At 36.7% G+C, this 72089-nt stretch overlaps 4 protein-coding genes across 4 annotated transcripts; 2 read left to right on the forward strand and 2 right to left on the reverse strand.

Moving 5' to 3' along the window:
- Positions 1 to 1910: 1910 nt before the first annotated feature.
- LOC116900246 (olfactory receptor 1002) lies at positions 1911 to 2867 on the reverse strand. The gene has a single exon (XM_032901997.1). It carries the CDS (start codon positions 2865 to 2867, stop codon positions 1911 to 1913), a length of 957 nt encoding a protein of 318 aa, XP_032757888.1.
- An 8398-nt stretch (positions 2868 to 11265) lies between these two features.
- LOC116900247 (olfactory receptor 9G4) lies at positions 11266 to 12213 on the reverse strand. The gene has a single exon (XM_032901999.1). The coding sequence runs from the start codon at positions 12202 to 12204 to the stop codon at positions 11266 to 11268; it is 939 nt and encodes a 312-aa protein (XP_032757890.1). The 5' UTR covers positions 12205 to 12213.
- Positions 12214 to 27155: 14942 nt separating this feature from the next.
- On the forward strand, positions 27156 to 28097 carry LOC116900248 (olfactory receptor 8K5-like). Its single transcript, XM_032902000.1, has one exon. The coding sequence runs from the start codon at positions 27156 to 27158 to the stop codon at positions 28095 to 28097; it is 942 nt and encodes a 313-aa protein (XP_032757891.1).
- Positions 28098 to 52645: 24548 nt separating this feature from the next.
- Positions 52646 to 53590, forward strand: LOC116900249 (olfactory receptor 1009). The gene has a single exon (XM_032902001.1). The coding sequence runs from the start codon at positions 52646 to 52648 to the stop codon at positions 53588 to 53590; it is 945 nt and encodes a 314-aa protein (XP_032757892.1).
- The last annotated feature ends 18499 nt before the right edge of the window (positions 53591 to 72089 follow it).

Below are 72089 nucleotides of genomic sequence, written 5' to 3' on the forward strand. Positions count from 1 at the left end.
AATCTAAATGCAGAGTTGTAGTCTCAGTGACCACATCTATGGATGCTCTCATACCTAAGGCTCAGGAAGCATTTCAGAAGAGGGAAGAAGGATTGTAAGAGACAGAGGATTAGGGAGTTTCTGTGAGGTTGTATCTCCTAGTAACATCAGAGTTTATGAACCACACTCATAAACTCTCACCAACATGATGGCTCAATTGTGACCTGAACAAGGATGAAACCAATGGCTATGCCAAAGTGGACAGGTAAAAGCCCACTGACACTCAACCCTAAACAGAGAATTATAGGAAATTAAGAAAAGCAGGGAGTGGGAAAGGTGGCTTTCCACAGGAAAGAGCACACTAATTGGTTGTCTAGTAATAAATGGTTAGTCCTGAGAACATACACACAAATAACATTGTATGGACTAAGAATATATTTGGGAATCCATGTGTATACAAATACACATGGGCATTCAAAAACAATTGATGATCAGAATCCATGAATTTGAAAGAGAATTTTGAAAGAATATGTGGGAGATTTAGATGGAGGAAAGGAAAGGGAGAAATATTGTAATTAAAAACAATCTCAAAAACAAACAACTAAGAAAAAGAACTGGAAAATGCTCAAATCAATTTATTCAATGTTCTTATCCATTTGTGTAATCTGATTGCTGAAAATTGAATTGTTGTTCTTATATTCTTCCCGAGTCTATAAGCAAAACACATTCTTTTTCTGATCTAAGTCCCAAGGACTAGAGAGTGTTAGACCTATTAAATGCTAGATATGGTTATTCACATGTTAAAAAATCAAGAAAGAATGCACAGTTTTGGTTTTACTAAAATAAATTCTCTATGAAAACATGCAATAACCATACATTTCATGACAGATCAGTCTAAATTTCCATCAAGGTGAACAGATGTGTCAGGGAGTCCTATCAGGAAGCATATATATATAAAATACAAGGATGTAAGTTTTCCAAAGCAGTAACAATGTGGTTGGGGGAAATCTCGCAAAGTCTCTACAGTAACAACGAACTAACTGTAAGTAACTAAGGACTGCTATGGGTGGGAGAAATAGTCTTCCCTCGGGAAGAGTGGACCAACTAGTTATTGAATACCAAATGGTCAGCGCACGTGCACAAAACACACACACACACACACACACACACACACACACACACACACTATGTGCATATACAAGCAGTATTATAAAGACTGAGCATGTATGTAACAACAATTAAATATATAAGAGGTCAAGGAAGGGATACACGGATGTTTTAGAGGCAAGAAAGGGAAGGGATAAATGATGTAATTGAATTATAATCTCAAATATATAAATTCTCTTAAAATGTTTTAGTAAATTATTACTTCATTGAAGTAAAAAATAATTATTATAAACAAATTAGAAGGCATCCAAAAGTGAAATGATATTTATCATTATGTTGAAGAACAAAATAGCAGTTATCACTGTAGTAAAAGTCAATGCATTTTTTTCTTAGGTATAGAATACAAAGGTATATTGGCATAATCCCAAAAGCTGCTAGGATAGTATAACCAGATCCTTCAGTGTATGTACAACTTCTTTCTAAAATATCTACTTCAAATATGAAAATGCTTATAAAAGGGATTATACTACATGAGTATAATTTTTACCCATTCTTCTGGAACAGATTCAACATTGAGCTTTATGCATTATCCTATTATAGAAGATAATTTAAATGTAAGCCATAGTTGGGAAATTATTAAGTTAATTGCTTACTAAGTTTTATTTTTCAAAACTGCATAATCAGTTATTTCTAGTTATAAGATGTCATAATTGCTAAGGTTATATATCATATAACCCAAACAACTCAGTTTAAAGTTCTAAGCTCTTGCTTACTGAACGACAAAAAAATGAAGTAGTTTAACTGGTATCTAATAATGCTTATGTCTATAATATTTTATCTTGCAAACTGTAACAAAACTGTTTTTCAAATGTCCTGATGAATGCATCTTTGACGTCCTTATTTCTCAGGCTATAAATGAATGGGTTCAGCATTGGGATTACAGTGGTGTAAAATAGTGCCACAACTTTATTGATATCCAGAGAGAAGCTGGAACTTGGACGTACATAGATAAAGAAGAGAGTTCCGTAAAGGATAGAGACAGCTGTCAGATGTGAAGAGCATGTGGAGAAGGCTTTGCGTCTCCCATCAGCAGAGCCAATCTTTAGGATGGTGATGGCAATGTAAACATAGGACACCAAGATGATCATACCACTGAATACACCTAGGATACCAGCCAGGATGAAAAGCAAACGTTTATTTATCTGAGTATCTGCACATGCCAGTGAGAGAACAGGAAGAAGGTCACAGAAAAAATGATTGATGAGATTTGGACCACAGTATGGCAGGATAAATGCAGAGGTAATATGGATCGTAGTGCTTATAAGGCCTATGCTGTAAGGGCCTACCACTAGCTGTACACAGACCCGTTGGGACATGATGGATGTATACAGCAAGGGTTTACAGATGGCAACATACCTATCATAAGCCATGGAGGCCAGGAGGAAACATTCTGTGACTACAAACTGACTAAATAAACAAAGCTGGATAGCACAACCCAAGAAGGAGATCACCTTTTTATCCACAAAGATGCCAGACAACATCTTAGGACTGATGACAGAAGAGGAGCAGGCATCCACAAAGGACAAGTGGCTGAGAAAAAAGTACATGGGGATGTGGAGTCGAGTGTCCAAGTGAATGAGAACGATCATTCCCAGATTCCCCAGAAGAGTTACAAGATAAACACAGAGAAATGTCAGAAAGAGGGCAATTTGGAGCTGCAAGGAGGAGGTTAATCCAGTGAAGAAGAACTCAGTCACAACAGTTTGATTTCTTTGCTTCATTCCCGTAGATCAATCTGTTATGACAAAGACAGCATTTGTCAATGCAGTAGATTCACAAATAAAGTTTTGTAGTTAATTTTAGTTTTGTTAACTTGAGTTTTACTCTTTTCTTTCCTGCTAGTCATTAGGGATGCTGTCTTTGGAGTTTGGGCACCTTTGAGTCTGGAAGAACCCTCACTGAGTTCTTTGGTATACTCTTATTTTTTTAATGCGAATTTTAGATCTATAGCATGAACTTTGGAGATTCTGTCATAAAATTTTTCTAACTTCAAACTTAGCATATCTGTCTCAAGACACCTGTTTATGAACTAAAAATATTTTACAAAACATTGAAAACATTAAAAAATAAAAACAGGAAAAAAGTAATTGTGTGACTCAGTGAATTTAGATTATCTTAACCAGATTAATCACAGGCAAGTGTTGTATCCCTACTCTGCACAACTAACTCTTTATGCGTCTATAATTTAATTTATAATGTCTAAACTATATAAAGTATACTAAGAAAAAGAGCTGAACCATTTGAATAAGTTTCATGCAACTACACAATACATTTTCTGTCATGAATTCTCCAACTCATCTAAGTCTTTCATATCATGGTCATAACTATCTAATGATACAATAAGTCTTCCTATATTGTGTGGCTTACCAAAGACCCCATTCTTAAATATCGGTTGTTTACAGGGTCTTTCTACAAAACAAATGATTTAAGAATAAACAGACAATTCACATTTATCCAAGAGAAATAACTTATATCCACATAGTGAACTATACATAATCATTCACTGAAGTTTAACATATACTAGCTGAGAATGTGAAATGATCAAAATTCCCTTAAGTTGGTGAAATATTCAAGTACGATACAGGCAACAACATGAATAAATATCAAAAACATTTCAGTGAGTTGAAAAAAAAAGCCAGGCCAGAAACATCATAGAGTTTATGACTTTGGTGAGATGACTTTCTATTTGCCAGTAATATTGTGACTATGGAAGAAATGTCTTACATTTATCTACATGGGTGTGGAATGTGCCTGGCTGTGGGATTGTTGAACAAATCCACCTTTGTGATTTAATGATCAAAAATGATGCAAAACACTCATGGAATACATTACTTTACCACTGATAAAAATTATAGATGCATTGCCAAGAATATAACTATCATTTTTACTTTCTGAGCATCAATGATATTTTTTTTTAATTTCAGTGTTTATTTAGCAAGAGTAAAATCACATGGAGGAGCAGTGCATGTAAAGAAAGAACAGTACAGTAAAAGTAAGGAGGAGGAACGTGAAGTTGAAATAACCATAGATATTTCAAAAATTGTACAAAATTAACCCCAGGGTACAGTATGCTTCAGGGTGTGCTATGACCTTTGGTTGTATTGCTTGAAATTACCACTAGGTGTCTACTGACTTCATCTCTGGTAGGAAAAGAGGAAATGGTTTTGATTTACTAAAAGCTAGCAAAGAGAAAAGTTTCCAATACTTCTAGTTTCAAAGGCAATGGGAGGGGAGAAGAAAACACCTGGAGGAGTATGATTGAAGTTGTCAGAAAACTATCTTAGGTTGAAAATGTTTCAAAATTGTTATGCTTTTTAGGCATAGCAACTCACTTCTAGTCATTTATATATTTTCATTATTAGATCAAAAGATAGAAACAAATCATTTGAAGTGCCACTATTAAAGTTATAGAAAAAATGTGAGGCAAATGATAATGGCCAAAACCATGTCTCATATAATCGCCTCCATTAAAGATGTTGAATGCATACATTTTTATGACAATTATTATACTTTTAAACTCTTTGTTGAACAAGAAATGCTGTGTGAAATGATATCCTGGCTGTATAAAAACACATTAGACTTTATGTTTCCAGTCTCACCTTGGGCACTAGAAGACTGAAAATTTAAATGAGATGATTTAGATGTATGTTTGTTTTCTAATTATAATTGAAGAAGTTTAGGATGAGCAAATAAATTAGATCCCACTGAAAACAAGACGTCTCAGTTTTAACATTTAGTTAGCCAATAAATCTTTCTTCATATTGCACTAGCCCTAGGCTAAGTCCCATACCAGTTACCTCAACAGAAATCTGCTATAATATACATTCTAATTAAGCCACTTAAAGTGAAAATAATAGGTGAAATAGCCAATCACTGACTAATTTATTTTTCATCTTTAACTCACAAATGGCTCTTTCCCAGGTCACTGAATTCATTTTAGTAACCTAGTCTCTGCATATCGAATAGTCCATTTTCAGCAGGAATTCACCACAAACTACCTGTTCATTTAACAGAGAATTATCAAATTTATAGTTCTTTATGAGAATGCATTACCCTGAAAATATGCACCAGCTCTCTTCAGGTTTCCTGGTTGTCCAGAAGGTTAAAGACTGTGTAATAGCATCCTAAAGCTGAACCTTATTAAGACACTCACTCATTTAATTCTACATATAGAAGAGTGTTTCCTAAAGATTGGAAATAAATTAGTGTCAACTCCCTCAAGGAATTAGCAGCCCAAGAGATATGGTCTATAAGGAAATTGTTAACAAATTTTTATTACTAGATTAGGCTATAGATGATAAATAAATGGATAAATAGATGTGAATAGCTCATTCCTGGAGCATTTATGTAGTACCGTCCACATACAGAATAGCAATATTTATATACAATATTATATTTTCATATATGCATATTATGAACATATTCAATCAAGCTAATTAACATGAGATATATTCTCTTTAGACAATTTCAAGTACAAAAGATAATTATTACTTATTTATTTTTATTTTACAAGACAGGGTTTCTTGTTCATTTTTTTAAATTAATTTATTCTGTCATATATTATATCTGGACCACAGTTTCTCTTCTCTTTCCCACCCCACCTTCCCCATTCTCCCTTATCTCCTCAAAGGCAGGCATCCCAGGGATATCAACTAAACATGACATATCAAGTTGAAATAAGATTAATAACACCCCCTCATATTAAGGCTGAGTGAGGTAACCCAGTATGAGGCCATGGGTCCCAAAACAGAACAAAAGCATCAGAAATAGACCCTGCTCACTCTTCTAGGCACCCAAGAAGCACAACAAACAATAGGACTGTAACATTTATAGAGGGCCTGGGTTAGACCCATTCAGGCTTCTTAATTGTAGATTCAGTCTTAGTGAGCACCTATGTGTACAAGCTAGTTGCTTCTGTGGATTTTCTTGTGGTGTCCTTGACCTCTCTGGCTCCTAGAATTCTTCCTCCACATCTTCACCATGAATCTCTGAATTCTATCTAATGTTTGGCTGTGGGTCTTTGCTTCAGTTTCCAACAGCTGCTGGATGAAGCTGCTCTGATGACATGTGGGCTAGGCAACAAATTATGTGTATAGTAATATATCTTTAGTCATAATTCATCTATTTACTTATTTATTGATTGGTTGATTGATTGATTAGTTGTTAGTTGTATTTGGTACCAGTGGACTGGTGGCAGGTGGGACAGAAACAAGAAGGATCAGGTGAGGAAAGCTAGAGGGAGAAAGTCCTGGGAGAGACAGCTGGAATTGGGAAGGTGATTTGTGGACAAGGAAGAAACTAAGTGCAATGGAATCTCCCAAGATTCCTAAGATGACCCTAGATAAGACTCCTAGTAATGAGGGAAACACAGAGAGACTGAACTAGCTATCTCCTGTAACCAGGAAAGACTTCCAGAGGAGGGTTTGGTACACCAACACAAACCTTCAGCTAACAACTTGTCCTCTCAGTTGGGTTAAAGGTAGCACAGAAATTGTGGGAATGGTGAACCAACGACTGGTCCAGCTTGAGGCCCATGCCTATAGTCCATTCCTGATACGGTCTGGAAGACCAGAAACCAGAAGCTGGATGGTCCACACACAGGGTCTCTTATCAAATAATAATATTAACTACAACCACCCTGATGTACAAAATATCTATGGAATTATTTTTTGGGAAAAATCATATTGAAGACAGTCAAATTCCAGGGTCTAAAATACAACTCTTATCTCTATTGTGTAGATATACAACATTTTTTGAATCCATTCCTCTGTGGAGTACTACTCAGCTATAAAAAACAATGACTTCATGAAATTTGTAGGCAAATGGAATGAACTAGAAAATATCATCCTGAGTGAGGTAACCCAATCACAGAAAAACACACTTGTTATACACTTATTGATAAGTGAATGTTAGCCAAAAAGCTCAAATTATCCAAGATGCAATCCACAGACCACAGGAAGCTCCAGAAGAAGGATGACCAAAATGAGGATGCCCCCACTCCTTCTTAAAAGGGGGAAATATCCATAAGAGGGGATATGAAAACAAAGTTTAGAGCAGTGACTAAAGGAATGGCCATTCAGAACCTGTCCCACATTTGGATCATGTGGCATATATCTATCTATCTATCTATCTATCTATCTATCTATCTATCTATCTATCTATCTATCTATCTATCTATCTATCTATCTATCTATATCTATCTATATCTATCTATATCTATCTATATCTATATCTATCTATATACATATATATGTATATGTATATATATATATATATATATATATATATCCACCAAAACTAGATAAGATGGATGAAACTAAAAAGTGCATGCTGAAAGGGACCGGATATAGATCTCTCCTGAGAGATACATCCAGAGCATGTCCAATACAGAGGTCAGTGCTAGCAGCAAACCACTGAACTGAGAACAGGACCCCCTTTGGGGGAATTAGAAGAAGGATAGAAAGGGCTGAAGGAGCTTGCAACCCCATAAGAACAACAATGTCAACCAACCAGAGCTTCCAGGGACTAACCACTACCAAAAGACTATACATGGACTGACCCAGAGCTCCAACTGCATATGTAGCAGAGAATAGCTTTGTTGCAGGACCAGTGGAAGGGGATGCCCTTGGTCCTGCCAAGGTTGGACCCCTAGTTCAGGGGAATGTTTGGGGAGGAGGGTGAGAGGGGTGGATGGGGGGAACACACATATGGGGAAGTGGAAGGGGGAGAATATATATATATATTTCTAAATATAAAATAAAGACTATATGGGAAAATGAGCTACTTTAAATGCACAACAATGATTATTAGACACAGAGGACAGGCAGATATGGGAGGATAGATAATAAAACATGGATGGATAGAAATAATATGTTCTAATTTTCTTTAGATTTGCAATAACTTACCAATTGGTGCATTTAAGTTTTGTATAATTTTCTGTTGTCCCTCAGTGTGCAAAGGATTTATTTTCCTGAGAGAAATCAAGCTTCTGTAAAGCAGTATAATTGAGTATGTTAGAATCACTAACTCATTTGAATGTGGGCTGTCAATTGGATGACTTTTGGAAGAGCAATGAAGATGATATTTTGCATGACTTATTATGACTTACAAGAAGAAAGCATATTTTCATGTTCGGGGAGTGAAAAAACTTGTGACCTCTTTGGGGAACCTTGAAAGAGATTAACCATCACCTCTTCCTTTAACTGATACCAGTGCCTGGTTTTGCTCTCTGACATGCTCTCTCCTCATGATCTTCAAAGTTATTTTATATCAGAAATCAGGTGAGAAATGTTCTTATTCAAAATTTTTAGGTCTTAATGAACAGAATAAAACTTGAACCTGTTCAGTCTGCTGAGATCCCCTAGGCCACCTTTACCTTCCACAATTCCCAGGCCAAATCCAAGTCACACATGCTGTGCCCCAGGCCAGGGTGGCTAGTCTCTGGATCCTATCACACCTGCCTCTTCTGAGACTTAAGTATCCCTCTGTCTATACTAAGATCCCAGTGCCTGCATCTCTGAAGACAAAAGCATCTCCTTGCTAGATGTCTGCTCAGTTCTTCTCCACTGGATTGGCCGATAGCCAGTGCTCCCTACAGGGTGCCATGTCTTATGATTGTTATGCTGCCATATCTAATCTCCTGCTTTATGCTCAAGCTAAGATGATTTAGTAATGCAATAAATAATGGTAACAAACAACAGATTCATACTGATCTTTTATGGTGAAAGTGTCTTTGATGATTTTTTTCTGTGATGTCTGGTGATGTTGGCATGTGATGTGAGGAGAGTTTCCAGTCTGTGCTGTACTTCTTCCTAGCATCCAAAGTCATTCTTACCCTGTTCATTTTGTCTTCCTATCTCTTTATCATTTCTGCCATGTTGAGGATCTAATTCACCAAGAGCCACTTCAAGGGTTTTTCCACCTGCTTCTCATATCTTAGCTCTGCGACCTTGTATTATGACTCCATTCTCCATGTCTACTCTTGCCCAAGTTCCAGCAACTCCCTGAAGAGGGACAGAATGGTGTCTACCTTTTATCCTGTCTTATTTTCCATGTTGGATCCCATGGACTACAGTCTGAGGAATAAAGATGTGTAGAAAGCTCTGAGAAAAACACTGCAGGTTAGCTTATTCTGAAGTCTAAGTTGAGTCTTCAGAATCTTACACCTAGCAAGACAGGACTGTGTGAATACAAACTATTTGAATCAAAGTACAGGCAAAATTAGTATAGGTAAAATTTTATTATTTGGAATTCAACATAAACTGTGTCTTTAGTTTACATGTTTTATTTAATAGTGGAAAATTTTAATTTTTTTAAGGTAATAAGTTATAGATTGTCATACTTTCATGTATGTGCACAATGCATTTTTCTTTCATTCAGTTTGTATTGGTTGTTGAGTAATTAAACTGTAGTCTACTATTGACTATTAATTTAAACTATTAATACAATTTTAAAACACAAATCTTTAATTGGATATAAAAGAGGAAAGCCTATAATATTATCTAAATGGATTGATTTTTAATTAATTCTCTCTCCTAATACTAACCCCATTCTTGTCCTTGTACTACAAGTATTGTGGATACATGACAGAAACACATTATGAATTATTAATGTATTTATAACAACATGTCACTTCTAACAGGCACTGAGAGGGATTTCTCATTAAGACTTGTAATGTTAAAATTGGTTTTAGGGAAGGGAGAAGATAATTATGTATGAGAGAATAACCACACACAAATCAAAAAATCAAAACTTGGAGCTAATTCATCGGATGAATGTCTGCTACTATTGACCACATTTAAATTTTATTAAATTTATAAATGTGCCCATTTTGTCGATTGTAATAATAAACTTTAATCTCTGACTTAGATATTTAATAACCAACCTGCCATGTACTAAATATCAAAGTACATGTTTCTTTTCAAAGTGTCTGAAACAATAATGCATGTGTTGAGTCTAGAACATTATTTTACTGATCTGAACATGTAAGTGTAACTTGCCTGAAGAGGTAACAAAAGGTTTGCCTCTAAGTATTGTTACACATTATCCTAAAACATGTTAGAATTTTAAGAAAATAAGCCACTAAATAAATATGTGAATTGATCTACTGCATTTGTTAATGGAACTTACATATGAAGGGAATTATAGCAAGTCCTTAAAGGAGAGGAGATAGAGGTTTTATTCCTGATGGAAATCACTAGAGGGTTAAGGCATTGAAATCATATGGAGGTTTAAGGAAGTTGGCTCATAGCCAGAGGTACCAACTATTTGATCCTCCAGGGTTTCTGGCAGCATCACAAACAGCTTTGTTAAGGCTGGAAATATGCTGACAATTCCCCTGTCCAGTCCTAAGAGACAAGTAGTCTGGATCTGAACAGCTGCAGGCTAAAGGATCTTGATAGTTTATTTTATCTTAAAGTTGTTTTTCCCTCTAATTGAACCATTTTAATATGCAACCTGAGGGAGGGTTCTACAAAGTGCCTACTCTCCCTACGAGACTACACAATAGTTAGGGTGATAAACAGCCAAAAAAGACTCATAATTTCCATAGATTATAAACCATTTTATTGATATTTTTAGCTGCATCTCATTGACAACTCATAAATTCTCTGTCTGATACTGCATTGATATAAAAGATATTATTTGCAAAGAGTGGTTTTGCATATTATATTTATGCTTTATTAAGGAATTCGTTGGAGGGATCACTGTACTAAAGAAAAGTCTCACAGTCTGACCTATACACCCCAGAATCTTAGCAGTCTGAAATTACTCTTCAGAGAGCAACAATGGCTTGGCCAACTTAATTTAAACCATGTTCTTTGAAACTGTAATTTCATTTTCTCTCAAATTCTTTAAGAATTAACTAACAAGATAAATTTTATGAAAAAAATTAAGAGACAAAATATAATATGTAAAAGCATTAAATGTTCAAGTGTGTAAACTATAGGTGTTAAATATTACACATACAATACAAAAAATAAGTAAAAGTCATTTGCTCATCATTTCATCATTCAGCGGATCATCTGTTCAATTTATGTGAAATGCATAAATGTGAGAGCACATGCATAACTGAGTTATTGGGAGAATATGTTAACAGCACTTAGCCAAAAGTGGTAATCTTCACGTGTGTGGTCGTATTGTCTGTGTTGCTTTCTTGAAAGCATCTTTGACATCTTTGTTCCTTAGGCTATAGATGAGAGGGTTGAGCAATGGGTTGACTACAGTGTAGAAGAGGGCAGCCACTTTGTCCTTTTCTAGCGAGTAGGTTGAACTAGGCCTTGAATACATGAACAGCAAGGAGCCATAGAAGAGCATGACTGAAACCAGATGAGAGGCACAGGTGGAGAAAGCCTTACGTCTTCCTGAGGCAGAGCGGATCCTCAAGATAGCCAGCAGGATGTTGAAGTAGGATATAAGGATGGCCAGAATGCTGGAGAGCACAGTGAAGCCCACCACACCTAGGAGGACTTTTTCATAGACACGGGTGTCTGTACAGGACATTTTTACCAATGGTGGTGCATCACAGAAAAAGTGATCAATAATATTTTTACCACAGAAAGTTAGCCGGAAGGTGTTTGCAGTATGGGCTATGGCATTCAAAAATCCCCCTATGTAACACCCAACTACTAGCCCGGTGCAGAGAGAAGATGACATGATGCTTGAGTAGATCAATGGACTACAAATTGCAGAGTGTCGGTCGTAAGCCATGGCTGCCAGCAGGTAGCACTCAGTGTAGGCTACAACACAGGAGAAGAACAGCTGAGCCCCACATCCGGCCAGGGAAATGCGTTTGTCTTCTGAGATACAAGTGGCCAATATTTTGGGGGTATATACAGAAGTATACCAGAAATCCAAAAACGACAGATTGCTGATGAAAAAGTACATAGGTGTATGTAGTCTAGAATCAATTCGGATTAAGACAACCAACATCATGTTCCCAGACAGTGTCAACAAGTAGATGGTTAGAAATATTCCAAATAGAACCAACTGCCAGTGGGGGTCTGCTGAGAAGCCCACGAGGATGAATTCAGTCAGGATGGTGCGATTGTCTACCTCCATGTCCACAGAGGAAAACCTGGCCATCAATAAACATTGAATAATGGTAGCAAACATTTTAGGTAATTCAGAAGTTACTAGGGATCCTAAGAGATTTTATTTATTATCCTAAATTACAAAACTTTAGTGTGTGACTTTGAAAGATTATGACAATTGTGTTGTAAGTGACTTTAAAATTAGAGAGCTTACATAGCGGCTTCAATGCAGTGCATGAAATAGATGAGAGAAATAGCTTATTGAATTGTTCAATAAATGACTGGATATATATATATATGTATGTATGTATGTATGTATGTATGTATGTATGTATATATATATATATATTTGACCAGAACAATGTTTGGACAGTAGTCTTCACTCATGAAACTGAAGTACTATGAGTTGAATATGATGCCATGTGCCTACACACAGGAGACTGAAACAAGAGGATGCTAAGTTCACATTCATCTTATGTTTTCAGTATCCCTAATGAAAAATTCACAAACACACACACACACACACATACACATGCACACACACACGCACACACACACACACACACACACACACTTTTAATACATTTCCATAATTAATTGAGAATGCCTTGTGTGTCAAGGATTAAACTTCACATACATTATTCCTTCTGCCCGTGTAACAAACTGAAAAGAATATACTCCACATGAATCATATAGTCTGTACTTTATTGAACTCTGTGATTAATTTAATTTACAGAATTTGAATCAAATTTGCATAGCTCAAGTAACATTGCATACTTCCTGATATAACTGATGATACTCACTTGTTTAAATATATGTAATCACAGAGTATGTGCTGAGGAACTAGATGAGACTTTGAAAAAATATATACATATATATTTATTTATCCATATTTTCCAGTATACTACTGTGCTATAGACTACATACTACTCTAATATTTGTTTCAAATACTAGAAAAATTATTTCAAAAAATTCTCCCATCAAAGAATGATTAATGAGGCTAGTGAGGTGGCTCATCAGGTGTACACTCCTGCAGCCAAGATCGACAACCTGAGTTCCATCCTGAGGACCCCCATGGTAGGAGGAGAAACATTATTATTATCCAAGTTGTCTTCTGGTTGTATACTTCACACACACACACACACACACACACACACACACACACACACACACACACAAGCACACACACAGTAACTATAGTAACAACTAAATGAGATGAAAATGAAAGAAAACAAGAATGTTTGAGGACATTGTTATGTTCAATCCTACTATAATATCCTAAACTCTATGTAAATGTCAGGTAGTACTACGTGAGTTTGCACAGTTTTTAATGGTTTGGAGGTTTCTGTAAAAAGTAGTGTGAATTTGAAATAGTGAGAGAAGGAAGTAAAAGATGGTGATTGGAAGTCTGGCAAGCCTGACGGCATGGTGGGAGAGGAAGGAAGGAAAGAAAAGGAAGGAAGGATGGAGGAAGGAAGGAAGGGCAAAAGTGAGCCAGGAAGAAAGAAAGAGGGAGGAAAGTCAAAGGTCCTGTGTGTCTTGCAATGAATAATTATATATTCTGTAGACTGTAGATAATGTAAAACCAGAATCATTTTATAAACCAAAACCATGTACTAGTCACTTTATTCCATCATATGAGATACATAAACATCTGTATCTTATGTAGCAGATAATAAACACCAGGAAGAACTTTGTCCAGAGGAACAATGGACCATGAAGTTAAAAAGCTGCTGTCCCCAAAATGCTAAGAATTCTCTAAAACACAACCAAAATCAGAACCACAATGAAGAACAGATTTTTATCTTTAGCTGTTCATGCAGAGTGATAATCCAGAGACAAACAGAAGTTATTGATACATTTCAAAATGCTTACTTTTGAGCAAAGCCAGTCAATATTGTCACTAGAAGTGTGTATTCAAAACACTTTTAATTCTGTCATCTTCACAATTAGGAGGTAAGGAACTTGCTATTTTCACCAAACACAGAACTTAACTGAGGTCAGTGCACCTTGAAGATGTAAAGCCAGCCTACTTCTATCACTTATGCTGTACTATGCATTGCTTCCATTGGAAAATAGTGTGCATCACTTTAAACCTACCCAGTTCTGCAAGCAGGCTGTAACTTACCTGGAGAATATCACCCTCACAATTCTTATCTTATTTTGTAACTTAGCATTCTAGATACTCATATAATTTGTTCATAATGTTTAACCTGGTATAGACGTTCCAGAGTGCTTAGTTCTCTTTGCCGTGTTCCCATGCCATGGATTGGTTGTTTTCGACATTCCCCAGTTACAGGACTTTGTTTTCTAACATGTTCTATAACCTACAATTTTACTTCAACTTTTTCTATTATTTTTATTTCTCAAATACAACATCTGTGTGCAGTATCAAAAGATTTTTAGCAGTGTGCTTCCTGTCCCTGTGACACTAATTGATGGACATCTTCATGGTTAATATACTAGTCTTTTTAAGACCATTCAAAATGTCTTTTTTTGGTTATGAACCATCATTAATGATTTAAAAATATTACCTACTTCCCACCAATAACTGTCATCCTTATGACTACTGAGCTGTGTTGATCACAGTGTTGAAATCATCAATTCTTATCTATTTTAAATACATTAATTCATTAATTGACCATTTCTCCACATTAAATTCAATTTTCATTAGGCAAAATATTTCTGTGCTGACTCCTGCTATATTGTAGCATTGAGAATGTTTATAGGGTAAGTAAGTACATACATGATATTTCTTTAACTTGTATTTCCTACATGATTGCATACTTCTAAAAGAACTTACAATATTTAAATTTAAAATTCAGAACAGTATTATCATTAAATGTCTGACAACAAATTTTTTTCTCAAGGGTCGCATACTATATCAAAGCAAGAAGGAAGACTGAGTAAATGAAAATTCGTTCCCAGCATCTCAAATCTGTTATGAATTGGAAATAAATTGCTGATTATACATGGTTGTAAAAATGCAATGGACACAAAATGTCAGAATCAAACATGACATTGCACATAGATAGAATGACTTTTAAAGATGCATTTCCTATGTATAGTAGCCCTGTTCCAAGTTGCTTCAGTGAAGAAAACAAAGTGTTTAATTATATCTCTGTGGCCTCTAAATATTAGTTCTGAGAAGGGAAAGAACGCATAGCACTTGTCAAACTACACAGAGTGCCAAACTACACAGAGCAACTCACAAAGTCTGGTAAGTGTGTAATTAAATACGTGGTGCTCAGGACAAATATCAAACATGTATTCAAATCATATAGAATAAAATAGCAGAATATTAAGTGAAATGTATATGCTTGCATATTCTCTCTCTCTCTCTCTCTCTCTGTGTGTGTGTGTGTGTGTGTGTGTGTGTGTACATTTATGTTCATGTTTAGCATAGCAGTGATCTTTGGGTGGCCAAGCTATATGTAATATTTTCTTTTTCACTGTAGCTGAAGTTCCGGCTAAAGAAAAAAATGCTTTGGTTCCCCTCATTCCAGTTACTTACCCTTTGTCTGCAAGACCAGTTCTTGGAAGTGACACAATTTGCTTTCTTTTGGTATTTTGAGGTGCCTTTGTTTGACCTAATATATATTATTTCCTCAATTGTCCACTGAGATTTCTACATAGCAACCAGAAATATATACTTCATTCTCCAAAGACACAATTATCGTTCACTTGGAGTTTGGGGATGATGTATCATTTAGGGTATAATCAAAGGAGTCTTGCTGTATTAAAAGTTGAGTGTATGCAAGTAAGCCACAATATAGGCTTAAAATGACTGGTGATAGAATTTTTCCAAATTGTGCTACTCAGAATTTCTAGAACATATAATTTTTCTAATTTTTGTTACCATGTTTTTTTTCTGTATACAGGCTACCATCCTTCTATAGTCTTAGAAGTTGGCAAATGTCTCCTACAATTAATATATTGAGGCTATGACCTCCAGGGCCTCAGAATATAATTTATTATTATTGGGCCTTTAGGATGATGGTTAAGATCAAAGGAGGGAGTGAATAGTCTCTCACCTAAATATTTCATATTCAAAGAGACACCAGAGACATGAGTGAACAGAGAGGTCACTTGTGAGCCATCTTCAAGGTAGGCAGAGAGACCTCAGGAAAAATCAGTTCTTCCAAGATGTTGAACTTGGTTGTACTTCAGAATTCTTAGGGGAAACATGCTTGTTTAGTTTGCCTAGTGTTTGGTGTTTTCTTATGGAATTTCTAACATATTATTCATATAAAAGATTTTTATGGTAAATGTTATCTTTTATATACAAACGTCCTCTCAAAATAGTAAATATGATATCCCACAATAAATTTTCTCAAGATTTTATTTTCTTTATATGAAAACAGAATACACAAGCATATTATAGTTTTTTATGTTGAGACACACACATACATACATACATATATATACATATATATATATATATATATATAGAGAGAGAGAGAGAGAGATCCACAAAAACAAAATGTGGTCTTCAGATCTCATATATAACCTGGAGTAACTGAAGAAACTGGAAATTTAAAAGGTATTGTTGCAGGGATGGGGATATAAATAGAGGAATAACAGGGTACAAATGGTCTATCTAAAGGAGGAAATTGAAAAAAGGTGGGAAAAAGAGAGGGAGATACAATAGAAGAAAGGAGGAGAGAAAATAATAGTAGGAATGCCTGAAATAGTTACAATTGAACATCTCCTCCAAAATACCTATAACACACTTAGGCATGCATATATGTATATATATACATATATATATAATATAATATGTATGTATTGTTTAAAATAAATTGTCCTATCTGAGCCAACAGTGCTACTTCTAAGTGCCATAAAGTATCTAACAAAAATCCCAATGACAAGCATGAAAATATTTTTTCGAGTTGTTAACAAAGGTTGTCACAGAGACTCACAATAAGTTATAGTCTATTATCATTGCTTTTGCTATGGCCCAGAGGTAAAAGGAGCATCCATGTTGTTGAAGACATCATGGATTTCATACACAGGATGCTGAAAGCCCAAGCTATTTTTTACCTGAAAGTTTCTTCTCAGAGGACTAGCTTTTCTACTATCAGAAGATGCCATATAAACTTCTAAAGGTGGGAAACAACCAGTAGTTCTACCCTACTGTGAAACATGTGAACCACAAAAACAAAAAGTGTGCAATTGAGGTATAGATGCTTTCATGGTAACCAACAGCACCCCAGTTAAATTTAAAGCCATCTGAACAATAGTGAAACCATGCCTGGTACTGGAAAAGTTCCCAATTACCTGGGGCTAGTGAAGGCTAGAGTCTTTTCCCAATCTGTGGGTTGCTGTTTTGTCCTATTGACAGTGGACTTTGCCAGATGTCCATCAACAGAAGAATGGATGCAGAAATCGTGGGACATTTACACAATGAAGTACTACTCAGCTATTAAAAACAATGACTTCATGAAATTCATAGGCAAATGGATGGAACTAGGAAAATATCATTCTGAGTGAGGTAATCCAGGCACAAAAGTACACACATGATATGTACTGCTTTATCAGCCCCAAAGCTCACAATGCCCATTATACAACTCACAGACCATTTAGGAGGAAAAAAGACCAGGTGTGGATGCTTCAGTCCTGCATTTATGAGGGAACAGGATGATCTTGGGAGGTGGGGGGAGGGATTCTTGGGAGGGAGAGAGGAAGGGGAGGAAATAAGGGGGACAGTATCAGGTACTGGAGGGGACAGAAGAGAGGTAAAGAAGGTCAGAAAATCAAATAAACATATTTAGCAGTGGGGGATGGGGAGTAGGAATAGCCACTGGGGGTCCCAGGTGCCAGGGAGGCGAGAGGCTCCCAGGACCCAACTAGGAACATGTTAGTCTAAATGTATAGAGAAGGGGAGATGGAACTTGGATAGACCACCTCCAGTAGATAAGCACTGCCCCTAGTCAAGGGATTGGGCCACACACCCATCTCAAAGTTTTTACACAGAAATATTCCTGTCCAAAGGAAAGACAGGGACAAAAAATGGATGTTGCCAGGAGGTGCTTGCTGACAGGAACCTGGTGTGGCTGTTCCTTGGGAGGTTCGGCCAGCAACTGACCAACGCAGACGTGGATGCTTGGAGCCAACCATCAGGCTGAAGAACCCTCCATAGGAACCCCATAGGAAGAACAATGTCGGCTGGCCAGACCACACAGTGCTACCAGGGACTAGACCACCAACCAAGGAATGTACAAGGAGGGATACATGGCTCTAGATAATATGTAGTAGAGGATGGCCTTGTCTGACATCAATGGAAAGGGAGGCTGTTGGTCCTATAGAGGTTTACTACCCCAGCATAGGGAGATGCTGGAGTGGTGGGAAGGGAGTGGGTGGGTGGGGGAGCATTCTCATAGAGGCAAAGGGAGAAGGCAGATGGGATGAGAGGGTTGTAGCAGGGTAACCATGAAAGAGGATATCATTTGAGATGTAAACAAATGGAGTGATTAATAAAAAGGAAGTAAGTAGTTGTAGGGTTTGAAAAATGTGGAGTAGGAAGAGGTAGTGATTGGGTTTACTAAAAATTAGGATTTCTGAGAGAGCCTTATATAAACACACTAACTAATAGGCTATTTTCAACATGCAACTTTAAGAAAGGTATTTAAATGAAACTACCCAGCATGGATGGCCAGTATTGCACATAGTTACTTGGGTTATTAAGTGAAAAACTACAGTACAAGGAATTGAGTGTCTTTCTATGACCTATTGTCCAGTGAGGCCCCAGTATTTTCAAAGCATCACACACTATTGCCATTGCTCTTGGTTATCTCAAGAACAACATACTAATATTCTGTTGTTAAATGCACCTCTGGGATGAAAGACATTATTTTCAATGTGATTGAGAAACCTCTTTCCTGTTGGCTAGCTTTGCTAGTGCCAAAATGTACAATGTATGCTGTTGGGAAAGAAAATACAGCCATGGTCTTACCTAGTGATAGACATTGGGTCCTGCAAAACTTATCTTTCAGGCAAGATGTGCAATACTTCTGCAATAAATGAACACAACATTTATAAAATAACTTATTTATGTTATGATTGGGATTTAGATTTGTTGCACAGGAAGGATTTTATACTTGGTACTGAAATCTATCACTTTCAATCTCTAAAATATTAATCAATACCCAGTAAATTGGAAGGTTACAAAATTAGCCTACAACAATCAGTAGCCTTTCTATACACTGTAACAATCACATTGAGAAAAAAGTTATAGAAACATTCTCGCTCACAGTAATAGTCTAAAAACTATCTAGGAATAAACTGAACAAAATGTAAAAGACCGCTACAGAGAAAACATTGAATTCCTGAAAAGATTGAAATAGATGCTTAAAGACGGGACAATATGACATGCTCATGGACTTGTAGAACTGATATATAAATGAGCATTTATAGAAAGAAGTGTATTGATTTAGTGAAATCTCATTCAAAATCCATATATTGCAGAAATAGACAATTCTAAAATTTGTGTGGAGACACAAAATACCTGGACAGGCAAAGCAATTCTAGGCAAAAGAAAAAATGCTGGAGAAATTATCATTTCAGATTTCAACATGCATTATTGAGCTACATCAATAAAACCCCAATATAGTCTTGCACAGAGCAGATATGTAATTGAATGGAACAAAATTAAAGACTCAATGAGAAATGTTTGTAACTACAGATGTTGGTATTCAACAAAGCTGCCAAAGAGATACACAGGATAAAGACAGTTTCTTCAAAAAAATTATACTGGGAAAACAGGATGTAGATGGATGAAACTAGATTCCTACATATTACCCTGCACAACTCTAAATGTATGAAAGACCTCAGTATAAATACTGTATCTGCTCAAGGAAACAAAAGCAGTATCACAGGTTTAAAGGCAGGAAGGGGCTTTCAGAGAAAACATTTGTTCAGCTCAGTTCCAGCTCAAGGCTTCAGTGTCTGAAGTTCAGGATGTCTTCAGCAATAGAGAACTATCTTTCCCCTCTTTGGGAAATCAAGGCCTGGTGAGTCTCATGGGTAAAACTGACCGCAAACTCAAGCCTTTTTTTTTTTTTAAAGGTGGTCTTTGGCTTTTACGCAGAGCATTGTAAGTCCATTTAAAATTGTATGTATATTTGTACACAGACTTGCATGTACTGAAGGTCTTTTTAGGTAGTTAATAATGTGATTCCTTGAGACTGTTCAGACATAAGACCTATCATTTTACCTTGCTGCTTCTGTATTTATTTTCATGCTTCCTTCCTATTTCAAAGCCTCCCATTCTAATTACTTTGCTATTCCCCTACCCAAAGCTCCCACACTGTCAATGGTCCATTTATACTACTGTATTTTTTGAAGTTACTCCAGGATGTTCTCACATCTGAAGGTTTGGAAGGAGGAGCTTCCAATGACAAAGAGTACGTGACATTTGTTTTTCTGGGTCTGGGTTACTTCACGCAACATGTTCTTTTCTAGTTCTTTGCATTCAGCTGCAAAGTTTCACTTTTCTTCACTGCTGGATAGTATTCCATAGTATATATGCTCTATGTTTTCATTACCCATTTGTAGGTTGTTTCCATTTCCTATCTAATGTGAGTAGAACAGCAATGAATATCACTGAACAAGTATTTGTAAAGTAGGAGTCCTTTGGGCACATACCAAAGAGTGGCATAGCTGGGCCCTACAGGAGACTTATTTTTAGATGTATTTGACTGTACTCCTTTAACTTTCTTCTCATACGTTATTGTTTCAGCTAATATTTTGAGCAGATTATTTAAAAAGATGGGAATAGTGGGTATACCTGTTTTGCTAATGAATTCAATGGGAGTTGCACTGATGTTCGTTGTAGGTTCCTTATATATGGCTTTTATTATGTTAAGGTATGCTTCCTTTTGCCCTACATTACCTAGTAGTTTTATCATGAATTATGTCAAAGAATTTGTTATATATATTGAGATGATCATGGATTTTAGTCTTTAGGTTGTTTATTTAGATTTTTACTGATTGACTTGTTTGAAATGTAAATAAAAATATCCAATTTTAAAAAAAAGAAAAAAAGGTAAAGAAGTTCCAATGTCATAAGCAATATATAATTATTTTCAAATTATAATTAATGAGCTGTAAGTTTAATGCAATGAGGTATATACTTTTACTCTCCTCATAGTTCCAAAAGTCCTTAGAGACTTTTCCTACCATTTTTATTAAAAGTTATTATTTCTGTGCATTGCTTGTTTTGTCTGTTAAGGCAGTGTTGCTACTCACTATGTCTTTAAAATAGGAGACTGGTTTGTAGGTAGTATATGCCTTCTTCCTCTCAGAAGTCCTTCAAGTGCAAGTTGGTTACAGATCCTTAAGAACAATTCCCAATGTAGGTTAATGCTAGGGAGTTGAGGTTGGAGTGGGTGGCTGTGAATGAGAGCATCCTCATAGAACAGGGGGAAGGGGAAGGGGGTGCGGGAGAGGGGGGAAAGCTGACAACATTTGAAATGTAAATACATAAAATATCCAAGAAAAATTTAAATTATTCAAAAAATAATGTTCTTTAGAAACCAGCATTTCTGCCAAAATAAACTTTTGTTAGAATTATAAACTAATATGTAGCACTGACAATATTGTTGTATAAACATTATATATATTATATATGTATATATACACAATTACTATAAATGTTATTGTCAAAACGATTATGAAAGAAAATATAACAGGCATATATTTATAAATCAAGGCTTTTAATATCCATTAAATATTTAATCTGCTCCTATGATATGTTTTCTTATTTTAAGTTATCTAATTACTTTATCAATGTATTATGTATAATAAATAAATGGCTGAATGTATGTGTTGCACTTTGTGCATGCCTGGTGTCCTCAGAAGCAAAAAGAGGACATGAGCAATCCCATGTCATGAATTAAGTAAGTTGACACATGGGTGCTGTTAGTGAAACCTGAATCCTCTGGAAGACCAGCAATTGATCTTAATTGTTGAATTGTCACTCTAGCCACTGCTCTCTCTCCTTATCTAGACACTATTCAATATTTATTTGTTGTATTTGGGTTACAAGACTTCCTGAAATAAAGTCTTCATGGTGTTCTACTTTTAATGATCATTGTTCTGCTTTTAATGATTGTTTCTATTAATGACAGTCCCTGTAATTTGAGGTTTGCCATTTTACAACATTAAATTATTTCATCATATTGTTAAAATAATTCATAAAACCCCGCTATAAAATTAAAAGTGGCTTCATAAAATAATAAAAAATGTATAATAATAATTATGTATGAAACATATTCACAATATTGATTATACTTTAAAATGTAATTTCCTATTAATAACCTTATATTACTCTTGACAAAGTTAATACAATTATGTCATAGGTTAATATGATATTATTAAAATAAAACTAGACTGAGAATTCCTAATCTGTCTCTGTTTTAAATTCTAAACGTTTTTAATAAAGATATTTTCATTTGCAGAAAACATAATTGAGAAGTTCAGATTTATCTAATTTACATTTCTTTTGCATATTACAAATTCTCCCGGGTGATAATGAAGAAAAGTTATTGGGTAGACTGATGTATCAATCCGGAACAGAGTTTGCTATAGGCCCAGATGGGGAAAGACAATTTCATAGAGGTGACTGATTTCATTCTGATGGGTATCACTGACCAGCTTGAACTTCAGGATCCATCATTCAGATTGTTTCTCATCATCTATGTGATTTCAGTGATAGGATTCTCTCACTCATCATAAAAGCTTCCTCCTGCAGGAGATGGGAACAAATTTAGAATCAAACACCCATACATTAGGCAGAGGGAGAGAAAGAGATAGATAGATGATAGATAGATGAAAAATAACTAGATAGGTAGATAAATAGATAGATAGATAGATAGAGACAGAGACAGACAGATAGATAGGCAGGAGTGTGCGCATGCGCGAGCACACACACACACACACACACACACACGCACGCACGCACACACATACACACTCACACACACACACACACACCCACGCACACACATACACACATGCACACATGCACAGAGGGAGGGGGAGACTGTGTTTGGAATGCTCAGCTCTAAATGGAATGTATCCATAAAATTTCTCCCTCAAAACACATAGAACCCTGCAGAAGAGGAGACAAAAAGAATACAATAGCCAGAGGGAAGGTAGAACACAACAACTTGGCTGTCTTGAGCAGAGCTCATAGGAATGTACAGACTGAAGCAGCAAACACAGGACCTTCGCGGTTCTGTACCAGGTCCTCTAGGGATGTTATGACTTCCAGTTTAGTGTTTTTAAAGGGACTCCTGAATGTGTGAACAAGTGGGTCTCTGATTCTTGAGCATGCATTCTCTCTGGCTGTTTTCCTTTTGTTGATTTGCCTTGTCCAACTTCGGTATGACAGTTTTTATCTTATTATGGTTTTTATTGTTAGGTTTTGTTGTTTTATCTTAGAAGCCTGTTATTTTTAATGAGAAAAGACAGTGAATGGATCTGGATGAGAAGGGTAGTGGGGAGTTATGGGATGAGTATAGGGGGAGAAAACTGTAATACTGATAGATTGCAGTAGAGAAGAATCTAATATCATCAATGGGGGAAAATAAAAACACAGTAAAGTCATGCAATATGTCATATAGCAAAATTTTAAAAGGATTATTTTCAAAATAAATATTATTAAAAAAATAAGTAGATCTTTTTATCTCTTCTAATACGAAATATGATAGCTATATATTAGAAGTTTGAAAATATTTGGAAATTAAAGGATGAAATAAGTTTGTAATAAATGGATGTGTCCTGGAACATGGAGAAAATTTTCCTTGTTATTGAAAATATTTTGTATACTGATTTAGGTTTTACACAATAAACTTTTCAATTTTTATGATTTATGTTACATTATATGTAAATGTAACTTAACTCTTATGCATATGGAAGGCATGTCAGACTTTAATATTGGTATCATGTCAGTTCTTATTATCCAAATGGACCTAGGCCTTTATTCACGTTATATAATAGCTGGGTCCTCATTGTAATAGCATTTTGGATTATAATAGGTTACAAAGGTTTTTATAAGAAAGCAAAGACATACATGGTATGTACTCATTGATAAGTGGCTATTAGCCCAAATGCTTGAGTTACCCAGATGCCTAGAACAAATGAAATCAAGACGGATGTAGTGCAGATTTGAGAGACAAGCCAGAATTCAGGAAAATGAATTTTGAAGGAATCAGAGAAAGAACTGAAGAGCTTTGACCCCCATTTTGGTTTTTCACCCAAAGAAAGACATTGACCCGTAGGTTGCAAATGTCCTAGTAAGAGCACCAGTGGAAGGGGGAAGCCCTGGGTCCCAGTGAACCCCTAGTGAACTAGACTGTTGGGGGAGGGCGGCAATGGGGGAGGGTTGGGAGGGGAACACCCACAAGGAAGGGGAGGGGGGGGGATGTTTGCCCGAAACCGAAAGGGAATAACATTCAAAAATGTATATAAGAAATATGTTAATAATAAAAAAATAATAATAATAAAAAAAAAAGAAAAGCAAAGACATGTTTTAAGCTCAACAGGATGTATTTAATTCAAATATTTTAGCTATTATATTTTGTTTTAAGAAAGACAAAACTGAACCCCAGTGAAAATGGGGGAGGGTTGGGAAGGAACACCCATAAGGAAAAAAAGAAAGGGAAAACATTCGAAATGTATATAAAAAAAGGTTAATAAAAAAAAAAAAAGAAAAAAAAAATAAAAAGAAAAAAAAATATTCCTCAAAAAAAAAAGAAAGACATTCGATTTTCCATTGTAAATAATAGTAATTGATAATCTTTAAATGAATGAATAAATTATTTAAGTTATATATGTCTCTGTGGAAATCACAGGTTGTTAATTTCCTTTTGATAGTTAACTTTATATTTCCCCTTGGGAAATATACAGAGTATCGCAGACAATTAGAAGACACAACAAAGTCTTAAGTTTCTAAGATGATCTAGATGTGATCATTTGAACAAAATGTATGATACTTCCCCTGGGAACATCGGAAAGAGCAAAGAAAGCCATAAATACTTGTTACCTTAAAGAGAAATAAAAGTGATACAGAGTATTAGAATTTTATCCCTTCTCAAAGGTAAGTGCTTTCATGTATTTGATACAGACAGACACCAGCGTACAAGTGCTTTCTTATTGTGCCTGGCCTCTGACTGCTGGCACTCTGTGATTCCTAGAGATGCAGGACAAAAATAGTGCATTCGCCTGTGTTTCTCAGAGTTGTAAAGTTGTCTCAAGACATACATTTTATCATTTGAACAGATATCCTGAATCCACCATATCTATGAAAGTTTCAAACAAGAAGTAGGAGATAATTCAATAATTCATTACTGATCTCACACATTAAAAAAAAAACCAAGATAATTATTTTCAGAGACAAACAGGATGGATTTGCTTTACATAAAATTAAAGGATAAGTTTTGGTGTGAATCATGTATAATGTTAGATAACAAAATACTATACTTTATGTTTAAAATAAACTGACTTTATTTAATAGTAGATATAAATTTACAACATAAATAATCCAAACAAGAAATATTTGCATGACAAAATTTCCTGCTGAAAATGATACAGTCACCAAAGAATCTTTTAGCATGAAAATTTCCATAAAATATCTTATACACTAAATATTTTTATTGAGTATTTAGCAATGCTGCATGTATAAAAGATAGGAGGTTAACATTAGTGCTGGATGTGCTGGCAAGCTTACCCTGCATTTTCCTTGAATAAGCACTAAACTCTGATTAGTCCTACAACTAGAAATCATGCTGACAGTGGTGAAGATTCTCACTGAACAGGAACTGAGAAACTATAGGGCAGTAATCAGGTAGAATTAACTAGTTCTTCACTATCTTAATTCAATGGAAAACTACTTTGCTTCTCAGCTTGTGCAAATGTATTAAAGGAAGAGAAAATACCACCGAAATATACCCAGTCACAACGTTGAGCTGTTGTTCAGTTGAATTAGTAAGTAAATCGTAATATCTGGTATAAAAATGCTAAAAAATAAATCTTACAGTATCTATCACTTGTTCTAAATGGTATTATAGAATGATTATGCAAAAGAAATATACAAAGAAATTTTCTAAATATTAATTCGTTATCTGGAATGTATCCAAATATCATTTCTGGAAGTTTAAGATAGGTGAGTTTTCTACTAAAAGAAAAATTGATTGCTTTCATCTCAACAGCAGTACAAGCAATCAAAACTTAAATCTCAGTGATGCACACACATGGTATTTATTAAATTAGCATGATATTTTATTTATACAATATCAAACATAATTCCATATATTGTGTTAAGTGCTTTCAAGTCCTTTTTTTGTACCAGATTAGAAATTACAATAGTCTAACAGGTGTTCCCTACGTCATTCTACATTATTACATAGCACATGGTGGTACAGCTCTATTCACCAACACCTTTCGTAAAAGCACGAGTAAAATGAGTGGAAATTGATATAGAATATTAAAATGAGCACACCTCACTATGGGTAAAGTATATTTCTTTGGAAATATTTATAAAGATATTTAGTTATGTATTTTCATTTCAATATGTCTCCCATAACTTGGAAGGATTTGATATAAGGGAGTATAATAGTCAACATGATTTAGCTTCATTCTATCTCTGTCTCTATTTTCAAGAATACAAAAATTACATACAAAATTTAGGTAAAATGAAGATGCATTCTCAAAAACCAAGCTCTTTGTGTGAAGTAACATTTTAATATTATGCATATGTGTATGTATGATTGCATTATAATGATATGTACATTTATTACATATCTTCTGGAAGAGATCATTTGTAAAATAGAATACACTATGCATTTATTTAAAAAATCATGTGCAAACTTTATTTGTGGCCATTTATTTTTAAAAACATCCATTCATCCTGCAAATATAACTTAATAAAAGTTGAAAACAATGGTTTTCTTCTTTTGAAGGATATAATTGGAAGACATGAAGCAAAAGAATACAACATTCCTGCCCGGGTTCATCTTGATGGGAGTCACACAGAACACTGAGCTTCAGCTTCCTTTGTTTGGGGTCTTCTTTATCATCTATACAGTTACAGTCATGGGCAACCTGGGCATGATCATTTTGACCAAGCTGGACTCTCGCCTGCAAACCCCTATGTACTTTTTCATCAGACACCTGGCCTTTATTGACCTTGGGAATTCCACTGTCATCTGTCCCAAGATTTTGGTGGATTTTGTTATGGATGAAAAAAACATTTCTTTCTACGCCTGTGCCACACAGTTGTCATTCTTCCTTTTGTTCATTATCAGTGAACTCTTTATCTTGTCCTCCATGGCCTATGACCGCTATGTGGCCATCTGCAACCCTCTGCTCTACGGTGTGATCATGTCTCAGAGACTTTGCCACGTGCTCGTGGGCATTCCATACCTCTACAGCACCTTCCAGGCTCTGCTGTTCAGCAGTAAGATTTTCACATTAACTTTCTGTGGCTCTAACATCATCAGCCATTTCTACTGTGATGCTGTTTTCTTGTTACCTACCTTGTGTTCAAATGCTGAAGAAATACAGTTGCTGATCATATTATTTTCAGCATTGAATTTAATCTCCTCTCTTGTGGTAGTCCTTGGATCATATATTCTGATTCTGCTGGCCATATGTCGAATGCATTCTGCAGAAGGCAGGAGAAAAGCTTTCTCTACATGTGGGTCTCATCTGACAGTAGTTGTGGTGTTCTATGGTACTTTACTATTTATGTACTTGCAACCTAAATCCAGTCACTCCTTAGAGAATGATAAAATAGCCTCTGTGTTTTATACTTTAGTGATCCCCATGATTAACCCCTTGATATACAGTTTAAGAAACAAAGAGGTTAAAAATGCCTTCTTCAGGGTATTAAAGAATCTATTTAAAAGAAATACTTAATATTCAGTATTATATATCAATATGATAAATTGTAACGTGACAAATTTTATTTTACAATTTTTTTCCATGTCACCAAGACAACTTGGATTTTTCTTACCTCACATTGTTTATCTTTCAAATCAATATACTTTATCATTTATTTCTTTTTTATCCATATTTAGATAGATTTTAATGTTTTTTGAGATTTTGATTCCTTTCTCCAACATGGCCTGTATACCCATACTCAACGTCCTTCAAATTCATTGCCTCTTTTTAAATAATTGTTATTGCATGTATCTCTCTCTCTCTCTCTCTCTCTCTATATATATATATATATATATATATCAATAAAGATATAGGTAGATTTTAATTTATATAGCTATAGATATAGATATAGAGATGATATAATCCATTCATTTCATGCAAAGTTACTTGTATAATTGTGCATAAAAACTTCCTTTTGTGAAAATTTAATATTTAATACAATTCTACTGTCTATAATACTCAAGCTATAACTTAGGTCTGTAGAATTTTCATTATAGCTAACACTCTGTTCCTAGCAGTGCATATTTTTTCATACTTTCTTTCCATTTCTAGTAATTTATTTCTTGATTTTTAAAAGTATACTAATCGGTTATTTTATTTATTAACATTTCAAATGTTGTCCCCTTCACAGTCTCCTCTCCACAAATCCCCCATCCCATCCTCCTCCCCTTTGCCTCTAAGAGGGTGCACCTCCACTCATCCACTCACTCATGCTTCACCCCTCTAGCATCCCTCTATGCGGTGGCAACAAGCCTCCACAGGACCAAGGGTCTTCCCTCCAATTGGTGCCAAATAAGGCCATCCTCTGCTACATAAGTAGCTGGAGCCACAGATCCATACGTGTATACTCTTTGAGTGGTCGTTTAGTCCCTGGGAGCTCTGGGGTGTCTGGTTGGTTGAAATTGTTCTTCCTATGGGGTTGCCATCCCCTTCAGCTCCTTCCATCCTTCATCTAGCTTTTTCATTGGGGCCCCAATCTCAGTCTGATGGTTGGCTGTGTCTGCATCTGTCTTAGTGAGACATTGGCACAGCCTCTCACAGGACAGTCATACTAGGCTCCTGTCTGTGAGCATTCACTGGTATCAGCAATAGTGTAGGGGTTTGGTGTATGCAGATGGGATGATCTCAAGGTGGGGTGGTTTCTAAATGACTTTTCCTTCAGTCTCTGCTCCAATTTTTGTCATTGCACTTTCTTTAGACAGGACCAGTTCTGGGTTAAAAATTTTGAGATGGGTAGGTAGCCCCATCCCTCAACTAGGGCCCATGCCAGCTACTAGATATGGTCTCTTCAGGTTCTATCTCTTCTCTGTTTGTATTTTGACTAATGTCATTTCCATTGGGTCCTGGGAACCTCTTGCTTCCCTGGCACCTGGGACTTTCTAATGGTTTCCCCTAGTCCCCACTCTCCACTGCTATATATTTCTATTCATTCTCCTGACCATCTGGACTTTTCCCCTGTCTCATCTCATACCTGATCCTGTCCCCCTTTTCCCCTCCCACTCCTCTCCCTCCAGGGTCCCTTCCTCCCTCTACCTCCTGTGATTGTTTTGTTCCCACATTCTAAGTAGTATTGAAGCATCCCCACTTTGGTCTTCCTTCTTTTTAAACCTCATATGGTCTGTGAGTTATATCATTTAAATTCTGTGCTTTTGGGCTATTATCCACTTATCAGTGAGTATATACCATGTGTGTCCTATTGGGTCTGGGTTACTTCAATCAGGATGATATTTTCTAATTCTACCCATTTGCCTGCAAAATTCACAAAGTCATCATTTTTTTCTCTTTGTCCTTATAAATCTTTTTTTTTGGATATTTTTATTTACATTTCAAATGTTATTCCCTTTCTGGGTTTCCCATCCATAAGCCCCCTATCACATCCCCCTCCCCCTTCTTCTATGAGGGGAAGTCATCATTTTTAATAACTGAGTAGTATTCCATTGTGTAAATAAATGTACCATCATTTCTGTATTCATTTTTCTATTGAGAGACATCCAGGTTGTTTCCAGCTTCTGCTTATTACAAATAAACCTTCAATAAATATAGTGGAGCACATATACTTGTTACATATTGAAGCATTTTTTGGGTATATGTCCAGCAGTGGTATAGCTGGGTCTTCAGGTAGCTTTATTTCTAATTTTCAGAGGAACTCTGCTTGATGTGCAGAGTGGTTGTACCAGTTTGCAATCCTACCAGCAATGAAAGAGTGTTCCTCTTTCTCTAGATTCTCTCCAACATGTGCTGTTGCTGAAGTTTTTGATCTTAACCATTCTGATTGGTGTGAGGTGGAATCTCAGGTTCATTTTGATTTGTATTTCCCTGATGATTATGCATGTTGAACATTTCATTGGGTGTTTCTCGGTCATTTTTTATTTCTCAGTTGAGAATTCTGTATTTAACTCTGTGATCCATTTTTAAATAGGATTATTTGAGGGTTATTTGGTTCTTCTTGAATATATATATAATATATATATATATTATAAATTATATCTATTAGCCCTCTATTGGATGTAGGGTTGGAAAAGATACTTTTCCAATCTGTAGGTTACTGTTTTGTTCTATTGACAGTGTCCTTTGCCTTACAAGATTTTTTAATTTTATGGGGTTCTATTTATCAATTGTTGATCTTAGAGCCTGAGCCATTGATGCTCTCTACAGGAAATTTTCTTTTGTGCCTTTGTGTTCAAGGATCTTTTCCATTTTTTCTTCTATTAGATTTAGCATATCTGGTCCTTGATCCATTTAGACTTGAGCTTTGTACAAGGAGATAAAAATGGATCAATTTGCATTCTTCTACATGCAATTGAAGCAGTATGATTTGTTGAAAATGTTTCCTTTTTTTCCACAGGATAGTTTTGGCTTCTTTGTCAAAGATCAAGTGACCATAAGCATGTGGGTTTATTTCTGGGTTTTCGATTCTGTTCCATTGACCTACTTGTCTGTCTCTGTGCCAATACTATGTGCTTTTTATTATCACTGTTGCTCTATAGTAGAGCTTGAGGTCAGGAATGGTGGTTTCCCCAAAAGTTCTTTTATTGTTGAGAACAGTTTTTGATATCCTGGGTTTTTTCTATCTCTATGAAGAATTGAGTTGGAATTTTGATGGGGATTGCATTGAATCTGCAGATTGTTTTGTTAAGATAGCCATTTTTTACTGTTAATCCTGGTAATCCGTGAGCATGGGAGAACTTTTCATCATCTGAGGTCTTATTTGATTTCTTTTTCAGAGACTTAAAGTTCTTGTCATGCAGATATTTCACTTGTTTGTTTAGAGTTATAGCAAGATATTTTATATTTTTGAGACTATTGTGAAGGATGTTGTTTCCCTAATTTCTTTCTCAGCCCGTTTATTCTTTGTGTAGAGGAAGGTTACTGATTTGTTGGAGTTAATTTTATATCCAGCCACTTTGCTGAAGTTGTTTATCAGCTTCAGTTCTTGTTTGTTTTGTTTTGTTTTTTTGGTTGGGAGACTTTTAATGAATGCTTCTATTTCCTTAAGGGTTGCGGGACTGTTTAGATGGTTTATCTAGTCCTGATTTAATTGTAGTACCTGGTATCTGTCTTGAAAATCATCCATTTCATTTAGATTTTCCAGTTTTGTTGGGTATAGGGTATTTAGTAGGATCTGGTGATTTTTTGAATTTCCTTAGTTTCTGTTGTTATGTCTCCCTTTTCTTTTCTGATTTTGTTAATTTGGATACTGCCCATGTGCCCACTTGTTTGTTTGACTAAGGTTTTACTTTTCTTGTTGATAGTCTCAAAGAATCAACTTCTAGTTTTGTTGATTCTTTGTATAGTTCTTTTTGTTTCTACTTGATTGATTTCAACCCTGAGTTTGATTATTTCCTGCTGTCTGGTCCTCTTATTTGCTTCTTTTCTTCTAGAGCTTTCTGATGTACTTTTAAGCTACTCTAATTTCTTTATGAAGGCAGTCAGAGCTATGGGTTTTTCTCAGCATTTTTTTTCATTGTGTTACATTAAATTCTAAAAAGTCTTTATTTTCTTTTTTTCTTCCCCGTCCAAATTCTCATTGAGTAGAGAGTTGTTCAGCTTCCATGTGGATGTGGCCTTTCTGTAGTTTTTGTTATTGAAGTCCAGCCTTAGTCAGTGTTGATCTGATAGAAAGCATGGGATTAATTCAATCTCCTTTTATCTGATGAGGCTTATTTTATGTCTGAGTATATGATCAATTTTGGAGAAGGTACCATGAGGTGCTGAGAAGAAGGTATATCCTTTTTTTTTTTTTGGATGAAGTGTTCTATAAATGATGGTTAAATCCATTTGGTTCATAATTCTGTTAATTTCTCTGTGTCCCTGTTTAGTTTCTGTTTTCGTGATCTGTCCATGATGAGAGTGAGGTGTTTAAGTCTCCCAGTACTGTTGTTAAAGGTAAAATTTGTGCTTTGAGCTTTAGTAATATGTCTTTTACAAATGTAGGTGCCCTTTCATTTGGTGTATAGATGTCTAGAATTGAGAGTTCATCTTGGTGGATTTTTCCTTTGTCGAGTATGAAGTGTCCTTTCCCATCTTATTTGATAATTTTTGGTTGAAAGTCTATTTTACTTGCTTTATTAGAGTCATATCAAGATATTTTATATTATTTGTTACTATTGTGAGGGGTATCATTTCCCTAATTCCTTTTTCTGTGTGTTTATCCTTTGAGTAGAGGAAGGCTACTGATTTGTTTGAGTTAATTTTATATCCAGCTACTTTGCTGAAGTTGTTTATCAGCTTTAGGAGTTCTCTGTTGGAATTTTTGTGGTCACGTAAGTATACTATCATATCATCTGCAGATAGTGATATTTTGACTTCTTACTTTCAAATTTGTATCCCTGTGACCTCCTATTGTCGTCTAATTGCTCTGGCTAGAACTTTGAGTGCTATATTGAATAGGTAGGGAGAGAGTGAGCAGCCTTATCTACTCACTGATTTTAGTGTGATTGCTTCAAGTTTCTCTCCATTTAGTTTGATGTTGGCTACTGGTTTGCTGCATGTTACTTTAATGGAGCACCCTCATAGACGTAGGGAGAGGGCAGATAAGATATGAGGTTTCCGGAGAGGAACCGGCAAAAGGGATATCATTTGAAATGTAAACATATAAAATGTCCAATTAAGAAATAAAATTAAATTAAAATACATATTTATAAAAAAGAATGTCCATTTTATTGTATATTAGAATGGCAACACCAACTTGTTTCTTGGGACCATTTACTAAGAAAAATTTTATAGCCTTTTACTCTGAAGTAATGTCTGTCTTTGTCACCGAATTGCATTTCTTGTATGCAGCAAAATGTTTGGTCCTGTTTATGTATCTATTCTTTTAGTCTTTTTATTGGGGAATTGAGTCCATTGATGTTGAGAGATTTAAAGACCAATATTTTTCCTGTTATTATTGTTAGAGGTAGAATTATATTTATATTGTTCTCATCTTTTGGGTGTAGTGTTAGATTAATTTCTTGGTCTTTATTGGGTGAAGTTTCCTTCCTTGTGCTAGTTTTCCTTTTATTGTCCTCTGTTGGGCTACTTTAGTAAAAAGATGTTGTTTAAATTTGGTTTTGTCATGGAATATCATGGTTTCTCCATCGATGGTGACTGGGAGTTTTGCTGGAAATAGTAGCCTGAGCTGGCATTTGTGTTCTCTTAGGGTCTGTATAACATCTGCTAAGGATCTTCTAGCTTTGATAGTCTTTGTTGAGAAGTTTGGTGTAATTCTGATAAGTCTGCCTTTATATGTTACTTGACCTTTTTCTGTTACCACTTTTAAAATTAATTTTTTTCTGTGCATTTCATGTTTTGAATATTATGTGACAGGAGGAATTTCTTTTCTAGTCCAATTTCACTTTCTGGTTCGGTAAGCTTCTTGTAAGTTTATGGGCATTTCTTTCTTTAGGTTAGAGAAGTTTTCTTCTATGATTTTGTTGAAGATATTTACTCGATCCTTTATTAGGGAATCTTCAATCTCTTCTATAGTTATTCTTTAGTTTGGTATTTTCATTTTGTCCAGAATTTCCTGGATATTTTGTGTTGGGGCCTTTTGCAGTTAGTATTTTCTTTGACTCTTGTGTCATTGTCTTCTATGGTATCTTTTATGCCTGAGATTCTCTCTTCCATTTCTTGTATTCTGTTGGTATTGTTGTATCTGTGACTCCTGATCTCCTTTCTAGGTTTTCCATCTCCAGTGTTGTCTCCTTTTGTGATTTCTTTTTCTTTTTCTTCTTTTCTTTTCTATTTCTATGTTTTGATCCTAGATGGTTTTGTTCAAGTCCTTCACCCAGTTGATTGTGTTTTCTTCTATTTCTTTAAGGGATTTTATGTGTTTCCTCTTTAAGGGCTTCTACCTGTTTACCTTGTTCTCCTGTATTTCTTTAAGGGAGTTATTTATGTCTTCCTTGAAATGTAAGTAAAGAAATATATCTAATAAAAAATTAAAAAAGACCTCTATCATTCTTCATGATATGAGATTTTAGATCAGAATCTTGGATTTCAGGTGTTTTAGGGTATCCTCGGCTTAATGTGGTAGGAGAACTGGGTTCTGAGAATTCCAAGTGGCATTGGTTTCTGTTGTTTTTGTTCTTGTGCTTTCCTGATCTGGTTAACTCTTTTGTTACCTGGCCTTGCTGTCTCTAACTTCAGGCTCTCCCTCTTGTGAGTGTAGTTATGTTGGGCCTCTTTGAGTCAAAATGTCTCTGGGTGTGGGAGGGACTCTTGAGAGCCTTATCTGTGAGCCTGGCTGTGGTAGACTTCCTGGGGGTCAAGCTGACTCTGAGTGTGGTCAGGGTTAGGGCATGAGTGGGGTGGGGCATGGGAATGTGCTTGATCACAAGATCTGTTCCAGGGAGCAATTGTGGACCAGAAGCAAGTTGTGTCTGTTTTAGGGCAAGAAGTCCTGTGTCCTCTGAGCCCTGGCAGTTGGGGCTTTGGTCACAATTAGGCCAGATATTGGTGCAGGAGAGACTTACCTGTGAGCCTAGTAGTGTCAGAACTCCTGGGGGTCAAGTTGTCTCTGAGAGTAGTCAGTGGACAGGTGGAGCCTGAACTACAGGATCTGCTCCTGGATGTACTTGTGAAGGAAGATGTCTTATTATTCTTTTGAAGTTCCTCATACACATTTGTTGTATATTTTGTCTTGTATCTTAAAACTGTTATCACGAATGGCAATTTCAACTTCCTACTTTATTTTTATCTTTATATAATTTTTAAAAATTTTGTTCTTTATTTTTTTTAAACAATCCAGACTTTATCCCCTTTCTGGTCCACCTTCCAACTATTCCACATCCTGTACCTTCTTCCTCTCTGCCCCCCTGTCTCCAAGAGATGTCCCCACACCACCCCACCCCACAAGACCTACCCACTCCCTGGGGCCACAAGTCTCTCAAGGGCTAAGTGTATCTTCTCCAGCTGAATCTAGACCAGGCAGTCCTCTGCTGTATATGTGTTGGGGCCTCATATCAGCTGGTGTATGCTGTCTGGTTGGTTGCTCTGTGTCTGAGAGATCCAGGTTAGTTGAGATTGCTAATCTTCCTATGGGTTACTCTCCTCCCCAGCTTATTCCAGCTTTCCCCTTATGGACAGGGGTCAGCAGCTTCTGTCCATTGGTTGGGAGTAAATATCTACATCTGATTCAGCTGCTTGTTGGGCCTTTCAGAGGGCAGTCATGATAGACTCCTATTTGTTAGCACACCATAGCATCAGTAATAGTGTTAGGACTTGGGGCCTTTCCCTGAGCTGGATCTCACTTTGAGGCTGTCACTGGACCTCCTTTTCCTCATCTCCGCTTTTGTTCCTGCAGTTCTTTCAGACAGGAACAATTCTGTGTCAGAGTTTTTGACTGTGTGATGGCAACCCCAAACCTCCATTTGATGCCTTTTTACTGGAGGTGGCATCTACAAGTTCCCTCTCCCCAAAATAGAGAACTTCATCTGAGGTCTCTCCATTTGAGTCCTGAGAGTCTCACACCTCCCAGGTCTCTGGTACATTCTTAAGGGTCCCCCACCCCACCCCCACCCTCCACCACCCTCATCCTCGCCTCCTACTTCCTTAGGCTGCCTGTTTTCATTCTTTCTGCTGGCCTTCAGGGCTTCAGTCTTCCCCACCCTCCCAATATTTAATCATGTTCCCCTCTTCCCATCCCTGTGGCCTCTCCTATCCAGGTCCCTCCCGCCTCCTGTGATTGTTTTCTTCTCTCCCCAACTGGGATTGAGGCATCCCCACTTGGGTCCTTTGGCTTGTTAGCCTTCTTGCGTTCTGTGGATTGTATCCTGGAAATTCTGTACAGTTTTGGTTAATATCCACTTATTAGTGAGTACAAATCATATATATCCTTTAGGGTCTGAGTTACCTCACTCAGGATGATATTTTCTAGTTCCATCCGTTTGCCTGCAAAACTCAGGATATCCTCATTCTTAATAGCTGAGTAGTATTCCATTGTGTAGATAAACCACGCTTCCTATATCCATTCTGTTGTATGACCTTTGGGTTGTTTCCGGCTTCTGGCTATCACAAATCTAATATTATGTGTATGGGTAGATGAGTAATGGTGAAATTAATATGGGAGTAGTATACCTTTATTAGATTATGAATTTTGAGACCATGGTATTATTTTTATGGTTATATACTCAGTAGAAGAATGGAAGTTTCTATTGTGTACTTTTAAAAATAAAATCGTTGGGGGGAGGGCGGCAATGGGGGGAGGATGGGGAGGAGAACACCCATAAAGAAGGGGAGGGGGAGGGATTAGAGGGATTTGCCGGGAAACCGGGAAGGGGAATAACACTCGAAATGTAAATAAGAAGTACTCAAGTTAATAAAAAAAAAATAATATTCTCTATCTTGTATGCCCAGCATGGTCTCATGAATATCCACACCTTCTATAAGTCTAGAAGAGTTTTCTTTTCTTTTCTTTTCTTTTCTTTTCTTTTCTTTTCTTTTCTTTTCTTTTCTCTTCTCTTCTCTTCTCTTCTCCTTTCTTTCTTTCTTTCTTTCTTTCTTTCTTTCTTTCTTTCTTTCTTTCTTTCTTTCTTTCTTATCTTTATTAACTTGATATTTTTTACTTACATTTAGATTTTTATTCCCCTTCCCGGTTTCCAGGCCAACATCCCCCTAACCCCTCCCCCTCCCCTTCTATATGGGTGTTCCCCTCCCCATCCTCCCCCCATTACCACCCTCCCTCCAACAATCACGTTCACTGGGGGTTCAGTCTTGGCAGGACCAAGGGCTTCCCCTTCCACTGGTGCTCTTACTAGGATATTCATTGCTACCTATGAGGTTGGAGCCCAGGGTCAGTCCATGTATAGTCTTTGGGTAGTGGCTTAATCCCTGGAAGCTCTGGTTGGTTGGCATTGTTGGTCATATGAGGTCTCGAGCCCCTTCAAACTCTTTCAGTCCTTTCACTGATTCCTTCAACGGGGGTCCCGTTCTCAGTTCAGTGGTTTGCTGCTGGCATTCGCCTCTGTATTTGCTGTATTCTGGCTGTGTCTCTCAGGAGCGATCTACATCTGGTTCCTGTCAGCCTGCAATGCTTCTTTTCTTCTCATATAAATGGAATATATTTTTGTCCAACTAACACACTGCCCCCATGTTTATTATGCTCTACAAACTTGTATAATATATTCATAAATGTGTTGTGTTAATACTTTATTGATATTTTCTTTTAAAATAAATATTGTTTGAAAATTTCTTTATTTCATTTTTAGTGATTATAATTTAATTTTAACATTTCTACCTCCTTTTTGTTCTCTTCAGCCCCTCTCATATACCTCTCCACACTCCTTCAGATTCATTGCCTTTTTGTTCTTGATTGATTACTATTGCATACATGTATGTATACACAGATATCCCCAAATATAAGCTATTCAATCTGTATGATATATATATATATATATGCACATATATGCACATATATATATGTACTTTAACATGTACATATGTTTTAACATCAAATGTACCCTACTAACTCCCTTACAATTTCTCTCATACATTCCAAGATTTCTCTCAGAAATTTATGCATTTTTTCTAAAACTACTGAATCCACTTAGTGCTGCTAGTATGTACATGGGTTAAGGGCCATCAGCTTCCTATATTCACCGAAAATATTGGGTGCCATTTATACTTTGAAGAAGAAATATTTGTTGATGTAGGGTGATTCTGGTCTCTTAAAATATATTTTAAAGTATCCCCTCTGCTTGTGTTTCTTGAAACAACTGGAGTGGGGACTTTCCTTGACTATGCTGCCTTCTTGTGGATCCTTTACCACTAATTGGTCTGCCTTGTTTAGCCTCAGAGGGAGAGGATATGCCTAGTCCTGCAGTGATTTGGGTTGCTACCTAAAGGGGACCTGCCCCTGCTAAGAGGAGAACTAGATGCGGGATGTAGTGAGGCTTTGTGTGATAGCAAAAATGGGAGGAGATGACCTCTGATTGGGATGTAAAGTGAATGAATGAGTTAATTAAGCAAAACAAAAAGCTGTGTATTTTACAAATGTGATGATATGGATATATTTTAGAACAAGCACTTAAGCTATCTATCATCTATCTATCATCTATCTATCTATCTATCTATCTATCTATCTATCTATCTATCTATCCATCCATCCCACTATGTTCATAGCAGCCTCATTTATCATAGCCAGAAACTGAAAACAACCCAGATGCCCTCAACTGATGGATGAGTTCAGAAAATGTGGTTCATTTACACAATGGAGTACTATTCAGCTATTCAAAACAAGGACATAATGAATTCTGCAGGCAAATGGATGGAACCAGAAAATATCAGCCAAAAGTATATGTATGCTGTGTACAAAGAATACAAATATCAAAAAGTAAAGAATACCTAGCATGAAACTCACAGACTGTAAGAAGGTTAACAGTCAGGAAGGCCCAGTGAGGATGCTGCAATCCCACTAAGAAGGGAAGCAAAATAAACAAGAGAGGCAGAGGGAGAGAGAGACCTAGGTGAGAGAACAGAGGGGGAAGAGAAGCGAACAGGATCAGATATGGCAGGGAGGAGGGGCAGGAGAGAAGCCCAGAAGACCAGAAGAATAGATGGAAATGTATAGCCTCTGGGATTGGGAGACCCTCTAGAAAGTGTCAGAGATCTGGGAGGTGAGAGACTCTCAGAACTCAATGTGGATGATCTTAGCCAAAAGGCCTAGGAGTGGGGAGAGGGAACTAGAAGAGTCCACCTCCAGCAGATAGACAGGGCCTCAAGTGGAGGGACAGGATATAAGATGGGAAAACAAAACAAAACAAAACAGAGTAGCTGAAACAATTGAATAATAAAAGAACTTCTGGAGGAATCACTATCTCTGACCTCAAGGTTTACTACAGAGCAATAGTGATAGTATCTGCATGGTGTTTGTACAGAAACAGACATGTTGATCAATAAAATCAAATTGAAGACCCAGGAAAGATGCATGAACCTCTAAGACAGCAAATCACATTAAGCCACTGAAAAGATAATTTAAATTAGATAGACAGAATTTTCCTGCACTAAAAACATGGTGAACTCCATTTCAGGTCCCTTAAGACCAAGGGTAGGAGTTGAGGAGTAGTAACTTTATGTGGAAAAGCTATTCAGGTACTTACTGCAATTGTAAACACTGGAGTAAACCTCTACTTTTAAGTACAATCTTTATATATTTTCCCTCAGAAAAGATTGAAAAAATAGGCATATAACAAGAAAAATTTGTTATGATAATACAAAGGTTTGAGAGATGACAAATGAAATAACAAACTAGGAAGTGCTTAGTTGAGAACCTATGGACTTAATGAAATTAAGGATCAAGGTGGACAGCCCATTGGACCTTTGGTGCCACCCCTTAATGAAATTGAAGAAAGGCAATCACTTCTACTGGATTTCCCAGTTACTAGGTAACAAATGCCAGAAAATGGTGAAAATCAAAATATGAACAATTTGACCAGAATCCTGTTAAAATGCAAGGTCTTAAGCATTTTAAAGAATCAATAGTAAGTTATGGAGTGCACCTACTATATATGAGAGAGATGTAAAATACCAAAGCTTACCAAAACAGGATCATGTTTCAAGACTGGACAGATTTAGTAGCAGCTACACTGGAAGTTAGTTCTCAATTACAGTGTCTAACATGGTGATGAGAAGCTGCAATTGTAGAAAATTGTTATAAGTCTAAAGGTGTTAATATAATGAAAGACCAATATTTAGGTGAAAGTCAATTTGTTGATTTAAGACAGCAGATGGAATTTGATGACTATATTATTATATAATGTACTTTAGTAACTTTATGAGCCTAGGATAAGGTAGAGAAACAAAAAGAAAGGTCTATGTCATTCACAAACCTTATGTAAAGCCCCAGAGAGACTTTATCTGACTTTCATAGATTAAAATTTATAATAAAAAGGGCAATATTATTTCCAAATGAAAGTATTAATTGAAACTTTAGCTTTCTAAAATGGAAATGCAGAGTGTAAAGAAGTTGTTTAGAAGCTCTATCAGCACTCATGGGTGATTAGATTAGAATGACTGCAGATATTGACCCTAATGACTATGTAATTGGTCAAGCAATCGCCAGTAATTCTAAATATCAAAATGTCCTTGGTTTTGTCCGTGAGAGCTGAGGTCACTTGTAAATGATTGTAGGCAAGGCTTTCCTAGAAATTTAGCTAGAAAAACTTACCCTTATGGGATTTATAGAAGTTGGTAAAAGGTAGGTATTGGACTAATGAATGCTGATCAGCAAGTGATATGTGAGAAAATTAGAAAGGGTGGACTATTTCATCAACAAGCCTCGAAGGTGACTTTTACACCAAAAAAAAAAAAAGATGCATTTACAACCATATACCATGGCAGCCAGGAAGAATACTAGGTTCTTGTGATGAGACTAAAGAACCACATCTGTGATCCATAGCCCATGAATGAGATGGCTTTGTTCTCTGAATGAAAAACGTTACACATTGTCTTGGGAGCTATGGAAGAAGATATCTACACCTTTACAAAGACAGCTGGGGAAAAAGTACATATGAATATACAGCCTGGCATTTACCCATATGTGAGTGATCAGGCCCACATTGCCCTCAAGAATGATAAGATAGACAAAGGAAAACATGATGAAGAAGACAGTCTTCTGATGGAGGTGCTTTGCGAGGCACAGAGAGAGCGAATTGGTCACTGTAGTCTGACTTTTTCTTCCATTGCTCAGTTAGGATATGTAAAAGAATAATAATTATGACTTATAATCATCGGTCAAGTGATATTTGATACCAATGGCAGAGTATTCCGAATAGGTTTGTTATAAGCAATGAGCCAGTAATGTTGAACTTGGAGATCACACTCTCCCATCAAGAGGTATGTAAGGATGTTCAACAGTTCTTTTGCTTAAAAATGCTAATAAAAATTACTCTTTATTTTTCATCTGACTCTGTGATGGAATGATGAAACACTCTTAAATAGTTTGGGAAGTAGTTCAGATTTTAAAGTTCTTGCCCTACAAATATATAAGTACTGAAATTTGCTCCCTAGAATTTAAATTTAAAAGTTAGACTTGATGGCTTGGTGGTATGTGCTATAAAACCAGGTAATAAGAGACATAGACAACTGGACCCTTCAGGCTGATCTCCCAGCTGGGCTCTTCCCACTTGGCAGTGGCTTTAGGTCAGTGGGATACCTAGTCTGAAAATTAAGGTGGACAGTACTGAGGAATGGCAGCTGATGTCTTTCTCTGGCATCCATACACACATACCTGACATTCACACACACACACACACACACACACACACACACACACACACACACACACACACACCTTAAAAATCCTATAACATATATTATGGAAATGTTAACAAAGGCTTCCAATTTTTTTCCTGAATAATGACTAAAATAAAAACTACTATAAAAGTATAATTAGTATGTGTGTATTTCAGAGAAAATAAATTCAGCTTCAGACTGTTGTGAAGTCAAAAGTGGCATCAAAAAAGAATGTTAAGATGACATTTTGAGAAGAAAGGGAAGGGGTGAAAATTTCTCACAATGGCATCGTTTCAGTAAATGATTATACTGTCATGAAAAAGCTTCATATATGCCATCTTAGAGATCATGGGGTCTGACAAGCGCTGTGGCCAATTTATTATGAAAATTGGGCAGAAAAAATAAAATAAGCATTCACAAATTTAAAATAACAAAAATGTATTATGTGATTTCTCATATGTACTTTAACTTCCTTAAAAAGTATTTTTATGATGTTATGACAGCTACTATCAAGTTAAGTAATAATAAAATAAGTAGAGGATAAATATATAATAAAGATAAAATAGGTTAAATCTTCAAGACTATTTTGTGTGACTCGTGTGTCAGCAAATAATAGCAACTATTGAAATTGATTAGGTCATTATATATACCTATTAAAAATATGTGGTTTCTTTCAAAGAAAACAGCAGGTTCCCACAAAACCACTAATACGTGAAACACATATACTCATTTCAAATAGTTCAAATGACTTAATCTGTATGATTTATTATTTTTCAGTGACATTATTATGTTGATGGTGTATGGTTGTGTTTTAAGCAGTTTAACACACAACTCTAAATTTGTCTTCACTATTGTCCATGGCAGAAGCAGTTTGTTCGTGTTTTCTGTTCTCTGTCTATTCTCATCTAACTACGCTAAGATAGATGTGTTAGGACAAAACGTAACATAGATTGCTACAAGTTTAATAACATTTAACTATTTATTTATTTATTAATGACTTTAGTGAAAGTTATTTTTTGTCATTAATGATGTGAAGAAAGGGATCTTCATATGTTTTCAATATTTAATATTTTGTCATTTGTTTATTATTTAAACTTGAACGACAATGCCAGGTTTATTCATTATCATCTTAAATAACTCAAGATTCTCTGTGCCTTGTTACTTGTTTGCTAAAATAAACAAAATATCTAATTGGGAGAGATGCTAAACATACTTACTATTTCCTATATGATAAATACCAGTAGGTTTTATTTATTTTTATTATTATTAATTATTTTTTTCTAGTTGTATCTTACCCTGAAGCATATGTATGTGGTTCTCTCTCTCTCTCTCTCTCTCTCTCTCCTCCCTCTCTCTCTGTGCGTGCGTGTGTGTGTGTGTGTGTGTGTGTGTGTGTAACATAGTTGAGCAGATCATATTTGAACATAAATATAAAAGAATAGGTCAAATTATTATTTGCTTATCTTTAGAAAACAATAGCTCTTGAATTGCAAAGGAAGCTGGAACAGGTGAAACTTTTTCAAAGAAGAAATTGTGAAGAAAGGTCAGAAGGGTTTTGTAAATTAAAGTTAAGAGGAAGTAAAACCAAGCAATATATTTTCAGCCACAGGGAAGCAAGAACAGAAGGACTTCATTAAAGAAAACAAAGTATAAGGCTGGCTGACACAGATTATATAGGTCAGTTATGACTTTCTGAAATTCTTGTTATTTGCCCCATTAGAAGAACTACTGCAATGTCTCACAATATTTCAATAGTAGTTCATTTTTCTTTATAGTAGGTATTCATCTCAGGAAAAGAAACACTTTAATATAGCTATATTAACTTTGAAATAAGCCCATTTTAGAAAGAAAATTATCAATCAAAAATAAGACAATTCCACAGTTGGGATTAATTAATGGGTTAAATTATCATGAAAAATTTATAGTCCTAAATATTAATACAATTAAAAGCACAGCCTTAAAATTTTATGAAGCAAAATGGATAGATGTGAAAGAAGGAAGAAACACTGCTTTTACAATTGCAGTGGGAAATATTCACACAGTTCTCTCAATAATTAGCAGAAAATTAAGCTTAAAAATAAAAGAGAGAATAAAGAACTCATGAAGCAATATATGTTTAAAAACTGACAGAACATTCCAACCAACAGCATTAGTCCTATTAGAACTACTGCTATTAAATATACTTCAAGTAATTAATAAGAGACCTTATTAAAAATATTAACAAATTTAATACAATTTAACACATGTATGCCTGACTCAAAGTATTTAGTTCACAACAAAAAATATGCATGTACAGATTCAGGTGTAAAGAAAAATATATGAAATTCACAAATATTTCCATGGAACTAGAAAATATTATTGAATGAGAAGAAGACATAGAAATATAAATGTATATTCTCATTCATATATGAGTCCCACATTTAAATCTTTAGAGCTATGTGTTTAACTTGATAGTATTTGTATGCAGTTGTTTGAATGAGTAATGTCCCACATAATATTGAGGATTTGAACTCTTGGTTCCTAATTGGTGGTGTCTCTTCACAGCAGTAAACCCAAACTAAGACAGAAGTTGGTACCAGGAGTGGGGTTTTGTTGTTCTAGGCCTGATTCAGCTTTTGTGTGGAGGAATGTGAAGTTTGTACTTTGGAAAGAAGTGGAATGCTTTAAGTGGGGCTTAATGGTCTATCATAGTAGGACTATGGAAGACTTTGTTGGTGAGACTGATTTGAACTGAGCAGAGCTGTTTCAAGAGGTTTCAGTGAGGAAGAATTTCAGTTTGTGGACTAGATACTGTTTTGTGGTATTTTGGTGAAGAATATGGCTGCTTTTTGCCCTTGCCCAAAATGTCTGCCTGAGGTTAAGGTGAAGAGAGTCAAATTAATTGCACTGACAAAGAAGTCTCAAAACAACCCAGTTTAGACTCTATGTTGTAGTTTAGTCTCATGAAGATCATTTTGATGAAGCATAGCAAGCTTACAAAGAAAAAAATACACACTATATGGTTTATGTATTAAAGGACCACCAGGAAGTAGAAGGGAGCTGAATCCTATGTTCTAGGAGATAACAAATTTAAGAGAGTGGTAACTTTAGGGCATGATCCCACTCAGCTAAATTTAGATCCAAGCATTGTAAATCAAGTCTTTAATCCTAGGAGATAGTGGCAAGCCAGTATCTTGAGTTCAAATCCACCTTGGGACAGAGCAAGTTGCAGGTAAAGAATTGCTTAAATCCAAGTGTGGTGGTACATGCATTTATTCCTAACATTCAGGAGAAAGACCCATGTAGATCTCTGAGTTCAAGGACAATCTACAGAGCAAGTTTAAGGACAGCCAACTCAGGCAATGAAGGAGTTGGAAAACAGAAAACTGGTGATGATGTAATAGATCAAGGGGGCCATGTTCCAGCTCCAGCAAGCAGCAAATCTTGGCAGCTTTGGCCATGTGACTCTGACTTTAGAATAAAAAAACAGAAGGGACTACTTGGACAATTCAGGCTGGATATCTGGAACTAAGTCATTAGTGACAATTAAGAAGAGGACAGAGTCTCTGAGGTGAAATCTGGGACGTGTTTTCTGAGAGCACAAAGAAGCTGTGTTCCACAGACAGCCAAGGTTGTACTTTGTGCTTCAGCTGGACTGGGTAATGTGTGAGAATCACCCAGTTGCTACTGGTTTTGAAAGTATGAAGGGATCATAGAGAGCAGCTGACACTTGGCACTGTGAGAGGCCAGGGAAGGCCATTGGTGAAGGTGCAGCTTCAGTTGCTGTTAATGGTCCAGAACTGAAGGGGTCATGCAAAGCAATAGGGGTTTGGCACCATGAAGAAAGCCTGTCAGATGCTATTAATTAAGTGTAGTTGAAGTATATGATATCAGGATACTGATGTGGAGTCAACTATAGCCTAGAGTTCTACAGAGTTCTACAGCTGGAGATGTGACCCAAGTCTCTTGGGGAGCCCCGATGATCATGCGTGGATCCAAGACATTGGAAGAACAAGCTGTAATGTTGAAGTTGTCTTAGAGATGCCCAGATGTTTAAGATACAAGAGCCTTAGGATATCAGCTGAGGAAAGCTGCTAACAGGGAGTGGAACCCATTCAGGAGAAAGAAGTTTGTTGAAGTGAATAAAGATGAAGTAGTTGTAGATCTGGAGACTGCTTTGACATCACACATGGAGATGCAGAGTTTGGAATTTGCTAATGTGGTTTCCTGCCTTGCTTTAAGGATTACAGTTAAGTGATTGGATGAATCTCAGAAGACACTTTGAACTTTGGACTTTTAACATTGTTCGGACTGCTCTAAACTATGAGGACTTTTGAAATTGGGCTAAATATATTTTGCATTATGCTCTATTTAGATATGAACCCTATAGACTCATATGTTTGAACAAGACTGTGGGAGCCAGGAAGTGGAATGTGGTGGTTTGAATATGCTTGGCCCAGGGAATGGCACTATTTTGGGGGTATGGCCTTGTTGGAGGAAGTGTGTCAATATGAGGGTAGGCTCTGAGACCCTCACCCTAGTTGCCTGGATGCCTTCCCTCTCTTGTCTGCTTTTGGATGAAGATGTAGAACTTTCAGCTCCTCTATCCCCTCATCTGTCTGAATGCTGCCATGCTTCTGCCTTGATGATAATGGACTGTATCTCTGAACCTATAAGCCAGCCCCAATTAAATGTTGTCCTTATAAGAGTTGCCTTGGTCATGGTGCCTCTTCACAGCTATAAAACCCAAACTAAGACAGCAGGAAAAAGTATCAGTCATCTTATGCAAGTATGAACACTATGATCTTATAATGCTGACCCCTAATGCAACCACTGTTGAAGTAGTGGTACAACCGTTAAGGGAGTAACCAATGGCTCCCTGTATTTGAGGCTTTTCCCAAGAAGGAATCTAAACCTGGTAATATAAGCCTGTTCAAAAGTTCCTGGCTATTGGAGGTTCTAGGTAGGAGCTTTCTAGTGTTTGGAAAAACTGACATGATATTAAGCTGTCTATTTATATAGAAAAGTACTACTTATTTTATTTATTAAAATCGGTTTCTTAAAGCTTTTTATTCTTGTTAAAGAATTAGCTCAAAAAACAACAACAACAACAAAACCCAAAACAAACAAACAAAAGTTTATCCACAGATAAATTGATCTCACTGGATTTTTCTTTGTAGAATTTCATGATAGCAAGTATATTTAATTTACTTTCCATTCAATAAAATTCCCAAGATACAGTATAGTTTAGAGATATAAACTCCCTTAAGGTAGAAAATGATGTAACTGCTTCTGGGAATTTCATGCAGGTGAAACACAATTTGTTCCAGAGAGGAGTTATACTTATTCTTTGGAAAGAAGAATAAGATTGAGTAAGAATTAACTCCTGGAAAACCTGGCCTCTTCCATGTACAGAGGCACAGACAGAACCAGGGATGCCTGCATTTTGACAGGGAGTCCAATTTATACTCTATTTTAAATTTAATTATTTTTATCACCTCTAAAGAAGAAAGATATTTATTTGAATGTAAGTTAAGGCCACCTTGAAAATTCATTCTTGTATCTCTCTTACTCTCCTCTTTTTTTTTTTTACTGTATATGGAAATTTGAAGTGAATTAAATGGATTTGTAGGAAACAAAAAATGATATAAGTTAAAAATATGGCATAGAGAGACATGAATTATCAGATCACAATTATGTCAAAGTTTAGCAAGAACTTAATCTGAAGTAATTGTGATCCTCTCTGCTCTCGGAAACTATTGGTTAATATCAGTCCATGAGATCAAAGGAAGCAGAGATGATGGACAGGGGGTTCTGAAGCCCTATGATTGTGTACAATAAATGATGACACTAGGACTAGCTGCAGGGAAGCAGATCAACTTTACTTGGGCTGATTCAAGGCTTATAAAATTTTGAAGATGGAGGTCAGAATATTCAGGATTGGCAAAGGTCATTGGCTTGAGGTACTGAATGCTTCATTAGAACAGGGAAGCTACCTGAACAGATTCTTATCAGAAGAAAGGAAGTTAAACCAGTAATCTTACTAAGGCTACATGACATTCTGCAGGTAGAGATGTGTGTGGGGGGTAAGGGGAGAGGGTGGGGGTTGAACTTTCCAGGCAAGGTCAGAGAAGAACAATTTGTTCCAGAACGGAACAAATGGAGGACTCTCTGTCAATAAAGGGAGTCTTCCAATATGTGCCGAGCTCAGAGGCTATCCAGTCAATGGTTGACTTTGACCTTAATTAGAGTTTTCCCATTGATTTTTTCAAATTATTTTTAAAGATTTATTTGAGTATTTATATATTAGCTTTACTATCTGCATATACACCTCTGTGCCAGAAAAGGGCATCAGATCCCATTACAAATGGTTGTAAAGTCACTGTGAGGTTGCTGGGGATTGAACTCAGGATCTCTGGAAGTGCAGAACAGACAGTACTCTTAACCACCGAGCCATCTCTCCAGCCCTTGATTTATTTATAATAGTGAAGTATCAGCCTCTGTGCTGAGGATGGCTTGGTGTTGGATCAGAACCGGATCAGCAGTGAAGTTTGCAATGCTACTTACATCTGCCGTTTTAGGAATTGGACCAGGCAGAGTGCCAGGTTGAGCAGGGCTCCGATATTAACTTCATGGTCAAGGAGGGGCAGAAGCCAAGCCACAAAAGGCTTTGAGCATTGACAGCTGGTGAATTTGGCAAATAACATACCTTCAGATCCTGAAGGAGATCTTTGAGCAGCCTACCAGTTCCACAAGCCCAGATTCATTAACATAGAAACAACATTCCTTTCCCAACAAAATACAAGTCCCTCTGTATTCAGGAGTAATTAAATCCATGGCTCTCTGATTCCGGAGCATAACCCCTGCTAGTGAGTTTATTTGTCTTTGAAGGGACTCAAGTCTGTCCATAGTGGAGGGCATCACTTGGTCTAGATTGTTCTAGAAGTCACTGGTCAAATGGCGTGTTTAGAGGAGTTCTGCTCCAGTTGTTCCAGCTGTATTCATCAAGATGGTAACACCTAGTATGAGAAGTAAAGGGATTGAAATTATTTATTTATTTATTTATTTATTTATTTATTTATTTATTTATTTATTTTTGCTTATCTTCTAGTTGTAAAGTTAGTTCCTCAGGCACATAGAGATAAACTTGGGGAACAGTTATCACAGATATGCAGTAACCGTGAAACAGGGATTATGAGAACATGTAAAAGGGGGGAGGTCCAAGGCAAAGGTGTAGGTTTAAGAGAGGAATGTTTTGTAACTTCTCTGTAGGTAAGGACCCAGGGGGTTCATGAAGCATGATGTTAATGGGAAATAGCCGCCAATAATGGCCAGGAGAAGCATTGAGATGAGTTAAGGTAGGTAGTGAGAGTAAGGCGGTTGGCTATTATACTGCATGTATTGTAACCAGGAAAGGCTGTTTTGAACCTGTGTCCAAATTTGATTTTCCTGTTAAATAATATTAATGTGAGTGAAGACTGGTTTGGTAATGGAGACAAGTTGGCCAGAGATGTGTAAGTCAGCCACAGGGTATTTACCATATCCATTATGGTAGAGCTTACACATGACTGCTATCTGCCATCAATCAACCTAGCCATCATGGATAAAAAGCAAAAAAATGAGTTTTAAGGTTGGCAAGCATGGTACCACCACAGTTTAACCCTGCTCCAACATTCTTCCAGTGGGCAGTCCTTGGTTCTTATAATTTTATTATGGAAGACTCTCCAGTGGTGGATATTGAGAGGGTTAGGAAGAAGCTGGGCTATAATGGAGGATAAAAAAGACAGCCATAAGAATAGAGAAAAGGGAAGCATATGGGGGACACATGTCCTGGGCAGCTGCTGCTAGGTCATGGACATCCTCCCAGGAGCTCTTGTTGTTTGGTCAGGGGTGGTATTTGTCTGTATTTTTCCATTCTTGATCTGTCAGTGGAAGTTGAGTCATCTTCTCCATTGGTAGGGTAAGGTCAGACATTCCTGACAGGGACCCAAATAGGCCTACGCTTGTCCTCTGAGGGGAAAAAACAGGCAAAGCTCCTTCCTATTGTTAGCAGGGCTTCATCCCCCCTCCAACACCCATCTAGTGTAGTGCGTCCTTCCACCTGATCAGGATGGGTGGTATATATATGTTGACTGACTCAAGTCAATGGGAAAATTCATGACAATGGGAAAATTCATCTCGGGTAGCATAGACATTTATTACAGTGAGTGTGAATAATGGCAGGTTTAATTGGGTGTTTGGTGATAGAGAGCCTTGTGCCTGTTTGATTAATATTTTAAATAAATATTTAAAAGTCAGAGAAGGGCAAGTCCTGCCAATGAAAGGAGTCCTCCTTTATGTGCTGAGATCAAAAGACAATCCAGTCAATGATAGACATTGACATTAATTAACAGAGTTTTCTCACTGTAATTATGATTAAAATAAACCTATTTTAGGAACACAAAATTGATACTCCTTTAGGTTATACAGGCTAGATAAGGAAAGTTCATGGGTCTCTTGTTGCATATGTAGTATCATCTGTACAGTGTTTCTAAGCTACACAATTTATATTTGTGTTAGGGAATGACATTTATTCATGCTAAGTGGACATGTGTGCCTGTGTCAGCTATGGCTATCTTAATTTTTCTATTCTTTTGTCATAACATTCTTGTTTATCCGAAGAAGAATACCATACTGTTCTAATTACTGTATCTTTATAATGTGTTTTGCTATTTGTCTAATGGACCACTATTTTGTTTGCAACATTGCTTTGACTGATTTTGAATTTTTTCTTGCAAAGATTTTGCAATTGGAAGCTGTATTATAATAAGTGATTAGGTGTTTGGTTAGACTTGCATTGCATTTGCCAAATAATTTGATGAGACTCCTAGCCAAGTAAGTCAAAGGAAAAAAAAACAGGAGTAAATGTGTCTTCTGACAAAATCAGTACATAGGAATGAAGGAAAATCAAGCCACAGTCACATCAGTATGAAAGATTGAGTTTATGTGAAATGAATATAAATCAAAAGTTTGATTGTCTGAAATCAAAATGGATCCTAGGTAAGGTATTTCTACTTACATGTAATAACAAGTGGACACTGGATTCTGCCTTTTTAAACGACATATTTAGAAACAATGCATCTGTGAGCATCCCATTTGTCTATCTGACTGTGTTACAAATTGAGACTATATTATTTTTTTCAAAGCAATATAAATCTTCCACAAAAGAATGAAGACTTCTTGTCTACTGATGTAATTTTCAACAATGGAAAATAGAGTGCAATGGTCTATTAAAAAGAGCAATGGTCACTGACAAAATCCTGTCAGGACATTGAACAGCTAAAAAGTTATTCATGAGAAAAATGTTGCTTCCTCCTGATTCATGTCAAGTTTATCTCTGTCTGCCACCTCACTTGAGGAGCAGTCCAGTGAGTGTTTGCTTTTCCAACGAGTCAGTTCATCTTGTTTTGTCCTCTGGAAGAAAATGTATCTTTACAACTAAGATTTTTATGCATATATTTACCTGTTCTGTCTGTGAATTATTTCTTTAATTTATTGAAAGTTCCACAATTTGTGTTTTTTAATTAAAAACTTTTAAAACCTTTTTGTAAGGTTGAGAATGGTAACCAGGACCTTGAATATCCTTGATATATTCTTTACCATTGAGCCACACACCTAGCTATTTTCACAGAAAATTTAAATATTCTTTTCTTGGCTCATTTTAACAACTGCAGTCTAAAATAGGATTTTATTTCTTGTTGAAACTTGTATGCTGCTACTTTTTTATTTTCACCCTGCACTGATATTCCAATGATTCATTGAACAGCTGTAATTTTTATTGTTTAATTTTGTTGCTTGATCATGTCATAAGTGTATATGATGTATAATATATTTTAATTACTTTCCTACACATTTTCTTAGCACTTACCCATATCAACCCCATCGACCTTAGTTGATTTTTTTCAAAGTTTTCTAAGTGTCATTTTGCCAAACAGTGACATTTTCCTAGTTATTTTCTTTAATTATTTATTTTAAAAAAGTTTTATCACGATAAAAATATTTTTGTGTTTTTAGTTTTATATATATATAGTGCTCTTAACTGTTGCAGAGCCATCTCTGCAGCCCCAGCATTTTCTATTATTCTTACAATTTCAATTTCAACATTTGGAATGTTGTGGTCTCTATTATCATGCTCAGTCCATAAGCTCTATGCAATCGGATAAGACTTATGATTGTGTCAGGATCTGCATGGCATGTTTTCAGGAAGATTCTCGTTATTAACTTCATTACTTTATCAAATAGGATCAAACTTAGAGTCGGGCATTTACTAAGTAAGGTATTATTTTATTTAGCTTCCAGCCCAAACGATTATTTTTATTTCTATTTTGGAAAGGTCATTTGAGATCTACCTGTTATTAAATTAACTCAGAAATTTCATGAAAATAGCAACAATGTTCCCCTCTTTAGTCTTTAAAGGCATTGGAAGGTTCCATGTGTAATGCTGAACCATTTCATACTTACACCTGAGTTTTCTGTTTATCACACTTAAACTCGTATAACTCTTTAGATAGTATATATTCTATTTACCAGTATATTTTTTAAATCCAAAAAAAAAATCTAGTTTGAGACTTTAGCCTGTAATTTCTTCTCTTGTGCATTAACAAGCAGTTTTTTTTTATGTTTTAAATTTTTCATTAGATATATTTCTTTACTTACATTTCAAATATTATCCCCCTTTCTGATTTCCTGTCCACAAGCCCCCATTCCCTCTCCTCCCCTCCCCCATACGGGTATTCCCCCTAAGACCCAACTATCACATAGCTCTTCATTTGCCGTAGAGACGAAACTTCTTGATGGCGGATGAGAACTATACAAGGATCACAGAATTCATTTTCATTGGCTTGAGATACCACGCTAAGCTTCAGGTCTTCCTGTTCCTGCTCTTTCTGCTTTTTTACCTGGTTACTATGACTGGAAACTTGGGTATGATCATTCTCATCCGAGTAGACTCTCGTCTTCACACTCCTATGTACTTTTTCCTCAGCCACCTGTCCTTTGTGGACATCTGCTTCTCATCAGTCGTGGGCCCCAAGATGCTCATGGACTTCTTTGCAGATAGAAAAGTTATCTCTTTTCTGGGCTGTGTCTTACAGCAATGGTTCTTTGGGTTCTTTGTGGCCATCGAGTGCCTTCTCTTGGCATCTATGGCCTATGACCGCTATGTCGCCATCTGTAATCCCCTTTTGTATTCAGTAGCCATGTCCCAGAGACTCTGCATACAGCTGGTGGTCGGACCGTATGCTGTTGGCTTTTTCAACACCATGACTCACACAACAGCTGCTTTCCGACTTCCCTTTTGCGGCTCCAACATTATCAATCACTTCTTCTGTGACATGTCTCCTATCCTTTCCCTCATCTGTGCTGACATACGGATCAACAAACTGTTGGTTTTCGTTGTGGCAGGAGCTGTATTAGTTGTCAGTAGCACCACCATCATAATTTCCTACTTTCACATCCTCATCGCTATCCTGAGGATCCGCTCGGCTGAAGGGAGGAGGAAAGCCTTCTCTACCTGCTCCTCCCATGTTACAGCAGTTTCCATTTTGTACGGGACTCTCTTCTTTATCTACGTGCGTCCAAGCGCCATTTCTTCTCTGGACCTCAATAAGGTGGTGTCTGTGTTCTACACAGCTGTGATTCCCATGCTTAACCCGCTCATCTACAGTCTGAGGAATAAAGAGGTGAAAGCGGCCATGGGCAGGACAGTAGCCAAGGCCAAAGTTTTTCTCAAAAATTAAATTGTTATCTGGATCACAGAATTCACTCAAAGCAAAGCTTCCAGACATGGTCTAATCCACTGAGACTTGTAATTGACATCTTTTTGTCTTTCTGTGTGGCTTTTATTTTACTACATAAAATGCATCTTATTTTAGTAAATAAAGCTTTATTTCATCGTGTAATTATGAATGTAACTTTCTACTTAAGCACAGTATTCTTTCCCTTAAATATATTATTTTTTAAAAGTAATATAAAATCTAATAAAAAGGAGAGCAAGCAGATATGAGTCATACACTGTAGCATGTACATCCCCAGATTTTATATGTGAAATTGAAAATAACAAGCAGGGTGCTTTGCTTAGCTTGAAAGTAATTGTAATTAAATAATTTCCTCAGTTATTCAACTTTATGCCAGTATAATTTATTTTCATGCTGGTTTTTTTATTCCATATAGAAACAAACAAACAATAGTCGTTGAAGTTTATAGTCGTTGAAGTTTATAGACACTTTGAACAACTTTCTGCTAACTTGAAACCATTGAAGAGTTCCAAAATGGAATAGGAGCTGGATTTGATTAAGATGTCACAGATGTATTTATGCAATTTGCAAAGCATAAAAAGAAACCTGGCTATTTTGAAAAGATAAAATTATGCCTGAGAGTGAATTTCTGGTATAAATCAGAATCTATGATTATTTTTAATTTTGCTAATTAGAAATGGTATAAAATAAACAATTATGTCAACCATATGCTGATTAACAAGATCTATAGCTGAGTAAATAAAAATACACGAAGCCTGCTGTAGTGGGCTACAAGGCAAAACTAGGCAGTAGATTTATCTCAAGCCCTGCCCACAAGGGTTTCACAATGAGGTTGTTGAGTATCTGTGTCCCTTGTCAGGAGCCACTGATGGAAAAATCAATGGTGAGATGACAGAAAACATCCTGGTCCTTTCTTCTCCAGAGGGCAGCGGGACATGCTTTGAGTTTCGTTTCTTTTTTTTTTTTTTTTTTTTTTTTTTTTCGGTTTAGTTTTTGCCCATCTCCTGGTCCATCCTCCACAGTTCCTCATTCCATTCCTCCTCCCACCTGTCTCCAAGAGGATGTCCCCATTACCCCCAACCCTCTACACCCTGGTGCCTCATGTTCCCCTTTCCTCTCCCCATCTCCAATCCCAACTAGGTGGCCTCCTCCTTCTGCCTCCCATGGTTACCTTTTTCCCCTCCCAAGTGTGACTAAAGCATCCTCATACCTTCTGCTTGTTTACCTTCTTGAGTTCTGTGGATTGTATTCTGGGTATTCTGTACTTCTGCTTTTCGGCAAATATCCACTTATTAGTGAGTACATACCAGGCATGTCCTTTTCGGTCTGAGTGACCTCACTCAGTATATTTTCTAGCTCCATGCATTTGTCAGCAAAACTCATGATGTCCTCATTAATAGCTACATAGTATCTATTGTATAAAAAAACCACATTTTCTGTATCCATTCTTTTATTGTGAGACATCTAGATTGTTTCCAGCTTCTGGCTATCACAGAAAAGACCACTCAACATAATGGAGCATGTGCCCTTGTGGTATGGTAGGGCATCTTTTGGGTATGTGCTCAAGAGTGGTATAGCTGGTTTTTCAGTAGATCTATTTCCAATTTTCTGAGGAACTTCTAGATGGATTTCCAGAGTGGTTGTACCAGTTTGCAATCCCACCAGCAATGAAGGAGTGTTCCTCTTTCTCTACATTCTTGTAAAACAACACATACTTTCACCTGAGTTTTTGACCTTAGCCATTCTGATTGGTATAAGGTAGAAAGGAAGCACACTTTGAGTTTTCGATCACTATAAATAAAGCACTTTACTAGGATTGAGAATAGAGTGCCTTCTGTTCCAATTGGTTGATCACGCTTTCCCAGGAACTGCAGATCCAGACAAAGACATTTTGATGTCTATGACAGTAATTCCCATCAACAATAAGATCGCCTATAGAGGATAGGACCTACATACACTTTACACTAATAAATAAAAGAAAAGCAGCTTCTACAACTGGGAAGATGGCTCAGTGGGTAGAATACCTGAACTCAGATCTCCAGATCCACATAAAACTGATACAGAATTTTACATCTGTGATGCTGGCTTTTTGAGAAGTGAGGAGAGAACTTGAAGTTTGTAGGTCAGCTAGTCAGCCATGCAGAATGGTAAACAATAATAGGAAACTCTATTATTAAACAATAATAGCAAACAAAATGAAGATGAATCCTAATAGCTGAGGTTCTCTTCTGACCTTCCCACATGTAGAGTAGCTTGTACACACATATGCGCGCGCGCGCGCACACACACACACACACACACACAAACACACACACACAACAAACACACACACACACAAACACAACACACACACACACACACACACACACAAACACACACACACACACACAAACACACACACACGCACACAAATCACTCACTCACAAGTTGGGTGATGATTTAGAAGAACTTCCAGGTAAAGCAAATGGATCTGGAATAGCCCTCATGGTTCCAGTATATTTGGTGATATTTCTGAGTCTCAGGCTAAGGAATAGCTACTTTAGCAGGATTTGCATTAGTACTATTTTGGCACCATCTTTTTCTTCCTTTCCTTGGAAAAGAAAAATAACCATTTACACCCATCAATTTGCATTCTGCTTCCAGGAGACTATGCTTCATTTTGTCTGAAACACATCCTTCCTCAATCCTCCATCACTGAATTGCACCAAATTAGGGTTCTAGACAGTACCCTCTTGTCTGCTTTGAGTGACTAGCAAATGAATTTCTAATCACTGAGTTTGATGTTGTGAAGTACATTCATATGCTAGATATAGTTTTCTATGGTTTAAAAGAGGAGATATACAATGTTATTTATAAAAAAAATCCCTCAAACGAAGCAAAAGAAATAAAATCAAAGCTTCTTTGCTAACTTTACCAGCCAGCCATTCCCACACTGGTTACTGGGGAGGCTCAGGAATCATGTTCACTGGGGTGACAAGGGTGGCAAGGTACAGCTTTAGGATCATTTGAGGGATGGTTGGTTCAACCAGCAAGGCCAGTGACGTACTCTGAGTGTCCAATGATGCTCTTTTATTCTCCCTCCAGGGCACTTTGATCCTGGCATTTTGTGGAGGTGAGAGTCACATGGAAGAAACAGGTTTTTAAATTTGGTTTATGGGTGGGTTGTTGTGCTTATCTCTCCACTAAGAATCCTGCTTGACTACAGGAGGTGGCCTCTATGAGTTCCATGTCCCCTCTGTTAGGCATCTCAGCTGATGTTACCCATATTGACTCCTTAAGAGCCTCTCCTATCCCCTCATACTGTGCTCAATTCCCTTCCTCTTCCAGTCTTCTCCTCAACTTCCCTTTCTCCTTCTGCCTCTTATGACTATTTTGTTCTAAGTGGAATTCAAGCATCCTCACTTGGGCCCTCTTTCTTGTTTAACTTCTTTGGCTCTGTGGGGTATATTATGGGTATTTTGTGCTTTTTGGCTCATATCCACTTATCAGTGAGTACATGTCATTCATGTCCTTTTGGGTCTGGTTTACCTCACTTGGGATGATATTTTCTAGTTTCACCCATTTTCCTGAAAATTTGATGATGTCATTGTTTTTAATAATTGAATAGTATTCCATTGTGTAAATGAAACACATTTTATGTAACCATTCTTTGGTTGAGGGATATCTGGGTTGTTTTCAGTTTGGAGCTCTTACAAATTAAAGCTGCTATGAACACAGTGGAGCACATGTCCTTATGGTACGGTGGAGCCTTGTTTTTGGGTATACCTCGGGTCTTCAGGAAGAAATGTTTCCAATAAGGATTCTGACCCCCTCCAAATTTGTCCTGTCTAAAAGAAATGCAAGGACAAAGATGGAGCAGAGATCGAAAGACTAACCAATACCAGCCCAACTTGAAACTCATCCCATCAGCAAGCACCAACCCCTAACTATTAATGATACTCTGCTATGCTTGCAGACAGGCGACTAGCATAACTGTCCTCTGAGAGGTTCTACCTAGGAGCTGACTGAAACAGATTCAGAGGCCCAAACACTGGATGGAGGTTGGGGACTCTTCTCAAAGAGTGGTGGGAAGTATTGAAGGCCTTGAAGGAAATGAGAACCTCACATAAAGACCAGCAGAGTCAACTAATTAGGACCCCTGGGAGCTCTCAGAGACTGATTTACCAAGTAAAGACAACACACAGGCTGGGACACGTCCCTCTGGCACATATGTAGCAGATGTGTGGCTCAGTCTCCATGTTGGTCCCCCAAGAACTGGAGTGGAGGATCTTCTTAAAGCTGGAGCCTGACTGTGGTATCCATCTGTTCCCTAACAGGGCTGCCTTGTCTGACTTCAGTAGGAGAAGATGTGCCTAATCTGGCAGAGACTTGATGCACCAGGGTGGGAGTTTCCAGGGGGTTGGTCACTGTCTCAGAGTAGAAGGGGAGGAGGGATAGGGGAAGGGACTCTGAGGAGGGAACCTGGAGGGGGAGGGGCACCATTTGGAATGTAAATAAACAAATAAATCTAAAATATGGATTGTTTAAATATTTCTGGGTGTGGGTGATACTGTCCTTATGGCATGTGCCACACACTATCTTGATAATATGATTGCACAGACAAAGACTAAAAACAAAGAAAGTAATAAATTTACCTCTGTGATATAAATGTCTACAAAAGAATCCCATTACATTATTATAATTCTCACTAAAAAACTCTTAATTTTAACTGTAAATCTAAGTACCTGCAGCCAAGACACATGAATGCATTTTCTAATCGCCTTTTAAGTTTAGGCTTTTTACCATGTAATCAATGCTAACCAATGGCAAATCTTTAGTTAAAAATGAATGATTTTGTTTTCAAATCTCCTTTGGTTATTGCTATCTGATTAAGTGCTAATCAATAATATTTGTGAGTACTGCTGGGAAATGCTAGATTTTTGTGTTAATATTTCTATCCCAGACATATTTTGATTATCTGAAGTGTGGATGATTGCATTGCTTATAGGATGTGTCATGGTCATTTTGGATTGCAGCATCCCGGTATTTCCTACCTCCCCCTTTGCGATGTTCCTTGACCTTTAGGTTAATAAAGATTCTTTCAAGATAACTTTATATCCCAACCTTTTACCAATTTAGACACTAATATTTTAGTATACGAAACTTTCCTACTCTGATATTACTACATCTGGCCATTAGATGGCAGCATCAGCATAGAAACCACAATAAAATGGCCCAGTCTTGTTTCCATTTGTTCTTCTAGCAAAAGGAAGATGACAGGCTTGAAGAAATCTTCCAAAGACTGAAAATTGATTTGTGGGGACTGAGGGGTCATAGGAAAGTTTACAGTGTGCCTGTGTGCATTGATTCCCAAGGAAAGTCCAGTACTTTCGTTGGCTTATAAATTTTCATTGACACAGAAACATCCAATCCTCACTAATGGATTTTGACATTCATTCCTTCTGATTGCAGAACTAGTTATAGATAAAGAGTTTCCTATGGTACACAACAGAGTTTGATTATGTGCATCCTAGAGACACATAGTTCAGCTCTGATTCATCTAATATCCTTACAGACCTGCTCTTATTAGAAAAAAGCAAATTACAAAAAAAAACAACAACCAAAAAACCAAAAACCAAAACAAAACAAAACAAAAAAACCAAAACCAAAACCAAAACCAAAACCAAAACCAAAACCAAAACCAAAACCAAAACAAAAAACTTTGCTAACTTAACTGCAATCTTTCCTGGTTGGCTCTTTTTTTACTTCTAAGTGCACAAAAAGTTTGTTTTTCTTTTATTGCTCTTTCCAAACTTGATTATTAGAATGTTTGCTTTATTTTCCTATTTTTTCAGAAGTTTTCATCATTCAGGAACTTGAATACATCCTTAGTTTGAAATAGCCTTCTTTGTGTGGCAGTGCACGTAAAACAATAAAGGAGGTTGCTGGCCTTCATCCCTTGGTGGCATTCCTGCTCTCAGTAGTTCTTTCTCACTTATGTTCATCTACCAAATACATAATGCAAATAAAAAGTGAAAATACTGACATCTGTTGAACTCTTAAAATATATGTTCAGCATAAAAATATAGAAAAAAACTAGAAGAGGCAGTGTTGTAATAACTGAAAACAATTTTGTTTCAAGACAACACTGTAAAGTAGAAATCTGGAATACTGAGACTGACCGTGATTTGTAGGTGTCACTGGCTTCACAAACCTTCCTGGATAAACAGAACAAAACAAAACAACTTAGCAGTTGCCAAATTATATTCTGCTCATTGTTCAATCACTACTTTTCTGTCATCAAAATGCCTACTTCACTTTTGTGTTGTACTAGGAAAGATAACGAAGATCAACATTGATTTTATTCATTCTTTTCTGCATCATGGATTTGATTCTAATATTTATTTAGGTAAAACATTTATTGTTGCTTTTATTTATTACTGATACTTACTTATTACTAATGTATTTTAGTGCCCTGTTACTGTTTTTTGTTTTTCTTATCTACTTCAGTGGCAGTTAATCTTTTTTGTTTTTGTTAACAGATATAGAATAATCTGGCAAATACACTTTTGGATGCATATGTGAATTTTTTTTGGAAGGAGGGGTTTCATACCTTTATGGATTGTAGCATAAAACCAGAAACCAAAACCAAAACAAAGGGGAAAATCAAAACAAAAACTAAAGCAAAACAGAACAAAACGAAATAAAATCCACAACTGTCTGTCCTTAAATTCCTTTCGTCAGGTGTTTGTCCCAGCCAGGAGAAAAGGAACTCATACGATTTCCTTGTAAAATATTTCATATGTATTAAGTTGAACTTTCTCAATTAAAATGAAATATTGGCTAAGGATGTAGCTCATTTGGTAAAGTGTTCATGAACAATGCATGTAGCTTTGGGCTCAATACCAGCACCATATAAAGCTAGCTTGGTGACACATACTTTTAATCCCAGCACTTATTGTTACATTGTTACATCTATATCAATATCTTTATCTATATCTCTATATATATCATAGTCTCATCAGGATGTATGTATATTAGAACTATCTTAAAATATATTATATAATTATTGTATAACTATACGTAGTATATTAGAATATACATTACATATAGTATTACTCAATATGTACATGTTTTAGAGTGACCACTTGGGATTGAATAACATATCATAGGCTTCTGCTCCACAGAAAACTTATGTTTTTTTTCAACAGCCATTGACTGCCTAAAGCTATTTATCTAGGGAAGGGGCCTTGAAGTACAGAATACCCAGGATACAATGCACAGAATTCAAGGTTAACAAGCCAAAGGGACCAAGTGAGGATGCTTCCATCCCACTCAGGAGAAGAAAGCAGAGGGCAGATCAAAGGAGGAAATTGGGTGGGAGAAGGGAAGGAAAGGGACAGGGGAAGTGGGGAACATGATCAGGTATTGCCTGGGCTGGGGTTGGGGGGGTGGGGTCATTACCAGGAGTGAAACCCTGAGGGCCAACAGAATAAATGGAAATATACAACTGCAGGAGTTGTGTGGTGGGGGAACCCTCTAGAATATACCAGAGATCCGGAAGGTTAGAGAATCTGTAGACTCAAAGGGAAGGATGTTGGATGACCAACAGTGGTGAGAGGTAACTTTTAGAATCTATCTATAGTAGAAAGACAGGGCATCGAGTAGAGGGATGGGGTTGCCATCCCACAGTCAAAAACTCTGACGCAGAGTTGTTGTCCAAAAGAACTGCAGGGACAAAAGTGGAGAAGAGACTGAGAGAAAGAAGATCCAGTGACAGGCCCAAACTAGGACCCATCTCACGGGGATGCTCCAAGGCCTGACATTATTACTGACTCAATGATATATATATATATACACACACACATACGTGCCTCTTACCTCATATATATAATGGAGCATAGCATAGCTATCCTCTGATAGGACCAACCAGCACCTATCTGAGACAGAAGCAGATACTTACACCCAACCAATGATCTGAAGTCAGGGACAACTGTGGTTGAATTAGGGAAAGGCTGGAAGAAGTTGAGGAGGGGGCATCCCATAGGAAGACCAGCAATCTCAACAAGCCTGGATTGCCGACATCTCTAAGACACTTAGCCACCAACCAGGCAGCATACACTAGTAGGCCCAAAGCTGCTGACACATATACAGCAGAGGACTGCCTGGTCTGGCCTCAATGAGGTAAGAGGCACCTAGCCCTTGAGAGAGTTGAGACTCTAGGGAATGGTAGGCCTAGCTGGGTGTGGGGGATTGTGGGGTTGTGGGGACATCCTCTTTGAGATGGAGAAGGAGGAATGGGATGAGGAACTGTTGGAGGGCAGAATGGGAGTGGGATGACTGGACTGTAAAAGAAAGATTAAAAACTTAAAAGATTTCTATTATGCAAGTTGGCATATCAACTGGTGTTCTTATTATACAAGTCTTGTTCAGGGACTATATAGTTGAATTTCATGGATATAGCATCCTTGTCATGTCTAGAAGAAACTACATCACAACAGACATCCCTCTGCCTCTTACAATCCCTTCAGTACTTGTACATTATCTCTGAAGCTTAGGTGTAAGGGTTGTGTTGAGGGTATCCTACATTTAATAGTTCTCTACATGCTGATTAGTTGTGGATTTCTGAAATAGTTTCTGTTTGCTGTAAAAAGGAACTTCTCTAGTGGAAGGTGAGAATTATACTTATATCTATGTCTAGAGATTCGGAGTGCAGCCTTTGCAAAACTTAAGGCTGAACCTCTTTATGGCTTGTCAGCCTTGTTTTGTCATCTCTTGATTCTGTTTGTAAATGCTAATTCTATCTGATTATTGTTTTGCTAGATGTTCCATAGGATTGATCTTTTAGCTGCCAAACCAATCAATGAATGAACTTATATGCAAAGAGGCACTCTACTTTTGCTTGCTGAAGTAGGTCTAACCTTGTATTGATTTATTATTAAGAATAGAATTTTTGTTCTAAATGTGTTGCCTACAACACCAGTGGGTTTCTCAAATGCTGATAAACACGGATTTGGAATGGACTCACTTTGTTAGTTTCTTTACCTGTCATTATGCTCAACAAAGTACCTTTGGCTCACATGTTATGGAAAGAAAAACTAGGTAATTAATACTGCATGCTTGAGTATGTGTGTTCTATTGTGCATATATGTGCACATGACAGAGGACAAAGTTGGGTGTTTTCCTCTATCAGCCTCCACCTTAATTTTTGAGTCAGTTTTTCAGTGAGTTTGTGCCTCTAATTTCAGCAACCCTGGCTGATTAGCAAGCAGTGGGGATTTTGTCAACCCCACCGCCCTGGGATTACAGTCATGTGCTACAGGACCTAACTTTTAGTGTGTGCTGATGATCCAAACACATTCTCATGCTTGCAGCTGAGAAAGAGCCTGGGGCTGAGAATGGCAAAGGAATCTGGACAATGGTGACCTTACATTTGTATTGAATTTTTCTGTCTTAGGCACACCCTAAGTACATTATCTTGTGCAGTTTTTCAATGATGATTTCCATTGCTAAATTCCTTCCACACAGAGAGAATGAGAATTCTAGACTTTAAAACAGTTGCTCCAGATCAGAAGCTCTTCTGAGCATGATCATCTGGAAAGATTTCTGATCTTTCATGTAATGGAGATATGAATTGTATTTTTCAACTTCATCTTTCAGTTTTTAATATTTGACCTGCTGGTTGTTGTGGAATTGAATGCATTGTGTTCAGTTTTATTTGTTTGTTGGGTGAAGAAGGATCTAAAGCCCAGATTTAGGACATAAGTTAATGAACCAATGATATTACAGACTGGCCCCTCTGCCTTTCATCAATCTGCTTATCACCAGCAATGCAATCTCTTTGCCATCTGCCAAATCCTTGGAGATGACTTCAGAACCAAACGGCAATTAACATCCAGGAAGTTTTCTAACTTAAAATTGCCCTGATTAATTGGTTCCTCTGAAACTTGTTTAGAAGTGTGAAAGATCATTTCTTAAGTTTGGTAATTATTTGCCTCTGAGCACCCAATCAATCTTAATGAAGCTCAAGGTATCTTGTTAGAAAGATCTGTAGCAATGTTTATCTTTGGAGACCCACTTCTACACTGGGAAGATGGGTTTAAATTAATGGTTTCTCTGGAGCATTAAGTCCTGTAGCTCAGGCTCCAACTTCATGTAAAGTTTTATCTAGTCATGAGAACACTTGAATAAAAATTTAGCCCACTGTGATCTGTGCTATTCCTTTTCTTTAAGTGAGAAAAGTAAAAATAATGAATGGGGGAATTAATCTGTTCTTCTACACAGAATAAGTTACAACCACAAACTGTTTTAGGACCTGACCATTCTGATGTTTTAGAGCAATGGTATGTGTTCTCAGAAAGGCAAGTTGTAAAGAGCTTGAAGAAAAGGATGGCAAATACATTAGGGAGGAAGAAACGAAGGTACGGAGGGGAGAGGAGACAGGAAAGCAAACTCAAAGATGTGAAACTGGAAAGAGAATATTAAACATTTTATGACTAACACATATTTTTGTAAAGGAGTTAACATTCTAAAGATGAAAAATTATATTGTGATGACTTGGAAACTTCTGATATGGAAGTGAGGAGATTATTTTACATGAGAGCCATTATTTCCTGATGAAGCCAGTAAGTAGAGGAAATAGCTTTGATCTCTCAGGGGAATATAACTTGCTTGCCTTCCTCTATTCATTTTACATTTTTCTTCACATGCTTATGTGTAAGTTTATCTAGATATTTACTGGGAGAAACATTTCATAAAAGGGATAGATATAAGTTTTCAAAGTATATTTATATATCTATATATTTACAGGCATAAACATGTGCACAAATATATTTTATTTATTGTGCTTGAAAAGTCCTTGTTTATACAGACATTTATCACTGCAAACCTGTAAATTAATCTATAGCAGGTCCAGTAATGAAGAGTATGAATATTGATACACTGCTAAGGCCTAAGGGAAAAATAGGAAGCTATGAAACCTTTGTCAGTTATATAGTTCACAAGTATTTTCTTCCATTCTGTAGTTTATCTCTTTTAGTTCAGCATATCCTATTGTCCTACTTTGGGTTTTCAAATCCATAGTACCTAAAAATATCCTTGCCCATGTTAACCATTGAACATTTTTATAAATTGTGTCATTCCATAGCTTATTATTACAGTTATATCTTTAATCCACCAAGAGTTGAATGTTGTATAAGGTGAAGGATATGGTCTAATTGTATTTATATCCTTGTAAATACACAATTTTTCCTATACTATTCATTAAAAAGAACTCATTTCTACAATGTGTGGCCATGTCATATTTGTTGAATAGTAGACTGTATTGAGTTCCTTATTCTGTATATTTTTCTGTTTCTTTAAATGTCTGTTTTAGTGCGTTATTTTTAGCATTATTTTTTGGTTTACTATTGCCTGATAGATTCAGTTGCATCAAGCCTACTCTGGCTCTGATGTCTTTTGTGATTTCATATAAATTGTTGCTAATTTTATGTTTTAATAAGGCATGATGTGATAGTTTTCCAGGGATGGTCTTAAATCCAATGACTGTTTTGGGTAACATGAACACTGGAACAATATTAATCATTTACTGCATTAGCAGAGCATATCTTTAAATTTGTTTTTAATCTAGATCTCTTCCTTTAATATTTCATAGTTTATTATTAACAGCATACTTCATTGATTAAACCTTCTCTTAAATACTTTTGAAAGCTACTGCTAAGTGGGGAAAGTTTCTATGCTTTCAAATAGCTTACTATTCAGTGTACATAGATATTACTGATTTTCGTATATTAATTTTCTGACCCCATTCAGAATTTGTTAATTTTTTTCTAACATGTTTTAGTGGATGGTTTGGGATATTTTCTATTTCAGATCATGTTCTCTGTAAATAGAAATAACATTGCATTCTGCTTTACAATTTTCATACTTTTTGTTTCATTTGCTAACTTAATTGTTTTGGCTATGACTTATAGTACTGTGCAGAATAGAACTTGTACATATCAATATCTTTGGATAAGGAATTTGACCCAGTGATAACTAAGCCAACCAAAAGCACAGTAAAAACCAAACAAGTCCACAAAATGCCTTAAGATATATTTCTCAAAACAAGACCTATGTCCAACACATATACAAAAAAAAGCTCAATGCATGAGTGGAACAAAACACCACCAGAAGCCATTTCATTGATCTGTCTTTTTCCCCTGTCATCATAGATGCTTCCTTGGACAACAGATGGGAGTGGGTGCAGAGACTCACAGCCAGAAATTTTGTGGGGTGCTGTGGGGTGAGAAGACATATATGCAGAGGACCTGGTAGAGAGTTATGCACAGCACATTTTTGCTGCTTCAGTCTTTGTGAGCCCATATGAGCCATGCTTAGTTTTTTGCTAAGGTAATTCAGTGAATTTCCATGGCTTTAGGAATTATTATTTTCTTACTATGCAAAGTGTAAAATTAAAGCTTTAAGGTGATATTTTAATTCTGGGCATGGTGACCCCATATTCAATTTACAATGATAGTTTTTTAAAATCAATTTTAGAAGGAAAAAGAAGTTAATAAATTTACAGTTGACATTCTCCTAATAATGGGTAGAATTCTAAAAATGTAATCCTTATGTGAAATATTTTCATTGTAATTTCTGTCCTTAAATCTAATTGTCCTGTGGAAGCAAAATCAAATTTCTCGTTCAAAATTGTTAAAATGATTCTTTGTTATTTTATATAAATTTAATAATATATCGCTTTGCATTTTATTTTATTTCACAGAATTGTTGCATTTTATTTAATATTGGGATGTGTATGTGTGTGTGTGTGTGTGTGTGTGTGTGTGTGTGCTCCTAATGTCATTGAACACAGACGGAGGTCAGATGACTACTCTAAGAAGTGGGTTCTCTCCTGCCCTTGGTTTTTCTTTTTTTGTTGGGGGGATCTGGGATTGAAAATGAAGTCCTCAGGCTTATGAATAAAAGCCCCTACATGTTGAGCCATCCTACAGGCCATGTGTTATGTGAATATACAGTATGGAGTACATACAGACATGAGGAAAGTATAAAGGAACCATAGATTCTGGGTTCCTTAGAAGGGAAATAGCAGGATACAAATTATATCAAGTGGGAAATAGGCTAGCAGTGAGGGGGATCTAACTGGGAGTGGGCGAGAAAGGTCAATACAGGAGAAGCAAATTACACCAAAGTTGTTTGATAAAGCTTCAAGCAATCATATTAAATATATTAAATCATGTAATATGTATTACATTACATTACATTATATTATATTATATATAAATAAATAATATAAACATACAGATATATGTACATATAATATATTATATTATATATAAATAATATACATATATATATACATATATTTATACACTTTACTGGGTAGTTTGATGTCAACTTGACACAAGCTAAAGTCATCTGAGAGGAAAGAACCTCAAGAAAATGCATCTAAAAGCTCAGGCTACTGACAAGTCTGTAGGGCATCTTCTTATTTACTGATTAATGGGGAAGGTACCAGACCCTTTTTGGGTGGTGCTATCCCTGGTCTGATGGTCCTGGGTTCTATAAGAATGCAGGCTGAACAAGTCATTGGGAGCAAGCCAGTAACACCTCTACATGGCCTCTGCATCAGCTCCTGCCTTCAGCTTCCTGCCCTGCCTGAGTTCTTGTCCTGACTTCCTTCAATGATGAACTAAAATGTGGACATGTAATCCAAATAAACCCTTTCTTCTCCAACTTGGTTTTTGTTCAAGCTGCTTTATCACAGCAATAGAAACTAAGCAAAACACACACACACACACACAAACACACACACACACACACACACACAGTATCTTAAAGGAAGTTACACTTCTTGGGCTTCCCACAGTACTTCCCACAAGAACCACAGATAATAAAAACAGAAAGAAAAGAAAGAAAGAAAGAAAGAAAGAAAGAAAGAAAGAAAGAAAGAAAGAAAGAAGGAAAGAAACCCACAGTATCAGCCATGAGAAACTTCCTTTTGAAGGATTGGTCAGGAAAGCCCAGGTGACTCTCAAAACATTATCCATGTATCCCTTGGTTGCATTTTAAGGGCTGATGGTGGGTCCTTAGTGCTGAAGACTCAGGATATTTAGTACACACGACTTGTGTATAGAACTGGATCTGACCTAAAAGAAGCTTTTGTGTGGTCTATCTTTCATGGTACCAAAAATTACTATAAAATTACCATAGGAAGTGATTAGAATTCTAACTTGCTCCAACTTCCATGAACAACACTTATGACCAACAATTACCAACATGGCAAGTTATGCATAAAGGAACAAATAGTGGCATTCATATGCTGTTGAAAACCAATAGCTGTTCAACTGGCCTAAAGACCCAATCAGCAGGAGGAAAGTCTTGTATAGTACTAGAAACCTAACTAGCTTCCCTGGGCTAGTGGGGTCATGGACCTTCGAATAGAATATACTATCACCATTTTTACTAGAAGATCATAATTATCTATTATATTTACAAATCTTATACCCATAGATAAGTATAGTTAATCATTCAAAGAAGCTTCACTTTCCAGCAAATGAAAACTATCCCAGAAAGCCATGACAAGATACAATGGATTCATTTCCATCACAGCTCTCGCTCAGGGAATATTTTAAAGAAGAATGCAGAAAGATTGTAAAAACCAGAATACCAGGAAATCTGCCACAAAACAGTCTCTCCTAGAGGTGTTTTCATAAACAATACTGGAACAATGGAAATATCAATAGTTGTGTTGATACGGAAGGGGGAAAATTCATTTTGTCCCACCCCTAGACAAATACTATGAATATTTAATGACTGATAGAAGGAGTAGAAACTCTCTCAAAGACAAGCCTAGTTATTGATTATCCAAATGCAGAATGGGTAGCCATATTCACACATAAAAAAACCAAAAACAAACTCAGAATGTTCAATTACTATATGATTCATGTGCAGGCTTGCATGAGTGTGCGCACACACATACACACAGTATATACTAAATATAATAATAATTAAAAGGGCTATGAACTTGAGGAAGGGCAACATGGAGGGATTGGAGGGAGGGTAAGTGGGAGGAACAGGAGGGCGAATAAGGAGGAAGGAAGTGATGTAATTCTATTTCAATTAAAAACATTAAGAAGTAAAGTAAAATAAAAATGCATGTTCATAGTACATATATTGATAAGATAAATAAACAAATATTCAAAATTAACTGATAAATCATTATCTCTCAGACCTCTGACTTCCTTAACAGCAAAGGTTTTTAACAGAACCCATGATTCTTTCTACAATTTTTTTCTAGCAAGTATATATCTCAATACTAATTAAAATGGACACCAATAAAATGGTTAGCACTGATCACAGAGTTCAACCTGTTAGCTTTTTTGATTTTCTGAATGTTAACTAATTTTTAACAACTCAATAAATATTCATGAAGAACTTTTTTGCTAAGAATGAGGCTGTGTTAGGGCAGGGAACAAAGGCAGGGGACTAAACTTCCTTGGAACTTATGGTTGTGCTGTCACAAATATATCTATATATCCTAAGTTTAACCTGTTCATTCCATGTGATGCTGCCTGTGTATAAGTTTTCAGGGCAGAGCACTGGACTGATGTGGTCTTTCCTGGGGAAGACCACCTTTCCTGCTTCCAGGTTTTCTCAGTTTCTTATAATACTCCATGTCAGATTGAGACCTCTTGGGCTTTCTCCTGTCCAGTTTGTTATGATTCTTGGTATTATTCTTGTTTACAGTACATTTGGATGGTCATGTTAGTGAGGCTTTATAGGTACTGGGCTCTGCACTCTGCAGTTGGACTGGTTGTGATGTTCCTTGTTTATATTCCGAGATATAGCTTGTTGATTACATAAAATGTTACCAGTATAATGTTTTAAAAGATGACCCTCGGGCATTAGACAGTAATTTGTGTGCTTTTTAAAAAAATGTGGATATTTTATTTATTTACATTTCAAATGTTATCCCCCTTCCCAATTTCCCCTATCCCATCCTCCCTCCCCTTGCTTGTATGAGGATGCTCCCCCTCTCACCCACCCACTCCTACCCCAACACCCTTTCATTTCCCTACACTGGGGCATTAAGCCTTCCCAGGACCAACGGCCTATCCCTCCACTGATGTCCAATAGGCCATCCAATACTACATATGTGAGTGTAGCCATGGGTCCATCCATGTGTACTCTTTGGTTGGTGGTTTAGTCCCTGGGAGGTCTGGGGTATCTGGTTGGCTGATATTGTCGTTCTTCCTATGGGGTTGTAAAACCCTTTAGCTCCTTCAGTTCTTTCTGTAACTCGTTCAATGGGGACCTTGTTCTCAGTCCAATGGTTGGCTGTGACCATCCACCTCTGTATTTAGAGGCTCTAGCACAGCCTCTCAGGAGACAACTATATCAGGGTCCTGCCAGAAGCACTTCTTGGAATCTGCAATAATGTCTAGGTTTGGTGTCTGTATATGGGCTGAATCTCCAGGTGGGGTATTATCTGAATGGTCTTTCCTTCAGTCTCTGCTCCACACTTTGTCTCAGTATCTCCTCCCTTGAATATTTGGTTTCCCTTTCTAAGGAGGACTGAAACATCCACACTTTGGTCTTCTTTCTTCTTGTGGTCTGTGAATTGTACCTTGGGTATTCTGAGCTTTTGGGCTAATATCCAGATGTCACTGAGTACATACCATGTTTGTTCTTTGTGACTGGATTGCCTCAGTCAGGATAATATTGTCTAATTCATTCAATTTGCCTAAGAATTTGATGAAGTCCTGTTTTTAATAACCAAGTAGTAGTCCATTGTTTAAGTGTATCACATTTTCTCTATCCATTCTTCCATTGAAGGAACCTGGGTTCTTTCCAGCTTCTGGCTATTATAAATAAGGATGCTATGAACATAGTGGAGCATGTGTACATGTTATATGCTTGAGCATATTTTGGGTGTTTGTCCAGGAGTGTTATAGTTGGCTCCTCAGGTAGTACTATGTCCAATCTTCTGAGGAACAGCCTGACCAATTTCCAGAGTGGTTGTACCAGTTTGCAACACGAACAATGGGGGAGTCTTCCTTTTTCTCCACATCCTCACCAGTATCTGCTGTCACATGAGTTTTGATTTAGCCATTCTGACTGGTATGAGGTGAAATCTCAGGGTTGTTTTGATTTTAATTTCCCTGATGACAAAGAATTTCTTTTAGCACTTCTCAGCCATTTGGTATTCCTTAGTTAAGAATTCTTTGTTTAGCTCTGTACCCCATTTTAATAGGAGTATTTGGTTTTCTGAAGTCTAACTTCTTGAATTCTTTGTATATATTAGATCTTAGCCCTCCATTGAATGAAGGATTGGTAAAGATCTTTTTCCAATCTGTTGGTTGCTGTTTTGTTCTTTTGTCTTACAGAAGTTTGAAATTTTATGGGGTCCCATTTGTCGATTCTTGATCTTAGAGCATACGCCATTGGTGTTCTTTTCAGGAAATTTTCCCCTGTGCCCAAATGTTCAAGGCTCTTCCACACTTTCTCTTCTGTTTGGTCCAGTGTATCTGATTTTGTGTGGAGCCTCTTGATCCACTTGGACTTGAGCTTTGTAGAAGGCAAAAAGAATAGATTGATTTGCATCCTACTACATACTGACCTCCAGGTGAACCAGCACCATTTGTTGAAAATGCTATCTTTTTTTCCACTGGATAGTTTTAGCTCCTTTGTCAAAGTTCAAGTGACCATAGGTGTGTGGGTTCATTTCTGGGTCTTCAGTTTTATTCCATTGATCTACTTGCCTGTCTCTGTACCAATACCACACAGCTTTTTCATCACTATTGCTCTGTAATACAGCTCAAGTTACCTGCATTGACTCCTGGAACTTTCCTTCCTCTCAGGTCTCAGTAACTGCCTAGAGATTTCCTTCAACTTCCCCATCCCAGGCAGCTGCAGATTTATATCCATTCTCCCGGTCCTCTCCATCTCTCTCCTCTTCCCCTTCCTCTCCCATCTCCTGCTTACGTTAGTCCCTCCATCTGCCTCCCATGACTATTTTGTCTCCCCTTCTAAGTGGTATTCAAGCATCCTTCCATGGGCCTTCCTCCTAGATTAACATCTTAGGGTCTGTGGGGGTATATCATAGGTATTCTGTACTTTATGGCTTATATCCAAATATCAGTGAGTATATACCATACATGTCCTTTTGGGTTTGAGCTTCCTCACTTAGGATGATATTTTTGATTTCCATGCATTTACCTGCAAAATTCATGAGGTCCTCATTTTTAATAGCTTAATAGTATTCCATTGTGTAAATGAATCACATGTTCTGTATCCATTCTTCAGTTGAGGGACATCTGGGTTGCTTCCAGTTTTTGGTTATTTCAAAAAAGACTGCTATGAACATGATGGATCACATTTCCTGGTACGATTGACCTTTGTTAAGGTATATGACCAGGAGTGATTTAGCTAGGTCTTGAGTTAGAACTGTTCCCAGTTTTCTGAGAAACCATTAAGTTGATTTCCAGAGTGGTTGTACATG

This window comes from Rattus rattus, chromosome 5 (genome assembly GCF_011064425.1).
Source record: "Rattus rattus isolate New Zealand chromosome 5, Rrattus_CSIRO_v1, whole genome shotgun sequence".
NCBI lineage: Eukaryota > Metazoa > Chordata > Mammalia > Rodentia > Muridae > Rattus > Rattus rattus.

Bases quoted from the DNA above. Each gene is read 5' to 3' on its own strand.
- LOC116900246 (XM_032901997.1), bottom strand. From the start codon at position 2,867: ATGAAGCAAAGAAATCAAACTGTTGTGACTGAGTTCTTCTTCACTGGA.
- LOC116900247 (XM_032901999.1), bottom strand. From the start codon at position 12,204: ATGGAGGTAGACAATCGCACCATCCTGACTGAATTCATCCTCGTGGGC.
- LOC116900249 (XM_032902001.1), top strand. From the start codon at position 52,646: ATGGCGGATGAGAACTATACAAGGATCACAGAATTCATTTTCATTGGC.
- LOC116900248 (XM_032902000.1), top strand. From the start codon at position 27,156: ATGAAGCAAAAGAATACAACATTCCTGCCCGGGTTCATCTTGATGGGA.